The sequence below is a fragment of the Nicotiana sylvestris genome, chromosome 8 (assembly GCF_000393655.2).
Source record: "Nicotiana sylvestris chromosome 8, ASM39365v2, whole genome shotgun sequence".
NCBI classification, from domain to species: Eukaryota; Viridiplantae; Streptophyta; class Magnoliopsida; order Solanales; family Solanaceae; genus Nicotiana; species Nicotiana sylvestris.
In genome coordinates this window covers 123,681,579-123,753,667 of record NC_091064.1, presented here as the reverse complement: position 1 = coordinate 123,753,667, position 72,089 = coordinate 123,681,579, and the positions used below count along the sequence as shown (strand labels likewise).

General features: G+C 39.9%; 1 protein-coding gene and 1 long non-coding RNA gene across 9 annotated transcripts; one reads left to right on the top strand and one right to left on the bottom strand.

Annotated features, from left to right (window-relative positions):
* Nucleotides 1-6,050: 6,050 nt before the first annotated feature.
* On the bottom strand, nt 6,051-23,031 carry LOC104231766 (uncharacterized). Of its 8 annotated transcripts, none has more exons than XR_011401855.1 (4): nt 22,506-22,721; nt 22,288-22,359; nt 21,898-22,055; nt 6,051-6,069 (listed from the first exon to the last, which is right to left on the bottom strand). XR_011401855.1 is itself a non-coding variant. In XM_070155634.1 (4 exons), exon 4 carries the CDS (start codon nt 20,795-20,797, stop codon nt 19,361-19,363), a length of 1,437 nt encoding a protein of 478 aa, XP_070011735.1. In that variant the 5' UTR covers nt 20,798-21,678; nt 21,898-22,055; nt 22,288-22,396; nt 22,506-23,031; the 3' UTR covers nt 18,314-19,360. The 8 variants fall into 8 exon arrangements, 6 of the variants coding, with proteins under 6 accessions (XP_070011735.1, XP_070011736.1, XP_070011732.1 ...); XR_011401854.1 differs by lacking the exon at nt 6,051-6,069 and adding an exon at nt 17,017-17,238 and having other exon boundaries at nt 22,506-22,716; XM_070155634.1 differs by lacking the exon at nt 6,051-6,069 and adding an exon at nt 18,314-21,678 and having other exon boundaries at nt 22,288-22,396; nt 22,506-23,031.
* A 28,527-nt stretch (nt 23,032-51,558) lies between these two features.
* LOC138876517 (uncharacterized) lies at nt 51,559-64,601 on the top strand. The gene is made up of 2 exons (XR_011401825.1): nt 51,559-52,190; nt 64,488-64,601. It is a non-coding gene; the product is annotated as an uncharacterized lncRNA (long non-coding RNA).
* Nucleotides 64,602-72,089: the final 7,488 nt, after the last annotated feature.

Below are 72,089 nucleotides of genomic sequence, written 5' to 3'. Positions count from 1 at the left end.
AGTCACCTGGAGATTTACTTTGAACTTGATGTAGATAATCTTTTAAGGCATTGTAGATGGGTTCCTGTGGAGAGGTTACCTATGGTTGGGTGATGTCCTGAGGTCGAACCCTCATGGAGGGAGCTTGAAGTGCTTACTTTTCTTCTTGGGAGGGACCTTCGAGGTCGGATACTGTCTCGGGACTGGAGACGATGTCGCTAACCTTGTGAAGCCTAGCTTCCTTTTGACGGAGGTCCTTGGGGTCGGGTACCACCTCGGGACCGGAGATACTATTGTTGGCCTTTTGGAGCCTAACTTGTGCAGGCGGACCGTTGTTGTTTCCTCACATATATATATGGGGTCGAGTCTTTGAGGAGGAAACATCGATCAGGCCTGCTGCACCCGAAGTTTTTGGTTCTGGAGAGGTGGTTTCTCCAAGTGAGCATGCTTCGACCGAGGTTTGTTCTTCTAGGGCCGAGGGGGCTCAATCAACAGAGGTGTGTTCGGCCTTCGAGGAAGTCTGCCGACTTCACTTTGCGTTGAGTTTTGGCATATGCCTTCCGAATCTCACGTCTTCCCTTCCTTATTGAGTTTTTCTTCTGCAGGCCTTTGACAGGCTTAGGTCTGAGCTACTCCTTCATGGGGATAGGCTCCGGAAAGCTCTGGATGAGGGTAGGTCCCTTGGGCTCTTTTGCAAAGAGAAGGAAGTTGAGTTGACACGCTGGCGATGTGAGGCGTACCGGAGCTCGAATTATTAGAGTTATTTGATAGAGCAGGTAATTTCTCGCCCCAGGCGGGTATGTGTTTCGCCTTTTAGCTTCCCAGGTTAACTCTTCATCCATCCCAGCTACAGAAAAAGATGGAGGCTCTGGAGCGCCTTAGGGGTGAAGCCGATCGAGTTAGGAATGACTGTGGCGAGCTAAGAGATTAGGTGCAGGCTCAGGCTTCAGAGGAGAGGGGTGCCTTGGATAAAGTTCCTGCCTTCGAGGCCCAACTTCGCTTAGCTCGTTACAACGCTTCAGTTCAAGCGAATATGATCACGAAGCTCGAGTCCGAACTTTCGAAGGTCAGGGCTGAGATCGTTGATGCTTGGGCTAAAGCAGCACTGAGTCGGACTAAGGCTAATCAAGAGGTGACGATTCATTTGAAGAATGTTACCGATGCCCCAGCCGAGTTGAAGAGGGTCCTCGATCGTGAAGAGAGGATCGAAGAATATGCTCGTTGGAGATCCCGAAGAAAGGTACTTGAGGAGATCGGCGCCAAGGGTTTTGTTCTCCCGGAAGAGCTGGCGCGAGCGAGTGCGGACGAGCATGATGCTCGGTCACTCCTGTCCGGCGCTGAGGAGAGCAAAGACGAGGCTGATAGGCCGTAGCCCTCTGGGGCGGGGCATAGACTTTGCCATCTTGTATGTGATATTTCCAGATCGCGTTTGTAGATGGAGGATACACTTTCTCATGTACGTAAAATAAAAGAGAATTTGAAGCTTTATTGCTTATGTACCCCCTTCTGCTTTGCCTCTGACCAGGTGGCCTGGTTTCGAAGTTGGTGAGAATCCTTAGATTCATAATACGGCTCTGAGGCTCATCAGGCAGGCCAAGGGTCTCTTACGCGTTCGGTCGATGTGGCCTTTAGGGTAAGCTGCGTTAGAGCTCTTATGTTTTTGCTCAACTATTTTGGGTTTAGTCTCCGAGTCGGGCTTCGACTCGAGTCATTCGACCCTCAAGCTTTTGTGTCTGCATGGGCGGGAGACAATGGATCTTACTCCTTTCCCTTGGGCATCTGCATTTTAACTATTTTGGGTTCAGTCTCCGAATCGGGTTACGACTCGAGATCTCTTGACCCACAAGTTTTGTATTTTCGTGGGCCAGCGACAATGGCTCTTACGCCTTGGGTCGAAGTGACCTTTTATGTATGTGGCCCCCAGGCTCATAAAGCAGCCGACGATGGCTCTTACGTTATGCCCTTAGGCATCTATATTTTGAATATTTTGGGTTCAGTCTCCGAGTCGGGTTACGACTCGAGCTCTCTTGACCCTCAAGTTTTGTATTTTTGTGGGTCGGCGACAACGGCTCTTACGCCTGGGGTAGAAGTGACCTTTTATGTATATGGCCCTGAGGCTCATGAAGCTGGCGGCGATGGCTCTTACGCTATGCCCTTAGGCATGTATAGTTAACTATTTTGGATCCGATCTCCGAGTCGGGTTACGACTCGAGCTCACTTTGACCCTCAAGCTTTCGAATTTTTAAGCTGGCGACAGTGGCTCTTACGCTTTTGGTCGATGTGACCTTTTAGTGTGTGTGGCTCTGATGCTCATTGGGCTGGCGACAGTGGCTCTTACGCTTTGGCCTTAGGCATATGTAGGCTTTGTTTTCCCCTCATTAAGGACTTTTTTGAAATGATTTTGCCTGAACCGTCGTCGGTTCGGGAAGAACCTCGATTTCAAGTCGTTTGCGGTGATGTTCGAGCACCTCGGAAGGTTTAGCTCGTAGGCTGAGTAGCTCGAAGCCTTGTGATTGGGTGCTGACATAGTCGAAGATCTTTTTCCTGTCGAGGGTAGCCTGTTTAACCAATTCTTTTCAAAGTAGATTCGAAGTAATGGCCTATGATTTTGTAGCGACGGTCGGGCGTCCCCGAGTCACGTTAATTTGGCTGGTGCAGCCGTATTAATCGTAGTCATTTGTGTTTGGCCAAAGCCATTTTTGATCCCGAGTGTGGTAGTTTAGGCGTCTACATCGAGCATATGCCCTTTCGGGAGTCTTACAAATGCGACATATAGCCTAAACTTCGGGATTGAGTTTATGCCTATAGTAAGGTCTTACAAAAATTTCATGCCTTTTGAGGTCTTACAGTTTTGTTGATACTTGATACAAGTGTAATTCATGCATTTCTTGAGGTCTTATCTGTTGAGGTCTTACAGTTTTTCCATGTCGTTGAGGTCTTACAGTTTTAGTTGTTGATACTCGGCGCGAGTTTTTATTCGAGACCGAGTCTGCCCGTTTGGGGTCTTATAGCCCCGGGTTTTTTTTAACGAGTGGCGATTGGTGACAATCTCCTAGTCATCGAGTTTTCTTAGGCTCGGAGGCCGTTACTCGTGAGCTCGGAGTTGCCTTACTGAGGGCTTATGACTTTGGAGATTCCGACCCTGGGGTCATGTGGGTGTCGAGTTATTAATGCTAGTCTCCGAGTATTTTGGAGCGTTCTCGGCGGAGGGATCCTTGTTGTGAAAATGCTGAATTTGCTTTAGAGTACGAGATGCTTTTGGTGAAAGATATTCTTTGATTGTTTGGCATAAGTGCATGTTGTTTTGTTGCCGTGAGCCCGGCTTATGCGGACACGGTTTGCTTGACATTTTGTTTTGTACATCATTTCCTATTGGAACCTTGTTTGTCGTTCCCTGGTTCTTTCAAGTGGATGATCTCTCTAGGGTTTGCCCTCCAGTGTTCGGGGTCGATTGCAAAAGAAACCTTGTAGGCTTGTCGGATCCTCCTTAGGTAGCACGTGGATGTTGCCTCGTTAAAAACCTTGCCGGTGAAACCCTCTTCGGGACAAAAGCTCGGCCGAAGAGAAAGAGTGCAACGGATGCTATTAAGGCCTTGGGATCTTCTGCTTGAGTTAATACTCTCGACCGCCCTGACCGGGCGTCTGTGTCACACCTCCTTTTTCCGCCCCCGCGAAGGGTTAAGGAGTTTTTTCAATTAAAGGACAATCGAAACGGGATTTGTTTATTTATTTCAGAGTCGCCACTTGGGAGATTTAGGGTGTCCCAAGTCACCAATTTAATCCCGAATCGAGGAAAAGAATGACTCTGTATTACAGTCCGCGAACCAGAAATCCGGATAAGGAATTCTGTTAACCCGGGAGAAGGTGTTAGGCATTCCCGAGTTCCGTGGTTCTAGCACGGTCGCTCAACTGTCATATTCGGCTTGTTTATCTGATTTTATACAATTATGAGCTAATGTGCAAGTTTTAACTTTTAACCGCTTTCGTCATTATTTATATATTTTTTCAAGAATTGCAACATCATGGAAATACATCTCCAACCACGTCACATCAATGCACCCGTGGTTGTTGGCACATTTCAACTCTGTTGAGATTTGGATTTGGGTCACATAAATGTGCACCCGAGTTTTAAGAAAATTAAATTATTAAAAGGCGTGCCTAAAGCGACTAGCGTATCATTTACTTTGGGTAGGGCCGTGAAATTTTGCTAAACGGTCCATCCCGAAGTCTAAGCAATTTTAAAGCAAATATTTACCGAGGGCCCCACAATTTTGTATTTTTATTCGGTGAGGCTCATCTCATTCTTATTTTTTAAAGGAATTTGCAACGTCATGGACATGCATCTCGGACCACGTCACAATCAATGTACCCGTGATTAGAGACACATTTCGACTCCGTTGAGATTTGGATTTGGGTCACATAAATGTGCACCCGAGTTTAAGAATGTAATTTAATTAAATCGCGTCTAAAGAGTCTAACGCGTTATTATCTTTGGGGAAGGCAGTGAAATTCACTAAATAGTCCATCCCGAATTCTAAGTATTTATTATGACCAATTATTGAGGGCCCCGCAATTTGCATTTTTATTTGGCGAGGCTCGTCTCATTATTTATTTATTTATTTTAAAAAAAGATAATCTTAGAATGACTACATTTTTTTATTTTTCGTTTTTCTCTAAAATAAATGAAGAAAATGTCCTACTTTATTTACATACTTTCGAGTTATTATAGTTAAGTTTCGAAAGTGAGTCGTTTAAAGAGTTTACATGGGCAGCGCATAGAATGTTCTACATACAGACAGTAAAAGAAAGAAAAGACTACATTAAACTACAACTTCAAATCTTTCTCATTTTTTGCATTCATGTTTCGAGTAGCTTACAAGATGAACCAGTGTGATAACAACTAGGTCGGGAATCCAAATTAGAGTAAGAATTTGAGAAGTAAATGCGGAAACAATAACAACAAGGAATTGAACAACTAGAATTAAAGAGATGAAAATAAAGGATATGGGACGAATTCAAGGAAAGAATTCCAAGAACTTCCAAGAACGTAAGTTCTATAGCCTTGACAAGATCAAAGTAACAACGTCTTGATTTATGGAAGAAATCAAACGCCTTTACTTAAAAAGCAAATCAAAACAATAGATTCGGATCTTGACCACTTTACGAGTAACTTGAGACAACAATTAATAACTAGTATTAATCGCCTTCTAAGAATACCACAAAGGAATCAAAGATATCATAAAAGAGAAGTAATCTTACTACCTTGAACTAAGAACTAGTAAAGGTTGAAAGATAAATCTCAAAGCACAAGTAACAAAGGTTCAAAAGAACTCTCAAAGTATGATATACTTAATCAATAAATGTTGTATCTTATGAATGAGAAGAACTCCCTATTTATAGGAGTACTAAGTCATAAAAGTCCTTAAAATTAGGTAGGGTGGTTGCTAAGGCATACAAAGTCATTACAATTAGGTAGGGTGGTTGCTAAAGAGTAAGAAAAGTCATTAAAATTAGGTGAGGGCGGCCAAGACCCTTTGGGGCAGATTTGGGCCTTAAAACAACTAGTTTGGGCCATTGGTTTGGACTCCAATTGGGCTCCTTTTGAAACACCCCCTTTTGGACCTCTTTTAAACTTATTTTGAGCCCTTTTTGATGGACTTCAAGGGCTAATTTGGTGACCCAATCTTCCTCCTCTTGGACTTCAATTTGGACCACCATATAATTGTAAAATTTGGACAATTTATTTCCTTTGGTCTTGAGCTCTTCCTCTACAATTGAAAGCTTCTTTATTTGCCATTGAAGTCTAGCAACCTTAGTTTGCAACTCTTTAGCTTGAGATCTTGTATATGGCCTTGGAGCTTCCAAAACTCTATCCTTGTCCTTGATGCTATCACCTAGCCAATTCACATCCTTTATCCTTGAGCTCTTCCTCCCAATTAATAACTTCTTCATTTGCACTTGAAGTCTAATGATCTTGTTTTGTAATTCTTTAGCTTGAACTCTTATTAAAGGCCATCTTTGAGATTCAAAAGCTTCTTGCATTCATGTTTCGAGTAGCTTACAAGATGAACCAGTGTATCGTTTGTGTACCTGGTATTGTCAATACAAGAAGAAGAAGGTCAGCAAAGTAGTATGTAACACAGCAACATACAGCAGCAGAAAGCCCAACACAGTAGCTTCAACACCTCAATCCAGAAATCCCAGCAACACGGAGAAAACTAGTAAAAATTGAGAAGAAAAATAGTGCGGAAATCTCTCTTTGTTTTTTCTTTCTAGATTTGAACTCTCTATGGTGTTCTTCCGCTCTCAATATTTCAAAAAAATTGGTTCTATCTTTTTTATTCTCTCCAAAATGAATTCTGTCCCTGTATATTCTGTGTATCCAGAGTGTATATCGAGTGTATACTGCTCTCTCCGCCCCCTCTTTTTTCTTCTCTCTATCTAGTTTTTCCTCTTTTTTCCCACTCCCTTTTCCTAAATTTTCTCTTCTATTAATAGCAAAATTTTCGAAATTTTAAGATTTATTTTTTATTTTTTTATTTTTTTAATTAAAAGAAATCCCACTTACAAATTGCTTTTATTTTTTTAGAAAAAGAAATCCCACCTTTATTTACTTTTATTTTTAAAATTCCAACTTTAATTACTTTATCTTATTTAAAATCCCACTTTTTATTTTTTTTAAAAGAGAATCTCACTTTATTTAACTTTTCTTTAAAAAACAAACCACTATCTTTTCTTTTTCTTTTAAAAATGCTACTTTCAATTACTTTAAATTTTTTAAATTTTCAGATACCTTTATATTTATTTTTTAATTCCAACCTTATTTTACTTTTAAATTTTTTAAAACTTTTTACTTTTTTTAAATTTTCTACATTCTTTTACTTTTTTTTATTTTTTTATTTTTTATCTATTTTTTATATATATTTTTTTATTCAATACTTCCCTTTTTCTTATTTTTTTAAATCATTCCCGAAATTATTATTTTTGTTTTAAAAAAAATATTTTCGGATTTTTTTATATAAAAAAACAAAAAATAATAATAAAAATATTAATAGTGATAATTCAGCTTTTAATTTTTTTGGTATTTTTATCCTATAATAAAAAGTGTAATAAAGCTAAAATAATAGTAGGTTAAAACCCCCTAAAATATTTACATAAAAGAAGTGATAAAAAAAATTAAATGTTGTCAAAAATTAGGTGTTCACAGCTGCCCCTCTTTGCTCGAAAACACGAAGAGCTTTCGGGCAAAGATAAAGTGAACAATACGACTAATTTTTGATCATATCGTTATTCAAAATAGGAAGAAAATAAAAAAGGAAAGGCGCAACTGAGTCCTAGTTTTGGACAGCCTACATATCCCTAGTTATAAGGGAATCAGGTCGCATGTAGTTCAGAAAGTTTTGGTAGCTGGGACTACCATGGGATTGCGATGTTACTGTTACTGCTGTTGCGTGCTGTTACCACTACTTTTCGATCTCCTTATTACACCATTGCTAGAAAGAAAACAAGAAGTTATACTAAGCTATGATCTATGAATTACAAAGATTTATTCTCGAGCTTGGTTATGTGATTGTTGCTTCCTTGTTGCTTTGTATTTCCTCTGGTATTTTTTTACTTCTAGCTCGACTTGTGGTCTTCCTTCTGATTTCTGCTGGGGATTTTTGTTGTAACCCTCTGCTTTACTGACTTCAAACTTCAATGTATTCTCCTGTTCTGCAAGTGGGCTCCTGACTCCACCTTGACTTTTGAAAGATGACTCACCCTCCATTCTCCAGGAGGGCTCCTGACTTCTTCAACAATCTTGGAATTTAATGTCATTCCTCTCTTCAGGCGGGCTTCTGACTTCAACTTTAAAAATAAAATGTCATTCCTTTCTTTAGGTTGGCGAGATTTCAACAACTTTTAAAAATAAAACGCCTTTCCTCTCTTCAGGCGGTCTCCTGATTTCAACTTTAAAAATAAAATGTCATTCCTTTCTTTAGGTTGGCGAGATTTCAACAACTTTTAAAAATAAAACGCCTTTCCTCTCTTCAGGCGGGCTCCTAATTTCAACAACAACTTTGAAAATAAACGTCATTCCTCTCTTCAGGCGGGCTCCTGACTTCAAACAAACAACTTTTAAAATAAACTTCATTCCTCTCTTCAGGCAGGCTCCTGACTTCAACAACAACTTTAAAAATAAAATGTCATTCTTTTCTTTAGGTTGGCTCCTGACTTCAACAACAACTTTAAAATAAAAATGTCATTCCTTTCTTTAGGTTGGCGAGATTTCAAACAACTTTTAAAAATAAAATGTCATTCCTTTCTTTAGGTTGGCGAGATTTAAACAACTTTAAAAATAAAACGCCTTTCCTCTCTTCAGGCGGGCTCCTGACTTTGACAACAACTTTTAAAAATAATTCAGCCTCCGTTCTCCAGGTGGGCTCCTGACCTCAACAACAACTGAACATTGATAATCTTAAGAAAACTAAAAAAAATGACTCCCTTTTTTTCAAATTCAAACTTCTTCTTTTTCAAATTATCCTAGGAGAAAATTCATCAGACTAGATTTTGATCCTAGGAGAAGATTCATCCGACTAAGATTTTATTATATTATCTTGGGAGAAAAATTCCATCGGACCAAGATTTTGACTCTAGGAGATAAATCGTCAAACTAGGTCCATTTTGTTGTGATCTTAGGAGAAAGATTCATCGGACTAAGATTTGATATCTTAGGAGAAAATTTCATCGGACTAAAATTTCTATCTTAGGAGAAAAATTCATCGGACTAAGATTTGATATCTTAGGAGAAAAATTCATCAGACTAAAATTTGATATCTTAGGAGAAAGATTCATCGGACTAAGATTTGATGTCTTAGGAGAAAATTTCATCGGACTAAAATTTCTATCTTAGGAGAAACATTCATCGGACTAAGATTTGGTATCTTAGGAGAAAATTTCATCGGACTAAGATTTGATATCTTATCTTGGGAGAAAAAAATTCCATCGGACCAAGATTGTGACTCTAGGAGATAAATCGTCAAACTAGGTCCATTTTGTTGTGATCTTAGGAGAAAGATTCATCGGACTAAGTTTTCTATCTTAGGAGAAAAATTCATCGGACTAAGATTTGATATCTTAGGAGAAAATTTCATCGGACTAAGATTGTATCGGGAGGGAAATTCATCAGATTAGGACTTTTTATCCTAGGAGGAAAATGTAAAGATCAATGATTTGAGAAACTTACCTTTTTAATTTCTTCTTTTCTTTTCTTTTTCCTTTGCGCTGCTTTGTTCCTGTTTCAACTCTCAAGCAAAGAAAAATTTATCAGTTTTAAAATGGTGGCCGATTTGTGGCTTTGCTGGGGATGGCTTCCTCCTTTAAAAGCTGGTGTTGTCTTCCCACGAGACTGTTGGGGATAATGATGTTGGGGAATTACTTACTTGCTTGCTGGGGATAATACCACTAGGGGAGTCTACTTTCTTCCCCTCCTTCAAATATTTTTTTTCTCTCAACACTGCTGGGGATAAAAGTGTTATCTTCTTGGGATAACGTTGTTGAGGATAACGCTGCTAGGGAATTTTATCCCTTCAAATCGATGTTTCATTCTTCTGGAAGCTGCTGGGGATGATAATGGCTTTTGCTTTTCTAAACACCAGTTTCATCTCTTTGGTTCTGTCCGCTGGGGATACAACTCCTTTTATTAAAACTCATTATTTTCTTTCTTTCAACACTGATGGGGATAACACTGGTTCAAAACCCACTTACCTTAAGACTGGTGTTATCTTTCTTCCTCCCCATGTGGATACCTGACTTCCAGAAAATTTTCAAAAATAAAAACAATTCTGCCCTAGTTTGATAATCTTCTTTATGACATGCCTTTCCGCCATCAATGCCATTTCCTTTAAGATTCGACTGTGGTGGTTGGTTGTGATACTCCTACTGGGGATGGCTTTTCCCTTTCTCCTTCCCTGCTCTGCATTCAAAAAACTTGTTGGGATGATATTATTTGCTGGGGATGATCCCTTTCTGCTGGGGATATCCCTCTTTTTTTGTGGCACAGCTCGGAAACTGGCATTTCTCTGACCTTTTAGTCTCATATGAATTTCCCAAATCATGCTCATTGCTCTCCGCGTTGTTCTTTCTTGATTTGTCCCCGGGCCTTGGCCTTGAGGTTTATAACCTTTGATTTCGGCGAGGATATCCCTCTTGACACTCGTCAATCCTTTTGTCAATTCCCTCTTGCTGGGAATATATTTCTTGACACTGGCCTCGCGCTTGTTCCTTGCTGACTATACCACTTGGATGTACTAGTCAGATCTCGTCTTGCATAATTGGAAAGCTGATGGCAGATTTTGAAGTCATTACTCGTTCTGACCAAACAGACTCTATTGGGGAATTTTTCTATGAAAGGAGAAAGATAAAAAGGAACAGAATAAAAGACAAAGGAAAGAGATGACTCTCTAATGAGGAAACTATAAAATAAAAACCTATCAAATGTGGATACCAACTCTAATGGTCATGACATGCACATATGGCCTGTCCTTCGTCGTTAATCGCTTTTCACAACTTTTGTCTGGTGATTTCCATCTGATTCTCAATCTTTATTCGACTTGTAGTGCCCGAATGGTTTTCACTGTCAAGCCTCTCTCATTTTTTTTTAAACTTTCATCGCCTTATAGTGCCCGTGAAGATTTTCACCGATAAGACTCTCTCATTTGTATCACTTTCCAGCTGGGGATTTGGAGTGTTGCCGGTATGACTCTTTCTGCTGGGGATTAGAGTCCTTTTTGCTGTGGAACAGAGTGTTATGTTCACCGGCAAGACTCTCATTTGTCTGACTTGACATCTTTTGAAGACTGATCAGAAGGTCTTTCTTTGGACCGTAATGTGGGTTTTGGATAGGCTAGAAAGAAAGGGTATTAAAGGCTCAAAAATAAATTTGGGGTTCAAAATTACAACCTTCGGAACCATATTTGTTTACAACAAGCGCAACTCTTGCCCCAGTTTTTAGTTTGGGGATTTTTATTTTTGTTATACTATGTTACACTATGCACATTATGCACCCTATGACCGAGTCGTGATGCGCCTACGTATCCTCTTTGAGGAATCAGGTCAAACGGAGTTCCCAATTCCTCTGTTTTCTTCTGACTTTCTTTTGTTTTTTTGTTATCATTTTTCTTTTCTTCTTTTTTTTTCCACGTTTGTGTTTCTAACCTTTGCTACTGATTCCGAACGAGGGGTATGAAAGAAAATAAATAAGGCTCAAAAGGGGTAACGAATGATAAAGTGTTTAGGTAGCAGAACAAAATGCCTTCGTCATTCCAGTCTTCAAAACATGCCAAGTGCAAACAACACAATTAAACATCGCAACATTAAATATCCACGAATTCACCTTTTTATTTGTCATTTTTAAAACAACGCTGGGCAATACTCTCACTTTCATCACCACGAATGGCCCCTTTGTCAATATGGCCAATTTGCTTTTACGGTTTTCTTTATATTTTACCTCATCCCAGTTTCACACGGTTCGGGCTTCAAATGATCTCAAACTATTCTTATTTTCAAAGGGGTCCCGATCATCCCCAAATGGCTTTACGATCAACTTTTAAGATTAGGCCTAAACTGTGTGCGCATGTCATGTCACTAGAATCGGCGTTGAACAAAAGCAAAGCAAAAGGGTAAAGAAAACTAAACAAAGAAGATGACTAGAGATAATAAAAGACCGGAATTTGCATTTAGACAAACGATAGAACTGTTTAAACAACAAAATAAACAGTTACAACCCTAAAACCAAACCAGATAACACCACATTAGGTACTAGACAAATAAAAGGATAAGGGGGTTTGACCACAAGACAATACCCGGATTACAACCCAGAAATAATCCGGACGACAGAAATGACAACAAAATAAACCACCAAAACTCCTCTCTGGCTGACCAGGAGATGGAGCGCCTTTCCAATTGCCAAACACAGTGTTTTAGCCATTGAGTTCTGCATCATCATTGCCAAGACCATTACCAACTTCAATATCATTATCACCAGTTAGCAGCTTCCCAGGATGACTCTCAAACTCCATGTCACCAGGCATCCTCCCCATAAAGTGTTCATCATGATGTGCAGGTAAAGGATTCTGCGCGATATTCTGGGTGTCACTATCTTGGATCACAATCAGATTTTCCTGGATCATCCTTTCTATTTCTCTTTTCAAATCCCGACAACTTTCAACATTGTGCCCCTGGGCATTGGAATGGTATTCACACCTTTTAGAAGGGTCAAAGCTTCTTGCACGTGGGTCCACATGATTTGGAGGAATAGATGCAATCATGTCGTGATGCTTTAACCTCTCAAATAAGCTTTCATAGGACTCTCCTATTGGTGTAAAATTATCTTTCAACCTTCGTTCCCCTTTATACCTCTGGCTTGGATGTGGGTTATAGGGCACCTGAAAGTTATGTGGAGGCTTCTGGAGATTTTGTGACGCTCGTGCTCGCCTTCTGGGGCGTTTTGGTGGCCGGGCAACATACTGAGGTGGAACAATAGAGTGTTGTGGGTTCTGAGGGGGATAATATTGATCAGGGGATTCATAGAAAACTTGAGGAGGTTGCTCATACCTTCGAGATGTTCTCTTAGGACCTCTTCTTGACCCTGATGTCATCATGATTTCTTCAATCTTCTCATTTGTGTCGCAAAAATTATCAGACTCAACCCGGACAGCGTGAGTTGCGGCTTTAAAAACTGCTTGACTTATAATTTTTCCTGTCTTAAGACCATTCTCTATCATTTCTCCCATTTTGATTGCTTCCGAGAAGGATTTGCCAACTGCGGACATCATGTTCTGAAAGTAATCTGGCTCTTGCGCTTGAAGGAAGACAGTTATTAGCTCGTGGTCATCCATGGGTGGCTTAACTCGAGCTGCTTGCTCTCTCCATTTAATGGCATATTCCCTGAAACTTTCACTTGGTTTCTTCTTCAGGTTTGAAAGGGAAATGCGGTCTGGGGCAATGTCGATGCTGTATTGGAACTGTTTGACAAATGCTTGTGCCATGTCGTCCCAGACATACCAGCGAGACGTGTCTTGATCCATAAACCATTCGGAAGCTACTCCCGTAAGGCTTTCCACAAAATAAGCCATCAACAATTCTTCATTTCTTCCCGCACCTCTCAGTTGATTGCAATACCTTTTCAGGTGGGCAATGGGATCTCCATGTCCATCGTACTTTTCAAATTTGGGAGTCTTGAAACCAGGCGGCAAGTGGACATCGGGGAACATACATAGATCTTTGAAGGCAACACTCTTTTGACCAGACAACCCTTGCCTGTTTTTCAACCATTGTTCTAAGTTTTTCACTCTTTGGGTCATTTCTTTTCAGTATTCTATTTTTCTTCGGCACAGTAGACTCTTGTTGAACCCTCTAACTCTAAGTCTCTTGAGCATTTGTAACAACTTTGATGTCAGTTATCATTTTCTTTGGATCTTGTGTTTCCATCTTACCACAAACCGACCAACTCAACTTTCTTCATAATTCAAAACAAAACATGTTAGAATGGACTCAGTCGGTTCTTATTATTAGCAACATCTTTTTCCTTTTTTCGATTTTTTTTTCCGATTTTTGTCATTTTTTTTTGTTGTGGTCGAATCTTATGGAGATTGCCTACGTATCATGACTCCGCATGAATCAGACCTTGCGTAGTTCGGACCAAATGAAAGGTAACAACAATGAGACATTTTTTTCTTTCTCAATTTTCATAATAAAACAAACTAGGTTTCAAAGGTTGAAAGATGACCAACAAACTCAAAAATCAAACAACCCACATATTCTAGTCAAAAGATTTATAACCTCAAAACAAAAAGGCCAGCTTCCTTTCCCCGTTTGACAAATGCAACCAAACGGCTATTTTTGCAAATGTGGTCCCTTCCCAATTTCACATGAATTTTGAGGCCGGGGAGGATTATTTTATGACACTTTACAAACTTGTCCGTTCTTTTACGAAAATAGTCTTTCGACAACTGAAAGATACTCTAAGGCTATTTCGGCAAGAACGGTTTAAGACGCAGCCGAAGCTGGCTCGGCTTATTTTTGACAAAAAAAATCCAAACGGTATTCACCTGACTGCTGACTCTTTTTTTTTCAAATTATAATAAAAACCTGGTGTTGCAAACACGGCCCTTCAGCGCCTCAGGGATGAAGATTTTTAAGGCTGTGTGGGTCAACTGGACCAAATCTTAAAAAATGACCCAAAGGTGGTTGTTTATGCAAAGTCAGCCTTCCGGCGTCCCTTTCGGGAACATTCGGCTATGTCTTGATAAAACAGCGTCACCCGACTTCTTAAAAATTTGACATATATATATATATTTATTTATTTTGCTATTTTTTACAAAATGGGAGGTTGGACATCACCCGACTTATTTATGACAAAATTAAAATTTTGACATGTTTTTTTTGTATTTATTTGTTTTAGGCTATTTTAGCAAAAGGGGGGTTGGACCCGATGAGGGTTGCCTACGTATCTCACATCCGGTGAGAATCAAACCCGCGTAGTTCGGACAGATCATGAATAAGTAAATGAACTAACTTTTTTTTTTTTGATGGAAAGACTTATAAAGAAGAAAGGGAGCATTTTTGCAAAGAAGGATTTCTAAGAAAATATTTTTGGAATTTTACTTTCAATGAAAGAAATGCTTCTAAAAGTATTTTTTTTTTTGAATTTTCTTTTCAATTTTGAAAGAAGAAGAAAATATTTTCGGATTTTTTATTTTATTATATATATATATATATATATATATATATATATATATATATATATATATATATTTTTAAAATAATTAAAAAGACTTTCTAAAGAAGTCAATAATGGAAAATATTTTTGGATTTTTTGTTTTGAAAATTGGGGGTCTAAAAAACTTTTCTAGACTTTTTGGCAAGACAAATATTTTTGCAACAAATAAAAATATATATACATTTTTTGGAAATAAAGAAAAACTTTTTGGATTTATATATATATATATATATATATATATATATATATATATATATATATATGCAACAAATAATAAAACCACTTTCAACGCCCGACTCTTTTTATTATTTTTTTTTTATTTTGGCATTTTCATAAACAAATAAATAAATAAAAAAACCATTTTAAAAACAAGACTCTTTTTCATTTCATTTTTATGGCAAGACAAACTATTTTTTTTTCTATTTTTTTTTTTGAAAAACAAGACAGAACAACGCTTTTTTTTCTATTTTTCCTTTGCTTTTAATAAAACAAACTAATAAGACATTTTTTTTCATTTTCTCAAAATTTCGGCAGAGTTTTGACAGTATTTGGGCATTGGATTTTTTTCAAAAATAAACAATCAATTCCCTAACAGCTATTTTTTTTTCTTTTCAATTTCAACATATTATTCCTGATATTCAAAAGTTAGTCAACACACAAGTCCGAATCAAATAAATGCGCAAGTAGCAGCAAGTAAGATGCATCAGGATGGTCATTTTCATTTTTTGGTACACCTGTCCTAGACAGACTCAACCCCTGTGTTGAGCCTCCAAAGTCAAGTGCACGTGATGCAAACAAACGTTCCTACTAGGGATCCGGCATGAAGCTGAGTTATTCTACGTGAAAAACCTGAGGCATATTGTTCTAGACCTGGCTTACCCAAGTGGACAGCTTGAGCCGAAGTGGGGGCAACGTACCGGGAGCACGAAAGTCTACCCGGCCTAGTTACTTGTCCCAACTTCGTCTTATTTGGTATGAGTTCTAATAGAAAGGTGGGTCACGCGCACGTGTGCACCATAAATTCAGAGGACTCGGAAAGAAGAAGGGTTTCGTAGCAGTTTTATATACACAATTCAGATAATATTAAAGCGGTAAAAAGCAACATTTAGCACATTAAGCATAAACATGTAAAAATCAGATAATAAATAAAGCCAACTATAACAGTTATTTTAAGCTCGAATTTCTAACCCTGAACCAGTGGTTCTGGGTTACTAGATCCCCAGTAGAGTCGCCAGAGCTGTCACACCTCCTTTTTCCGCCCCCGCGAGGGGTGAAGGAGTTTTTCCAATTAAAGGACAATCGAAACGGGATTTGTTTATTTATTTCAGAGTCGCCACTTGGGAGATTTAGGGTGTCCCAAGTCACCAATTTAATCCCGAATCGAGGAAAAGAATGACTCTGTATTACAGTCCGCGAACCAGAAATCCGGATAAGGAATTCTGTTAACCCGGGAGAAGGTGTTAGGCATTCCCGAGTTCCGTGGTTCTAGCACGGTCGCTCAACTGTCATATTCGGTTTGTTTATCTGATTTTATACAATTATGAGCTCATGTGCAAGTTTTAACTTTTAACCGCTTTCGTCATTATTATTATATATTTTTTCAAGAATTGCAACATCATGGAAATACATCTCCAACCACGTCACATCAATGCACCCGTGGTTGTTGGCACATTTCAACTCTGTTGAGATTTGGATTTGGGTCACATAAATGTGCACCCGAGTTTTAAGAAAATTAAATTATTAAAAGGCGTGCCTTAAGCGACTAGCGTATCATTTACTTTGGGTAGGGCCGTGAAATTTTGCTAAATGGTCTATCCCAAAGTCTAAGCAATTTTAAAGCAAATATTTACCGAGGGCCCCACAATTTTGTATTTTTATTCGGTGAGGCTCATCTCATTCTTATTTTTTAAAGGAATTTGCAACGTCATGGACATGCATCTCGGACCACGTCACAATCAATGTACCCGTGATTAGAGACACATTTCGACTCCGTTGAGATTTGGATTTGGGTCACATAAATGTGCACCCGAGTTTAAGAATGTAATTTAATTAAATCGCGTCTAAAGAGTCTAACGCGTTATTATCTTTGGGGAAGGCAGTGAAATTCACTAAACAGTCCATCCCGAATTCTAAGTATTTATTATGACCAATTATTGAGGGCCCCGCAATTTGCATTTTTATTTGGCGAGGCTCGTCTCATTATTTATTTATTTTTAAAAAAAAGATAATCTTAGAATGACTACATTTTTTTATTTTTCGTTTTTCTCTAAAATAAATGAAGAAAATGTCCTACTTTATTTACATACTTTCGAGTTATTATAGTTAAGTTTCGAAAGTGAGTCGTTTAAAGAGTTTACATGGGCAGCGCATAGAATGTTCTACATACAGACAGTAAAAGAAAGAAAAGACTACATTAAACTACAACTTAAAATCTTTCTCATTTTTTGCATTCATGTTTCGAGTAGCTTACAAGATGAACCAATGTATCATTTGTGTACCTGGTATTGTCAATATAAGAAGAAGAAGGTCAGCAAAGTAGTATGTAACACAGCAACATACAGCAGCAGAAAGCCCAACACAATAGTTTCAACACTTCAATCCAGAAATCCCAGCAACACGGAGAAAACTAGTAAAAATGGAGAAGAAAAATAGTGCGAAAATCTCTCTTTGTTTTTTCTTTCTAGATTTGAACTCTCTATGGTGTTCTTCCGCTCACAATATTTCAAAAAATTTGGTTCTATCTTTTTTATTCTCTCCAAAATGAATTATGTCCCTGTATATTCTGTGTATCCAGAATGTTTATCGAGTGTATACTGCTCTCTCCGCCCCCTCTTTTTTTTCTTCTCTCTATCTAGTTTTTCCTCTTTTTTCCCACTCCCTTCTTCCTAAATTTTCTCTTCTATTTATAGCAAAATTTTCAAAATTTTCAGATTTATTTTTTTATTTTTTTATTTTTTTAATTAAAAGAAATCCCACTTACAAATTGCTTTTATTTTTTTAGAAAAAGAAATCCCACCATTATTTACTTTTATTGTTAAATTTCCAACTTTAATTACTTTATCTTATTTAAAATCCCACTTTTAACTTTTTAAAAAGAGAATCTCACTTTATTTAACTTTTCTTTAAAAAAACAAACCACTATCTTTTCTTTTTCTTTCAAAAATGCTAATTTCAATTACTTTAAATTTTTAAAATTTTCAGAAACCTTTATATTTATTTTTTAATTCCAAACTTCTTTTACTTTTTAATTTTTTAAAAATTTCCACAAAACTTTTTATTTTTTTAAATTTTCTACATTCTTTTACTTTTTTTTTAAAAGAGAATTCCACCTATTTTTTATATATATTTTTTTTATTCAATACTTCCCTTTTTCTTATTTTTTTAAATCATTCCCGAAATTATTATTTTTGTTTTAAAAAAATATTTTCGGATTTTTTTTATATAAAAAAAAACAAAAATAATAATAAAAATATTAATAGTGATAATTCAGCTTTTAAGTTTTTTTGGTATTTTTATCCTATAATAAAAAGTGTAATAAAGCTAAAATAATAGTAGGTTAAAACCCCTAAAATATTTACATAAAAGAAGTGATAAAAAAAATTAAATGTTGTCAAAAATTAGGTGTTCACAGTCTGCATATGGGTTAGTGTAAAATAATGAAAGAGGGAGGTGGTCTTACCTTATTGAGGGGTGCGCAGGCAATGTTTCGAGGCCTGGTGTGTTCCTGTTGTATGGAGCGAGGACCCGGTACGGTCCTCTACTGTGTTTAATCGGACTTAGCCGAAAGCGTAGTTTGATTACCCTTTGACTCTTTCGAGAGTGAGGATATTGGTGTCGGCGCCATGTTACGTAACGCGAACACTTCCCTTGTCGTGTGTTGTTCCCCGTAGACGGTTTTAATTCCATCCTTTGCTGGCGATTTCATCATTTGGTGAAGAGGGGATGGTATCGCTCTCATGCGGTGTGTCCGTGGCCGTCCGAATAAGGCATTTATACCTCGCATCTCCTTTGATGACATGGAATTTGATGTTCTGGTCTGCGCCGGTCGTGCAGACTGAGAGAATGGTCTCTCCTTTCGTTGTTTCGATCGCCATGTTGAATCCGTCAAGGATTCGAAAAGGGGGCATGATTTGGTCTAGCAGTCCGAGCTGCTCTATCACTCTTGACCTGATAATGTTGGTCGAGCTACCTGGATTCACAAGCGCACATTTTATTCGAAATGGATGAATGAAGAAAGACGTTGCTAGTGCGTTGTTATGAAGTTGGGGCGAGGTTTCGGAGCCTTCCCTGCTGAATGTGAGGGCAACTTCGGGTACGTATCCCCGGGTTCGTCTTTCTCTGGCGATGGATATTTGTGTCCTCCTCTTTACAAGTTCCCGGGGAGTATCGACGCCCCTCCAATATCATGATATCATGTCGTAGCCCATTTGATTTGTTCTTCTTGGTCACCTTTCTTTCTCGGAACTGAACTTAAGCCCGATCGCTCAAAAGTTCTCGGTTGTGACTTTTATGGAGTAGCTTGGCTACTTCCTTTCGGAGTTGGTGGCAATCTTTGGTCCTATGGCCATGCGTATTATGAAGTTCACATACCAAGTTGTGATTCCTCTAGGAAGGATCCGACTAAATAGGCCGGGGCCATTTGGCGTCCCTGGTTTTGCTGATGGTGAACACGATGTCCGATGCAGCGACGTTGAAGTTGTATTCTGATAGGCAAGGTGCCCCCGTTGGCCTTGTGTCTCTGTCGAATCTGGCTCTGTTGATGAGCCTTCGAGGATATTGTCCTCGATCCATTCTCCGACCGTTGCGAGGTAGGTTGCACCTCGGGGCATTCCTCCTATCTTCGATGTACTGCGGGTATCTTTCTTTGTTTGATTTTGACTCCTTCGCCAGGAGTCTGCTCGGATATACTGAGCCCGAGGGGGCTCCCAACTGGTCATCCTCGGCCCTGATTTCTGACTGGTACTGATTGTGGACGTCCGACCAGGTCACAGCTGGATACTTGATCAAGTTCTGTTTCGACTGTTTTGAAGCCACCGAGCTTCGTTCGTTCAGACCTTGGGTGAAAACCTGTACTGCCCAATCGTCGGAGACTAGCGGTAGCTCCATCCGTTCCATTTGAAAGCGAGACACGAATTCCCGCAACGTTTCATTCTCTCTTTGCTTAATTTTGAAAACGTCAGATTTCTTCGTTGCTACTTTGAGGGCACCGGCGTGTGCCTTTGTAGAGGGGTCTGCTTGCATGGCGAATGGATCTATGGAGTTAGAAGCCAAGTTGTGATACCACATCGCGGCCCCCTTTGAGAGTGTTTCCCCGAACTTTTTCAGAAATACGAACCCGATCTCATCGCTCTTTATGCCGTTGCCTTTCGCTGCGCAAGTGTAGGAAGTAACGCATTCATCGGGGTCTGATGTCCCATTGTACTTTGGGAGTTCCGGCATTCTGAATTTCTTGGGAATGGGTTTCAGAGCCGTTTCCTCTAGGAACGGCCGTTGTGCGAACTTCTTCGAATCTACACCCTTCAAAACCGGGGGTGAACCCGGGATTTGGTCGACTCTGAAGTTATAGGTTCCGATCTTCTTGTCGTTGGCTGCTATCACTTTCTCGCCCGACTCGATACTTTTAGTGAGGTCCTCGAGTGTTTTCACGATGGCAGGGTCGGCTATTGATCTGTTGTTGTTGCTTGCTCTCTCCGATACTTGTTCGACCGGGGGAATAGTTTTCGGTGCTACCGTGCTAGGAGTCTTCGGATGGCTTTGCAGCTGAGCGATAGCTAGCTGTTGTGCCTGCAACATTTTGAAAATAACATGAAGACTAACTCCTTGTTCATCCCGAGCTGGGGTCTTTTGGGCTTCCTGTTGGTCGCCATGTTGTATGCTCCTATCGGTGTGCGAGTTTTCATCGACCTGCTGTGCGTCTCGCGAACCCGCGTCCTCTGGAATCGGTCTAGGTGCGTTATCGGGGTTTTGCAGTGGCGTGCCAATAACTGGAATGGCCACACCGTTTTCTCTGTGGTTTTCAAGGTTGTCGTTCTCAACTCTGTTCACTGAGCCGGACATTTTAACCTGAAATCGAAGATCTTGGACAAGAAAATGTGTGAAAGATAACTTGCGTTGTGTAATGAAAACCAGCAAGAAAATAATCACTATTATTGCCAAACTGTTTACCGTGAAAATGGTAATAACAATTAAATTTGTTGATGGGACTCTAAAAATGCGTGATCTATTTTTATGCTAGTTGTTAAAGAAGTTGATGCTAGATATGTGAAGCTTAACGACAGTTATAATCGAACCGAGGGGCTAGCCGTCCGGGCCTCGGACTAACCGGTGAAGGGCCTCGAGGTTAATGCCTGGGCTCGGGCTCGAGCTGTCGGGGGTAACCGGGAAGGGACTAACAGTTGGAATATAATTAAAGCAGGCTCTTTATGGACGATACCAAGCGATAAATGAAGAACAAGTATGAAAGTAATAAGCAATAACAATAGCGTCGAGAGAATATATTAGAGAGAAAACAGAGAGTTGTTATTGATCTTGTGTAGAATAGTTGGAGCAACAGCAGCACCTTACAAAGTGGTGAGGATCCCCTTTATATAGGAGGGGAATCCCGTCATAGTACAAAATACATTAATTGCAAAGGCATGGAGATGGGACGGCTAGACGCGACGCCTTGATACAGGCTCTGGGTAGGCCGACTTTGTCTCTTAGCCGTGTGTCTTGGGAATTACCCATTTTACTCTAGCCTCGATTTGTATCCTCTTTAAGTCGAACCTCGACGAGCTCCGGGGGAGGGAACTCGGTCACACCTTCGCGTCCTCGGGGTTTCGAGGTGTTCTTCTGAAGTGACTCGATAGCAAAAAAATTAGACCCTCTGATTTCGCCGTATACATTAGTTTTTCAATCCCTCTACAAAATTTATTTGATTACTAATTGGGATGGAATACCTGAAAAATGTTGTCTAATATAAACGAATATTTCCAATAAAAATTCTATATGTTTGCAAAAGGAAAAGTCTGAAACATGAAATAGGATGCAGGAAATAATTAAATCATGATAACAAAGTTATAACACTTTTTTATGTATCAGTCAAACATATTTAAATCAGTACCAGTATGAGTTATAACACCAAACAAAAATAGAGAATAGCTACATTATCAACATACCTATTTACATGTTCCGACGTGTCCAACTCCACATTGTCAATATTTTATCTTTTCTGTTTCTTCTTCTTCTTGGTTGATATATCCAAATTGCCATTGCCTAATAAAAGCTCTTCCGTTATCACCTACCATCCATGAGCAAGAGATGCAGGCGAGGATTCCTGAAAACAAATATCAAACATCATATGAACGAAATAAAAATGACAATTTCTTAGCTTTCAGCATATCAGATTGATTCCATTTGGATTGATTAATTGTCTTCTGCAAGAAAGAATGTTTACAACATTTTACTACAGTCAATTATCTCTGATGTTCTGACCTTCCATAAGTAAAATTAAAGTAATCATAAAAATTCTTATTGCTCAATTAGGAAGTGCGAAGTTCATCTCTTACCTCTAAAATATGAGTCACCTACAAATCACTATCAAATAGCTTCTCCATTAAAAGCCTTTCTCCTTTCTTCCCCTTGAAATGGAAAAAAATTCAATGTGCCTCCGAAAACCTTTCAATTGCTTGAAAATAAAAGTTTAATTGAAGGTTTAGAACCCCAATTTCAAACCCTAGCCTAAAATCTCTAATTTCTTGATGAAATTATAATGTAAAAACATTACCTGCACCCAATAGTTTAGGAATCTTTGTTTGAAGTCGGAATTTAGTTCCCACACTGCAAATCTGCAATGGAACCCAAATAGAAGAAGATGAAATCAGGAAGCAAAAATCAAAAAGGAAGAAAACTTACCAGAAAGAGGAAAGGAAAAAGGCAGAAGAAAGAGCGCATTAGGTGCACTTAGCGCTTAAAAACACTTTTAGGTGGCTAAACTAATTTAAAAAATAAGCACTAATTTAAAAAATAAGCAGTTACGATTTTGAATAAGTAGAATTTTGTTTTAAAAAAAATATTTTAGGGATTGAATAGTTAATATTTTGGTCAAACTTAAAGTGTTTATAAGCTGAAATTTGATAAGTTGGGGGAGACCAACTATGACTTTTGACTTATTTTTGGATTATAAGCACTTAACTTATAAGCACTTTTAATTTTATCAAACGCGTAGATAAGCCAAAAAGTGTTTATAAACCAGTTTGACCAGCTTATAAGCTTAGCCAAACCTCTCAAAGATGAGTGAGAATTGAAAATATGAGTAGTTTTCTTTGATGGCAAAGAAGAACGAAAGAAAGGCCAAAAGCTAAACACACGTGGTGTTTCAATTTGGACACCCGGAAGTATACAAGTCCGTTCTTTTACCATAATACCCTATGAAGCAAGTGACATTTTACGGTAATACCCTTCATCATATGAAGGACCTTTCCTTATTATTAGTTAAGTTAAACTAGATGAGCCGGAGAAAGACTTTTGCTTTGGAATATTTACATACTTATACACTATTGGAAACTTCATTACCTTTCTTACTCAAGTTTAAATTTAATTACATCCTATATACAAATTTATCAATTATATACACTTTAGGAAATAAATGAGTATCCCTTTATATTAGAAATCAATTATTTTCCATCCTTATTCTCTCTCCCTCATGCGCTCTGTCACGACCCGAATTCTGCCTCCGTGAACTGTCGTGACGGCACCTAGTCTCTACGACTAGGTAAGCTTAACAATTTGCGGAAAAAGAAATTTAAAAGTACAACTAGTCATCCAACAGGTAAATACAGATAAAGTATTTAAAATGCCGCTCGGCATACACAATAATAATACTATCGACCAATAATAACACTCCTAAAACTCGAAATCTCATGAATCACAAGCTAAGAAAAAAAAATACATAAAGTTTCTAGCTCCAGAAGTCTAATAACAAGGAAATACAGGGAAAAAGCCTAAAACTAAAGGGAGGGTAGAGAGGGACTTCTAGGTCTGCGGACACGGAAGATATACCTTGAAGTCTCTGAATCGCCTCGCCTCACGGATAGTATGGTCGAGCAAAAGAACCTAGATCTCAACACAAAAAATATGTGCAGGAAAGGGCATAAGTACACCACAACGGTACCTAGTAAGTGTCAAGCCTAACCTCAGTCGAGTAGTGACGAGATCAAGTCAGGGCCCTACTGGTTATATATATATAACAAGGAAAAGTAATATGAAATGAGACAATATAATTAAATGCTAACAGTCAATAAGGATGAAATCACATAAAGAAATAACTCAATACACAGAGATAGCAACAGGGGATCTACCAGGATAGCGTCCCATACCCCCAAACGTAAATGTGCGGAGGATCTCCTCGGATATCGTCCCGTAGTCTAAATCGTAAATATGAAGAGGGATCTCCCGGAATACCGATCCGTAGTCCCAAAGTAAACATGCAGGGGGATCTCCCGGAATACCGATCCGTAGTTCCAAAGTAAATACACAACAGTCTCAAGAAAGAATTTTACAATTTCTATTCAAGTTCGTATTAGGAAAACAGGAAGATTTCTACTGTAAACATGCTACACAAAATCCAAGTAAGCAGTTAAAGCAGGTAAGGCAATTAAGTCATATAAGCATACTTTCCTAAGCTAAACATGAGGCTTCATATACTAGTGTTGCTCAGATAAAAGAAAATATAGATATTTACTTAATGAAAACGGGGTTTTTCAACAATTAGCACATGTACGCACTCGTCACCCACGTACACAACATTCATATAACAACAGTACCAAAATCTTAAGGGGAGTTCCCCCATGCAAGGTTAGGCAAACCACTTACCTCGAACCAGCTCAAAAATCAATCTGATATCACGCTTTTGCCACGAATATCCAACTCCGGGTGGCCCAAATCTATTCAAATTAATATCATAACGTAAATATAACTACAAACAACTAATTTAGCTAATAAAATTGAAGCTAAGGCAAGAAAATAAAAAAAACGCCCAAAAATCCTCCTCGGGCCCACATCTCGGAATCGGGTAAAAATCATAAATTACGAACACTCATTCACTCACGAGTCTAATCATACCAAATTCACTCAAATCCGATACCAAAATCTAGATCAAAATCCCAAAATTAGGCCTAAGAACTTTTCTCAATTTTCCCATATTTTTCACCCTAAATCCGAAATTAGATGATGAATTCATATTTAGATTAATGAGACATAATCAAAAAGGAGTTAGGAATTATTACCCACAAACTTCCTCCGAAAATCTCTCCAAATTTCGCCTCCTACCGAGCTCCCAATCCAATTTTTGAGTTATGAACTCGAACCCTCGATTTTGGAATTTAAATTCTGCCTAGACGTGTTCTTTTATGTGAATGCGAGACTACTATCGTGAATGCAATACACAAAAATCCTATGGCCAAATTTCCTCCTTCGCGAACGTTAGGGTCCACTCGTGAACGCATAGCTTCAGCTCCAGGACCTTCGCGAACGTGACCCTTTACTTGCGAACGCGTAGAGAAATTTCCTAGGGTCCCCAGCTGCTCCGCCTTTCATCTTCGCGAACGCGCTCAGCTCCTCATGTTCACAATGCTTCCACTGGCCGCCTTCGCGAACGCGATCTCCCCTTCACGAATGCGAAGGCCAATTGTCTGCAACAGATAAACCAGCAAATCTGTTGTACTTCTAAGTCCAAAAATGACCCGTTGAGCATCCAAAACACACCCAAGGCCCCCCGGGACCTCAACCAAACATATCAACCAATCCTAAAACACCATACGAACTTAGTCAAGCCCTCAAATCATACCAAACAATGCTAAAATCACGAGACACCCTCCAATCCAAACTTAATGAACTTGAAATTTCAAAATCCTACAACTGATGCTGAACCCAACCAAACCACGTCCGATTGACCCCAAATTTTGCACAAAAGTCATATTCAACACTACGGACTTATTCTAACTTCCAGAATCAGATTCCGACCCCGATATCAAAATTTCACTACCGGTCCGAAAATTTCAAAAAATTAAATTTCGACATTTCAAGCCTAAATAAGCTACAGACCTCCAAAACATAATTCGGACACGCCCCTAAGCCCAAAATCACTCAAAGAAGCTAACGGAACTGACAAAATTCTATTTTGGAGCCGTCTTCACACTATTCTGACTACGGTCCAAATTCTAAGGCTTAAGCTCTCATTTAGGACTAAGTGTCCCAAAATACTCAGAAACTCAAAATGAATCATCCCGTCAAATCAAAATAGAAGAAATAAATACGGAAAAAGTAGTTAATAGGGGATCGGGGCATAAATTCTCAAAACGATCGGCCGGGTTGTTACACGCTCTATCTCTTCGTCTCTCTATCTCTCTTTCATGCTCTCTCTCATGCTCTTTCTATCTCTCAATCCGTAGTTCTAGTAGTGTAGAGCAAAGAAAAAGAGAGTTGCAACTCCACCATTGACAGCCATTAAAAAGCTTTGAAACTTTGAATTCGAATTTGGGTTTTTAAAGAATTTATTTGTTTGAATTGGATGTTGTTGCAAACAATTGGGAATTATCTCTACGATCATCTCTATCTCTCAATCCTTAATTCCAGTAATATAAAGCAAAGAAAAAGAGAGTAGCAATTCCACCATTGACAGCCATTAAAAAGCTTTGAAGTTTTGAATTCGAATTTGGGTTTTCAAAAATCATTATTTGTTTGGGATTGGGTGTTGTTGCAAACAATTGGGAATATGGTTTGTAATTTATATCTCAATTTTGAGGGTATTTGGTAAAGATTAGACTTGATTTTAGCTGAATTTCAGATTGAAACTTGAAGAAGAAGAAGAAGAAGAAGACATGACATACATTATACTTACGAAAATGTACTAAAATTGTAGAAAAATTATATTTTGTTGTTTATTGTCACGACCCTAAACTTGGACCCGGTTGTGATGGCGCCTCTCGTGAAGACAAGGCCAGCCAATTAAACTTGTCACACCTCCTTTTGGCCCGCGCCCGCAGGGGCACAGAGGGAGTTTTTCCAATTAAAGGATAATCGAAACGGGATTTGTTGTTTAATTTAGAGTCGCCACTTGGGAGATTTATGGTGTCCCAAGTCACCGGTTTAATCCCGAATCGAGGAAAAGAATGACTCTGTTTAACAGTCAGCGTACCAGAAATCCGGATAAGGAATTCTATTAATCCGAGAGAAGGTGTTAGGCATTCCCAAGTTCCGTGGTTCTAGCACGGTTGCTCAACTGTCATATTTGGCTTATTTATCTGATTTTAATACATTTTGAACCTATGTACCAATTTTAACCTTGAACCGCTTTTATCATTTATTATTTAAAGAATTGCAACGTCGTGAGAATGCATCTCGAATTGCGCCACATAAATGTACCCACAATTTTCGATACGTTCCAACTTCGTTGAGATTTGGATTTGGGTCACATAAATGTGCACCCAAGTTTAGGAATATAACATTATTAAATACACGCCTAAAGATACTAACGCGTTATTATTTTGAGAAAAGTCGTAAAGTTCGCTATGCGGCCTATCTCGAAATCTAAGCATTTGAAATACCTATCCGTTGAGGGCCTCGCAATTTGTAATTTATTCGGCGAGGCACGCCTCACTTATTTTTAAAAGGGCTAATCAGCCACTTCTATTATTTATTATTTTTAAAGAGATTGCAACGTCGTGAGAATGCATCTCGAACTGCGCCACATAAATGTACCCGCAATTTTGATACGTTCCAACTTCGTTGAGATTTGGATTTGAGTCACATAAATGTGCACTCGAGTTTAGGGAGGTAACATTATTAAATACGCGCCTAAAGATGCTAACGCGTTATTATTTTGAGAATGCCGCAAAATTTGCTAAGACGGCATATCCGGAAACCTAAGTGTTTATCATAAGCACCTATTGAGGGCCCCGCAGTTTGCAACTTATTAGGCGAGGCACGCCTCGTTTATTTTAAGGATATCTTAAAGCGACTATGGTTCTCTATTTACTTTTGTCTCAAAAGACAGAGAAAAAGGCCTAATTAATTACAAGTGTGCAATGTCCCAGCTTTTGTTATTCGAACCAACAACTTAACGATGACGCACCTCAACGACAATGCATACCTTCATTTTAATTGACAGACATGAACTCCAAAATTCCTAAATCAATTTATCATACCCATTATCTATTACGAACTATGGGTTTTAATGAACCGATTTAATGTAAATGAGCTTTTCTTTTCCTGACTTTTAACTGATTTCAACACTAGTCTGCCAACAACAATTCAGGTTTTGCTTACTATCGAATTCAGAAACTGTTATTCAAACGAAGACATCCTAATACACTAGCATGATTAATGATAAAATTACTAGCGAGTGGGATGAATATTACTAGATCAGCTCATGAATTGAAATCCTATTACAAGTTCATTACCCTTTTAACCTGACATTAATCTAGATCCACCTATTACTGATGACAATCGAGTTCCTCCAAACTGATTCAACAATCCCATTTCACAAACCTATTGAACTGACTACACTTCATGCCATTCCAAGGGTTCAATTTAACAGTTCAATGTTATACAATGTTTAACAGATAACCCACCTTAAGAAACAGTTTTGATTATACACATAACTACCATCTATATAACAGGAAAACATCTAAACTACTATCAATTAAAATGCAGGCAATCCTCAGTTGAACAATAAATGTGTTCGAACATTTCATTTCAAACTTCCACGAGCTTACATCAATGTGGTTCAGGGTAGTGTACCTGGTATTGGAATACAAGAAGAAGAAGAAGAAGAAAGGCAGGTCAGCAGCAGCAGTAGTATACAATACAGCAACACCGCAGCAAAGAGCAGAGCAACAACCAGTAGAAATAACACCCAGCACAAGCAGTCCAAAACCCAGGAGTGAAACCAGAAAATACCAAGCTATTCACAGACAGGAACAGAATGTATTCAGAAATGAGATAGGAGAGTAGATTTTCTGATTTTTGTTCTTCAGATTCTCAAATAAAGACACTCAGAACCTCAATTAAACAGTAACAAACTGATTCTGATTTTCAGTAGTAAAGAAGACCTCATTTTTTCAGTATTTAGCTCTCAACCTATTGAACTCTTTAGGGTAAAAACTCAGGTTGTATTTCACTCTTAAACTCTGAATTTCTGATGTCAAAATCCAGCCTAACCTTACTCTATAACTCTGACCTTTTTTCAGATTCAAAAAGCCCCCTTCAGATTTTTCGAATCCCCCAATCTGTCTAAAATGACTCTATTTATAACCCAAAAACAGGTCTGCCCTCTCTACCTTGAAACTATCAGATTTTCTGCCCATGATATTCCTCGACCACTACTACATGTTTTGTTCTCTTTCTAATTCACTTGTTTCCCCACTACCCTTGTCTTTTCTTTATTTAAATTCAAATAGGTATGGACACCTATTTCTTAATCCATTTCCTCTAAACCTTCCCCTACCATTATGTTTTGTTCCCCATTAGCACTTAAACAATTCATTAGTTTAATGGTATTTTAGTACCCTAATGTCAGACCATTCAACTTAAACTACTTTCAAACCTTTTCAATCCCAAAATACCCTCCTAAAGCCCCTGAAATTATTGTCCTACCCAATCCCTTTTACCTCATCAGCTATAACCAATCTCCTTAATCAGATAACTAATCTGATTCCTAATTAATCAGCAAATTACAGCAGCTATAACCAATTTAATTCAATTCCCCTAGCATTTTGAACTTAGAACTCAGATTAGATCAAATAGCAGACTGATGCAAAGCTGCTAAGATGCATATGTACATGGGATTAACTGACTGCATTCACAATTCTAAATCAAACTTAGGCAGAAGGAATGATCACTGTAAACGTACTGAATTCGACAAACGAACTGAACTCATATGAAAAAACATGGTGAATAACTATGAGAAAAGGAAATTGGAACAATTTGAAACAAATGATACCAACAGGCTTATTTTAACACAAAATTAGAACAGAAAAGAAACAGGAGGGTAAACCTACTGGAATGAACCACAAATTAAACTATTATCATGCTAATCTAACATTCAAGCATACCAGACTAATCGACGACACTTATTCAATCGATTACACAAATTATAACATATAACAATCGACAACAAACAGAAACAATGATAAAATTGGACCAAATAAAAGGTCTGATTGGAGAAAGAAAAGAGTAATTGATAAAAGACGAATTTAAACTCATCTTAAACAAACAAACAACAAAACATGAAAAACAAATAGAGAAACAGAAGAAATACCTCCGAACTCAGACCTATCTCTCACTCGCTCTGCTCGTAACTCTGACTTGAGCCTTTTGGGGTATAAATGGACTTTAATCGAGTGTTCTCGACTGAGAACACTTGACTAAAGTCGGTTAGGACCTCAAACCCTTAACTTCGTACACAGCCTGAAGCTGGTTCCTCTAGGGTTTTCCTTCGTTTGAGATTCGACCAACTCCGCTCTGATTCGAGCAAAACTAGTAGGGGACTTGGGACGAGGGTGGGCTAGTGGTCAGAAGGTGTGAGTTTGGGAGGGTTTAGGTTAGGTGCCGCCACCAAGGGAACTTGTGGCGGCGCTAGGGTTCTTGGCTCAAAATCAATATTCGAGCGGCTGGGACTAGATTTGAAGGAAGGGGAGGGTGGATTTGGAGAGAAGAGGTCATGGCGGAGCTGTGGTGTGAAATTGGGGGTCATTGGACGAACTAGGGTTTCGGCCTTATTTTCGATCTAATATTCGAAGCAAACGGCTGAGATTCGAGGGATAAGGGTTAGGGGTTCTGATTGGGGAGGTCGAGGGGAATCAATGGTGTAAAGATGGGGCCGTTTGGACCACCGGAACCGCCGTGAGGCGATTTCCGGTGGGCGAAGCACGGTGGTAAGAGGCGGAGGATCTGTTTGGTCTCTGAGAGAGACGAGATAGGAACGGGGGTATGGCTTAGGGGGGTGTGAGGTGAGAGGTTGGACTTATATACGGGGGAGGGAATTAGATCCTGGCCGTTTGATCAATTGAGATCAACGGCTAGGATTAATTCAATAAGAAACGATACTGTTTGGTTTAAGTGGGGGGTTGGCTGGATCCGGGTAACGGGTCGAGTTTGGGAACGGGTAAGGGAGATTGAATCTCAGCCGTTGGATCGATTTAATCCAACGGCCTTGATTAAAAGTGACCAAACGACGTCGTTTTAAGACGTCTCTGGCCAAGCCAACTGGACCTGGTAAATGGGTGATTTGGGCCTGATTTTTGGTCCAAAAATAATGGCCCAATCCGATTTTCACTCTTTTCTTCTTTTTCTTTCATTTTCCTTTTAATTCCTAAATACCAAAATTCCTAAAATAAATTGTAAAAAAATAAAATTAACTTAGAAAATACTAATTGACCGTTAATAATAAATATCGCACAAAAATAAAATATTAATTACAAACAAAATCGGGCACTTGGACATTAAATGTCAAAAATACAAAAAATATGTATTTTTTGTGATTTTCTTTATTTTAAAACCAAACTATGGTTAATTAATTCCTAATTGTAAAAATAAAAATCCTAAGTGCACATGCAACGTGTTTTTTTTGTATTTTAATTAATTAAAACAGGATAAGCGTTCACAGACAAAAACACAAATAATTATCCAAAAATGCCACGCAAATTCTAATAATTGTACAACACGGAAATTTGTTTTATTTTCGATTTCTTTTGGAGTAGTTCTCATAGGGCAAAAATCACGTGCTCACAACTGCCCTTCTTTGTCCGAAAACACGAAGAGTTTTCGTGCAAAGATAAAGTGAGCGGATACGAGCGATTTTTGCCCGTTCGGCTACCCCGTGTGAAGCATTTTTTGAAAGATTGGACCGAACCTCTGCTTCAAAGGTTTCCTACATATCCCTGGCTAAAAGGGAATCAGGTCAATGTAGTTCGGGATGATTCGGTAGCTGGGACTACCATGAAGCTGTAATTTTGCTATTACTACTGCTGCATGTTATTACTACTGCTTTCCGACCTCCTTATTACACCGTGCTAAAAGTAGACAAGAAGCTAGACTAAACTTGGGATTACAACATCTTATCTATCTTCAAACTTGCTCTTGGGCCTTCCTTCTGATTTCTGCAGCGGAATTTATGCTGGGGATATTTTGTTGTAACCCTCCGCTGTACTGACTCTTGACTTGAAATTGAGTGTAGTCCTCTTTTCTACAGGCGGGCTCCTGACTTCAAACTTGAAATTTATTCCTCTATTCTACAGGTGGGCTCCTGACTTTGTTTTGAAATGTACTCCTCTGTTCCACAGGCGGGCTCCTGACTCCAACTTGACTTTAAAAGATAATACGGCCTCCATTCTCCAGGCGGGCTCCTGACTTCAACAGCAACCATTTCTCCAGAATATAACACTTTCATTCTCCGGGCGGGCTCCTGACCTCAACAATTTCTTAAAAACATAACACCTTCATTCTCCAGGCGGGCTCCTGACTTCTACTACGACTTAAAAGATAATACCTCCATTCTCCAGGCGGGCTCTTGACTTCAATAAACAATTTAGAGATAATACCTCCATTTTCCAGGTGGGCTCCTGACTTCGACTATTTCTTAAAAACATAACACCTCCATTCTCCAGGCGGGCCCCTGTCTTCGACTACAACTTAAAATATAACACCTCCATTTTTCAGGCCGGCTCCTGACTTCGACTATTTCTTAAAAACATAGCACCTCCATTCTCCAGGCGGGCTCCTGACCTCAACAATTTCTTAAAAACATAACACCTCCATTCTCCAGGAGGGCTCCTGACTTCAACAACTTCTTAAAAATATAACACCTCTATTCTCCAGGCGGGCTCCTGACTTCAACTACAACTCAAAAATATAACACCTCCATTCTTCAGGCGGGCTCCTGACTTCGACTACTTCTTAAAAACATAACACCTCCATTCTCCAGGCGGGCTCCTTACTTCAACAACTTCTTAAAATTATAACACCTCCATTCTCCAGGCGGGTTCCTGACTTCAACTCAAAAAATATAACACCTCCATTTTTCAGGCGGGCTCCTGACTTTGACTACAACTCAAAAATATAACACCTCCATTCTCCAGGCGGGTTCCTGACCTCAACAATTTCTTAAAAACATAACACCTCCATTCTCCAGGCGGGCTCCTGACTTTAACAACTTCTTAAAAATATAACACCTCTATTCTTCAGGCGGGCTCCTAACTTCGACTACAACTCAAAAATATAACACCTCCATTCTCCAGGCGGGTTCCTGACTTCAACTACAACTCAAAAATATAACACCTCCATTCTCCAGGCGGGTTCCTGACCTCAACAATTTCTTAAAAATATAACACCTCCATTCTCCAGGCGGGCTCCTGGCTTCAACAACTTCTTAAAAATATAACACCTCTATTCTCCAGGCGGGCTCCTGAATTCAACTACAACTTAAAGATACAACACCTCCATTCTCCAGGCGGGCTCCTGACTTCAACTACAATTTAAAGATATAACACTTCCAAACAATTTCTTAAAAACATAACACCTCCATTCTCTAGGCGGGCTCCTGACTTCAATAACTTCTTAAAAATATGTGTTTTATTGCTGTTTCTCCTTCCTGCCTCTTGGACCATTTTCCTTCTAACTTGAAATTATTTTCTTTCATAACTGCTTCCCTCAAAACTGGTGTTTCATTCCTCTGAAAACTGCTGGGGATAACACCGGTATTTTATTCACAAATATGTTATTTTCCTTCTTTAAAGACTACTTCCCTTAAAGCTGGTGCTTTCCTTCCACTGGAACTACTTCCCTTAAGACTTGTGTTATCTTCCTTCCGAAATTGCTTCCTTTAAAACTTGTTTGGCCTTCTTTCGAAAACTGCTGGGGATACCATTTTTCCCCAAACTTGTGTTATCTTGCTTCTTCCCCAAGTGGGTACCGGACTTCCAGAAAATTTTCTGCCCCAGTTTGACAATCTTTCTTGTATCATGATGTCTTTTCATCATCTATAACATTTCCCGTCCCTGCTTCAAATCAAAGAAAAAATTTTGTTAGTTTAAAACGTGGCTAATGGTCGTGCCACTCCTGCTGGGGATGGTTTTCTCTTTCTTCTTTCCCAGCTTTGTGTTCCATTACATTACCAAAGCTTGCTGGGGATGAGATTATTTGTTAGGGATGATATTCCTGCTGGCGATCATATTCCTGCTGGGGATGGTTTTCCCCTCTTCTTTCCCTGCTCCGTGTTGTCCGACCCTCTTGGAACTTGGTCGATAATCTGCCAGGGATGCTCTTGTTTCTTGACGATTCTTTATTCACCAATTGTTGCTTCCCACTTTTCTCCATACTCTCCCCGAAATCCTAGATCAATCCATCATTTGGTTTTGCAACGAACGTCTTTCTCGTTCCATTGCATTATCTTTGGCCCGTCCTATCCACATTGTGTTTTTGCACCATCTTGGCAACTAGTAGTAAGCTCTGAAAATCCTTTTCAAAAACAAACTGCTGGGGAGATAAAGTCTTTAAAAAATAAAAAATAAAAAAATGATGAATTCAAGAAAATAAGAGAAGAATAGTTTTCTGAATGGTACAACCGATCCCAATGATCACGTCGTGCATTTTGGATTAACCAACCCAGTCTATTTATATCAATCAATCTTTCTGATGGCCTTACTTTGTTGGGGATATGTAAGCGCCCAATTCTTTTGTCGACTCAACATCTTTGCACTGCTTGATGCCTCGACGGATCCTTTCCGTCAATCTTATCTTGTTTGCCTCTTTTGACCCCTTGTTGCCTCATAGTGCCCTTCAAGAGGTTTTCACTAATAAGACTCTCTCATTTCCCTCAACTCCCATTGCCTTATGGTGCCTGTGAAGGTTTTCACCGATAAGACTCTCTCGTTTTATTTCTCTCAACTTACGTCACCTTATGGTGCCTGTGGAGGTTTTCACCGATAAGACTCTCTCATTTTATTTTATTTCTTCCAGCTGGGGATTGGAGTGTTACCGATATGACTCTCTCTGCTGGGGATTCTTTCGGCTATCAATTCATTTCCAGCTTATGATCCTCTTCTCTGCTGGGGATCAGAGTGTTATTCCCGACTTCCATTTGCATGACTTGACACTTCTCGGATACTGATCGGGAGGTCTTTTTGGACATCAATATGGGTTTTTGTGTATGGCTAAAAGAAAAAGGGTATCAAAAGGTTCAAAATAATTTTGATGGGTAAAATAGTACAACTCTTGGAATCAAACTTCCTTCCCAAAATTACAAACACAACTTCTGCTCTAGTTTCTTGCTTGAGGATTTTTATTTTTGTTACACTATGACCGAGCCGTGAGGCGCCTACGTATCCTTTTTTGAGGAATCAGGTCAAACGTAGTTCCCAATTCCTTTGTTTTTCTTTTGTTTTTATTATCATCATTTTTCTCTTCTCTTTTTCTTTCATTTTCATTACTGATTCCAAAAGAGGGGTATGAAAGAATAAATAAGGCTCAAAAGGGAAAGCAAAGGTTGAAGTGTTTGGATGGAAGAACAAATTGCCTCCGTCATTTCATTCTCCGATACCATGCCAAATGCAAACAAACGACAATTACCATTAGAAGAAATCATACATAATATCTCTTAACTGCGTCAGAATTGATAGCCATGTCGACGCATTTCCCTTCGATATCTGTTAAACATAAAGCGCCATTGGACAACACTCTGGTTACAATGAATGGCCCTTGCCAATTCGGGGCGAACTTGCCCTTTGCCTCAGCCTGATGTGGGAGGATACGTTTCAGCACTTGCTGGCCCACATCAAACTTCCGGGGACACACCTTTTTGTTGTATGCTCTTGCCATTCTCTTTTGATATAACTGGCCATGACACACAACTGCCAATCTTTTTTCATCAATCAAGTTCAACTGCTCCAAACGAATTTTGACCCACTCGTCATCATCAATCTCAGCCTCAGCGACAATCCGAAGGGATGGAATTTCAACTTCTGCCGGTATCACTGCTTCAGTTCCGTATACCAACAAATAAGGAGTTGTACCTACTGAAGTACGAACAGTAGTGCGATAACCCAACAATGCCAATGGTAACTTCTCATGACATTGTCTGGACCCTCCTACCATCTTCCTCAGTATCTTCTTTATGTTCTTATTGGCCGCCTCGACCGCTCCATTCGCCTTGGGACGATATGGTGTGGAATTACGGCGTGTAATCTTGAACTGTTGACATACTTCTTTTATCAAACTGTTGTTAAGATTAGCACCATTGTCCGTGATGATCACTTTTGGGATCCCAAATCTACAGATGATATGGGAATGAACAAAATCTACCACTGCCTTCTTGGTTACTGATTTGAAAGTTTTAGCTTCAACCCACTTAGTGAAATAATCGATGGTCACCAGAATGAACCTATGACCGTTGGTAGCTACCGGCTCAATAGGCCCAATGACATCCATGCCCCAGGCAACAAATGGCCATGGTGCTGACATCGTATGTAATTCTGTCGGCGGAGAATGAATCAGATCTCCGTGTATCTGACACTGATGGCATTTTCGCACGAAACTGATACAATCACGCTCCATAGTGAGCCAATAATACCCTGCTCGAAGAATCTTTTTCGCCAATACATATCCGCTCATATGTGTCCCGCAAACTCCAGCATGTACCTCTGTCATAACTGTCATGGCTTGACTAGCATCTACACATCTCAGCAATCCCAAATCTGGTGTTCTTTTGTACAACACTCCTCCACTGAGGAAAAATCCATTTGCCAGTCGCCGAATGGCTCTCTTTTGATCTCCGATGGCCTGCTCTGGGTATATCCCCTTCCTGAGGTACTCCTTGACATCATAGAACCATGGTTCGCCATCCAGTTCTCCCTCTAACATGTTGCAATAAGCATGCTGATCACGAACCTAAATATGCAACGGATCAATATGAATTTTGTCTGGGTGGTGCAACATTGATGCTAAGGTGGCCAAAGCATCGACAATCTCATTATGAACTCTTGGGATGTGTCTGAACTCCACTGAGCGAAATCGCTTGCTCAGATCGTGCAAACATTGTTGATATGGTATGAGCTTCAAATCCCTTATTTCCCATTCACCCTGAATCTGATGCACCAGGAGGTCCGAGTCTCCCAAGACCAAGACGTCCTGGACATCCATGTCTGCAGCTATCCGTAGACCCAAAATGCATGCCTCATACTCAGCCATGTTGTTGGTACAATAGAAACGCAGCTGAGCCGTAACAGGATAATGATGTCCTATTTTAGAAATAAGTACCGCTCATATTCCAACTCCATTCGTATTTGCGGTTCCATCGAAAAAAAGCTTCCATCCTGGTTCCTTGGTCATTTCCAACTCATCTATATGCATCACTTCTTCATCAAGAAAATACGTCCTCAAGGGCTCGTATTCTTCATCAACAGGATTCTCAGCCAAGTGATCAGCCAATGCTTGGGCCTTCATGACCGTCCTCGTCACATAGACGATGTCGAATTCTGCTAGTAATATCTGTCATTTCGCCAATCTCCCTGTGGGCATAGGCTTCTGGAAAATATACTTCAGTGGATCCAAGCGTGAAATGAGATAAGTAGTATATGACGACAGATAATGCTTCAATTTCTGGGCCACCCAGTTAGGGCGCAATATGTCTTCTCGAGCTGAGTGTACTTAACCTCATAGCCTGTAAACTTCTTGCTGAGATAATAGATGGCTTGTTCCTTCCTTCCGATGACGTCATGCTGCCCCAGTACACAACCAAATGAGTTTTCCTAGACTGTCAAGTAAAGAATCAAGGGTCTCCTTGGTTCTGGCGGAACCAGCACAGGTGGGTTTGTCAAGTAACCTTTTATCTTGTCAAATGCTTCTTGACACTCATCAGTCCACTTGATCGCAGCGTCCTTCCTCAACAACTTGAAAATAGGCTCACAAGTTGTCATGAGCTGAGCAATAAACCTGCTGATGTAGTTCAGCCTTCCTAACAGACTTATCACTTCAGTCTTGTTCCTAATAGGGGAAAATCTTGTATGGCTTTGATCTTTGATGGGTCCAACTCGATGCCTCGCTGACTGACTATGAATCCTAACAACTTTCCAGATGGAACACCAAATGCACACTTGGCGGGGTTAAGCTTGAGATTGTACCTGCGAAGCCTCTGGAAGAATTTCCTCAAATCCTCGACGTGGTCGGCCTGATGCTTTGATTTTATGATCACATCGTCTACGTATACCTCAATCTCCTTGTGTATCATATCATGAAACACAGTAGTCATTGCCCTCATATAAGTTGCCCCAGCATTCTTCAACCTAAATGGCACTACTCGGTAACAATAAGTTCCCCACGGCGTGATGAAGGCCGTCTTTTCTACATCTTCTTCATCCATTAGAATCTAATGATACCCGGCATAGCAATCCACAAAAGATCCAATCTCGCGCTTGGCACAATTATCGATCAAAATGTGGATATTGGGTAGTGGGAAGTTATCCTTCGGACTTGCTTTGTTGAGATGGTGGTAATCAACGCATACTCTGATCTTGCCATCCTTCTTCGGTACGGGCACGACATTAGCCAACCAAACAGGATATCGGGTGACCCGAATAACCTTTGCATCCAACTGTTTGATAGCTTCTTCTTTGATTTTCATACTCATATCAGTTTTGAATTTCCTCAACTTTTGCTTGACGGGTGGGAACGCTGGATCAGTGGGCAATTTGTGGACCACTAAATCAGTGCTCAAACCCGGCATGTCGTCGTATGATCATGCAAAAACATATTTGTACTCGATGAGTTCTTTGATTAACTCCTCCCGGATTTTTGTCTCGAGGTGGACACTTATCTTAGTCTCTCGGACATTGTCTGTGTCTCCTAAATTGACGGCTTCTGTGTCATTCAAATTGGGTTTGGGTTTTTCTTCGAAGTGAATTAACTCCTTACTAATTTCTTCGAAGGCTTCATCCTCATCATCATATTCTGATTCGTAATCACAATCTACTTCTTGAACTATCATTTCGGAATCAGATTCATTTTTAAGACTGGGCTGAGGATTCCTTATGCACGCCATGTCATTAAGACCAGTATAAAGAGAACTGTACAGAAAAAGAAAAGAAGAAAACAAAATTAAAATAAAATAAGGAGTGAAGAAGAAACTTTTTTATTTTATTGAATTATGGGATAACAAGGTTTCACACTTGATGAACACAACAAAAATAAAAGAAATCCGGACTACAACCCTGGAATAATCCAAAAAACAGGAAGGAAAATCAGAGCCAACTACCAAGACTCCCTCCGGGTAGGAAGGGGAGTAGCCATCCAATTGTTGATATTTGCCCTGGGCCCCACAAAATGTACATCTAACCTACTGAACCCTTCTCCAGCTTCTATCATGTTGACATCGGCAAACAGCCTTTCAAAGCCTTCATTCAAATCTCCATCTGGCCCAATCAGTGGTCCGAGAACTTTCGGGACCGACAACTTTCTGATACCTGCTCTGATAAATGATCTGGATAGGCGCGGGATTAGCTTGGGAAGGACCCAGACTTTTTTCTTCAACTTGCGGGCCCGTCTCACATCTGCTGCTGTAGGCTTGAACCCCAACCCAAAGGTATCCAGATTTTTGGGCAAAGAAACCGGCTGAACAATACCCTGAAGATCAGCCCCTAAATCTTTGCCTGGCACAAACCCGTTCTTCAATATCTCCGAGGCTACCATGACAGTTGCAGCTGCTATTTTGGGAAGTGAGATGCTTTCACCTTCGGGAACTTTGTCCACTAAAACCGTATCGAAAACCTGGTAAACCCACGGTCCCTTATCATCATCAGTCTCTATGAAGGGTACGATGTCATCACTTACGACGCTTGCATTGTCTTCCCCATGTACTACGATCTCTTGCCTATCCCACTTGAATTTGACCATCTGATGTAATGTAGAAGGCAATGCTTTGGCGGCGTGGATCTAGGGTCGCCCCAACAGAAGATTATATGACACTGCCACGTCTAAAACTTGAAACTCCATGGTGAACTCGACTGGACCAATTGTTAATTCAAGTATGATGTCACCCACTGTGTCTGTACCACCACCATCAAACCCTCGAACATAGATGTTGTTCTTGTGAATCCTGTCACCATCGACCTTCAGTTTGTTCAATGTAGTCAAAGGACAGATATTGGCACTGGACCCATTATCAATCAGTACTCGTGTGACTACCGAGTCTTCGCACTTTACGATCAAATAAAGGGCTCTATTATGTTCTGTACCCTCCACGGGCAACTCGTCGTCTGAAAAAGTTACCATGTTGACCTCGAAAATCTTGTTTGCTATTTTCTCCAGATGGTTCAGAGACATCTTATCCGGAACATGGGCTTCGTTCAGAATTTTTATCAATATCCGGCGGTGCTCGTCTGAATAGATCAACAACGATAACAATAAGATCTGTGCCGGGGTCTTTCTCAACTGCTCCACAATGGAGTAATCTTGCGCCTTCATTTTCTTTAAAAATTCTTCCGCCTCTTCCTCGGTAACTGGATTCTTTGTCGCTACTGGATTGGCCCTTCTTAACTCTGCGGGAGTAAAACACCTTCCCGAACGAGTTAACCCTTGTGCCTCACATATTTCCTCCACAACTTCCTTCCCCTTATGCATTACCATTACTTGACTGTAGCTCCATGGCACAACTTTCTCGCTGATTATCAACAACTGCATTACTGGCCTGATAACAACTGGTCTTATGAATGCCCCCTTCATGGCTACTGGCTTGCTTGATATCCCTTGCACCGTTACTTTGACCGGCTCTGGATTCTTGGCAACATCAGACGAACTCTTCCCCATCACCACCACTGGCTTGCCTTCTACCCTTTCCGACTGTACTACCGCTTTTCCACTGATCAACTTTTCTTTCGGACTGGCACGGATCACCATTACCGTTTGTGAGGGCTTCTTGAGCTTCCCTCCTTCGTGCACTAGTTTGATCATGTGTGCTTCATCGTGTGCCGGCAACGGGTTCTGATTGATGTTAGGTGCCTCTGGCTCCTAGACCTCGATCCTATTTGTGTCAATAAGATCTTGTACGGCAGTCTTCAACTTCCAACACTTCTCAGTATCATACCCGGGAGCTCCCGAACAATATTCACATCTTACCGAGTGGTCCAGATTTTTGGGAAGGGGATTTGGCAATTTGGGATCCACAGGACTCAATAGGCCTAACTGCCTCAATTTGTAGAACAGAGTAGTATAGGTTTCTCCCAGCGGAGTGAATGTTCTCTGCCTCTGCACCCTTTCATTCCTGAAAGTCTGATTCCCACGGAAACCTGGTCCTGAAGGATTGTTGTAGGACCTTGGTGGTGGATATGTGTTTTGTGGAGGTGGATATGTGTTTTGTAGAGGTGGATATGTGTTTTGTGGAGGTGGATATATATTTTTTGGAGGTGGATATGTATTCTGGGGAGCCAGCGCATGCCATTGCGGGAGAGCCGGAGGCTGGGTGTAAGTTTGGGCGTGATGGACAGAGAAATGTGGCTCTTGTGGTGGGTAGTAGGGCTGTGGAAGGTTGTATGGAATGTGTGGGTAATTTGAGTGATGGGGTCTAAGTTGGTAGTGAGGGGGGGCCTTTGGATCTGGACCAAGTACCTGCCTCGACTGTTGCGACATCTTCCCTTTTCTTCTTTCCGAGCGCCCCTCCCGTGCCGCTCTGGATGGCCTGAGTGGTTGCTTTAATCGCCGAATAGCTCAGGATTTTGTTGGACTTAAGTCCTTCTTCAATCATACCACCCATTTTTACTACTTCGTTGAAATATTTGCCAACTGACGTCACCAGGTGACCGAAGTAAGTTGGCTCCAGAGTCTGCAGAAAGTAGTCCACCATTTCCCCCTCTCTCATCGGAGGATCAACTCTTGCCGCCTGCTCTCTCCAGCGGAACCCAAATTCTTGGAAGCTTTCCCCGGGCTTCTTCTCAAGTTTCAGCAATGTGAGACGGTCAGGGACGATCTCAAGGTTGTACTAGAATTGGCCTGCAAAGGCTTGTGCCAGATCATCGCAGGTGTACCACCTGCTAGGATCCTGTCTTTTCTACCATTCCAATGCAGAACCGCTTAGACTTTGACAAAAATGAGCTATCAACATCTCGTCTTTTTCCCCGGCCCCTCTCATCTTACTGCAAAAACCTCGCAGATGTGCCATTGGATCACCGTGCCCCTCGTATAGATCAAACTTTGGCATCTTGAATCCTGCAGGCAATTGAATGTCGGGGAATGGGCACAGATCTTTGTAGGCCACACTGACTTGGTTGCCTAACACATGGATATTCCTGAAGGACTGCTCCAGGCTTTTAAACTTTCGAAGCACTTCGTCTTGCTCTGCGCTCTTAGCCGGCTTTTCAGTCTCTACCGGGATCTCGAAGTGAGTATTATAAGTATGAGGCTTGGGTGCTTTGAAGGTTGGTTCCGGGGGTAATATTGGTTATTGTGAGCCTGAAACAATGGCTCGCTGGATGATCTTTGCAACGTGGCTGGTGGGGATGCCACGAAAACAGGAACATTTGGTGGAGGAGGGTTCTGATTGAGTTGTGAAGCTTGGGGATCATAGGCATTTCTTCCCTGATAGTATTGGTGACTGGGGAAGCTTGTCGAAGGGCCGAGGGGAGGGTATTCCGGCGTGTGTCCTGATGGGAGAGTGGGAGTAACGGGAGGGTTAGGCACTTTTTGTACCCTAGCTAAGGCCAGCTGCATTTCTTTCATCTCCTGTCTCATCTTATCCATTTCTTTCTCTGGAAGGACAACAAACTTATTAGCGTTAGAGTTTAACACATATTGCAATTTCACGTTGGGGGATGCAATGTTCCTAGGCAGTTTAACCATTTCTAACATGTCTTTGCTTCGACCGCATGCGTCATTCCGGCTTACTTTGTTTGTGCCTCGTTTAAGTGTTTCTGAAACTTTCTTTATCTCTCTTTTTATTTCTTTATTTTCCTTTCTTTTATTCACTTTGCCTTTTCTCTTTTTCTTTTTAGTGGTGGTCGAATCTTATATGGATTGCCTACGTATCATGTCCTCGCATGAATCAGACCGCGAGATAATTTTTTTGGAAAATTTTGATTTTTCATTAATAGACATTCTGTTACAAACCAGACGCTTTTTGGAAAGGAAAATAACAGACTCGAAACCAAACCAAGTACGAACTCAATAACTACTGACAGACTCTGACGCGAAAGAAAGACAGACTATAACAGACAACAGACTCTAGGAAAAAGAAAAATGCAGATTCAAACTATGAACACATTAAAGTTTTAAATTTGGGTGCCCGCGGGGCGTCATTCGGCCTCATCGCGGGTTTAGGTGTAAGGTTCCTTTCCAGCTGTTCCAATTCATACATGATTTGCTTCACAAATATCATCACCGCCGAGAAGAAGGTAGTGCGGGTCATGTTTTCACACTCCCAACATTTTCTGGTAATAGCGTGAGCAATAGTCAGAATCCCATTCCTGGTTCAGTCTTTCTCTAGGAGTAGGCGTTCTATCTGATCCCCTCTAGCCTTCAAAACCCGATAATCATGCAGATGTTGTTTCCGTAACTGCTGTATTTCATCTTCCATCGAAGCCATCAGATTATAGCAGTGTTTACTCTCGGTTTCAAAAGCCTTGGCTTGTTTAGCCGCCTTGCTCTCTAGGGTGGTCACCTTCCTTTTTAGACTAACAATGGTCTTTTCATAATCTTTCCTCGCCTGTTGTAAGTACTGTGTGCGCTCTTTCGTTCTCTTCGCCCATTGTGCCTAGAGTTGTGCTATGGTATCCTCAGATTTCTTCAAATCATCCCAGCACTCACCGATTTCCTTTTTCAACCCTTTTATTAACCGCTCATCCGATCGACTCCTTTGTTGGTTGTCAGCATCTATCCTCATTTGTCGAATTTGGGCTTTCAGCGCCTCATTTTCTTGGGCCAACTTGTTCCTTTCTCCCTGATCGGCGTCAACTTGCAGACTACTTTCAAATCCCAGGTTTTTAACTTGTTGCTTCAGCTTGCCTATTTCTGCCCTGTAACTCTGTTCTTTAGCCAACCAATCCCATTGTTCTTGCGACGCCTTGACGAACTCCTAGAGATGGGGTCTTTTGGCTGGTCTCCCAAACCCGATTTCTTTCCTAAACCAAGCAAGGTATCCCGACGAAACTTCACCTTTGGACCGATCACGCACACATGTATTTGTTGTTAAGTATTGACACTCGCTCCAAATTTGTCGGACTGGTGCTTCAGGAAACTGTCTGTTAGGCCCGATCTCGACTACTTGGCCACTAAGATCTTCATCTTTTGGAACTATTTGGCATCTCCTCAACTGTCTCAAGACTCGATACGGGGCATAGGGCTGAATACTCCGGAGTCCCATCAAAAGGAAATGGGGTCCAGTGGCTGGCATATATATGACTTCATCCACAGGCAGCCATCCAAATGTCCATTCTATTTGGCCCGCAATGACAGAACGGAGGCGTGCTATCCATTCTGTGACCCCTTCTGGTAAGCTGATTCCGTCAATCCTCGTAGAAAATTCCTCTATGCATGTTTTCTCTGTCGACCCATAACTCATAAATTGAGGACGATGACATAGGTGTTCAATCATCCACATCTGCAACAACACATTACACCCCTCAAAAAAGTTTCCCCCGGCTTTACAGGCTGTGAGAGCGCGGAAGATTTCAGCTACTATCATGGGTGCGAGGGCGCTGTTGGCCTGAGTGAGTAAAGTGCTGACAACCCTAGATACTCGTATGTCAATGTTCCCGTCTTTTCTAGGAAACACCAGGAGTCCCAGAAAGGCTACCATGAATGCAAAACACCTATGTTCTTCCCACTTAAGGCGGTTTCATTTGCTACAGATTTTGTTTTCCGGCTTGTTGAACCCCCCTATGTGGCCATATCTGTTGTGTATAAACCGCAGAGTACAAAAACCAGCTGCCAAGTCTGGATTGTGGTCCCCCCTGCTTATTTTCAAATAGTCTAGGAACCTGTGTACAGTTACGGCCCTTGGAGCGATCAGGTACTGGTGTCTCAGAGGAACCTTGGGACCCTCGATGTATCCGGCTATTTCTTCCAATGTTGGGGTAAGTTCAAAATCCGAGAAGTGAAATACGTTGTGAGCCGGGTCTCAGAATGCGACCAAGGCCTTTATGACATCCCCCTAGGATTGATCTTCAGCAACCCAGTGAGGCCTCCCAAGTATAGATTGACTGTGTCGCGCCCTGATTCGCCCAAGTCATCCCACCACATGTGCAACTCCAAAGGGATCTTGTTCACAATTGTTACGTGTAAATTCTGACTTGTGCTCATTCTGCATATTTATTAAGGTGATTAAGCAAAAAATAAAATTTATTTGACTCAACCAATTGGCTATTTTTAATTTTTCACAGATTAAAAGAAAGATCCGGTTCCGAACACGACCTTTCAGCACTTCGGGAACGAAGATTTTGAAGCTGGGTGAGTCAACCGGTCAAAAATCCGAAAAATGACTGCAAGTGGCCGTTTATGCAAAGTCAGCCTTCCGGTGTCCCTTTTGGGAACATTCGGCTATTTTGACAAAAACGGCGTCACCCGACTTATTTATGACGAAAATTAAAATTTTGATATTTTTGTAAAGGGGAGGTTGCACCCGATGAGGGTTGCCTACGTATCCTGCACCCTGTGAGAATCAAACCGGCGTAATTCGGGCCGATAAAACAAAATTCTTTTGAAAACAAGACTCTTTCCATTGGCAAATAAAACTATTTTTTTTTCTTTTTTTTCTTTTCTTTCAAAAATTCGGCAGAGTTTCGGCACTATTTGGACATTGGTTTTTTTCAAACAGGCGATTAACTCTCTTTAACCCTCGTACATCTATATCTCTTTCCTCAAAATATTCAAAACCCGGTCGACATGCAAGTTCGAAGCAAACAAATGCACAAGTAGCAAGTAAGATGCATCAGGATGGTCTTTTGTCATTTTGGTACACCTGTCCTTGACAGACCCAACCTCTGTGTTGAGCCTCCAAAGTCAAATGCACGTGATGCAAACAAACGTTCCTACTAGGGATCCGGCATGAAGTTGAGTTATTCTAGGTTTATAACTTGGGTGTTTGTTCTAGACTATGTACCCGAGCGGACAACTCGAGTCGAGGAGGGGGCTACGTACTGGGAACCAAAAGGCCATCCGGCTTAGTAACTTGTCCGGCCTCTTTCTTATTTCAGGGTATGACACTAACATAATAGGGAGTCTCAACCAGTAAGCACGTCCCCGGAGGTAAGAAGAGAAGGGTTTCAACACAGTTTTTATACAGTTCAGATAATATCAAAGCGGTAAAAGCGTCATTTAGCACATTAGGACCAAACATGTAACAAAACCAGATAAACCAGATATAACAATTTATCTAAGCTCGAATTCTGAACCCTGAACCATAGATTCTGGGTCCAATCCCCAGTAGAGTCGCCAGAGCTGGCACACCTCCTTTTGGCCCGCGCCCGCAGGGGCACAGAGGGAGTTTTTCCAATTAAAGGACAATCGAAACGGGATTTGTTGTTTAATTCAGAGTCGCCACTTGGGAGATTTATGGTGTCCCAAGTCACCGGTTTAATCCCGAATCGAGGAAAAGAATGACTCTGTTTAACAGTCAGCGTACCAGAAATCCGGATAAGGAATTCTATTAACTCGAGAGAAGGTGTTAGGCATTCTCGAGTTCCGTGGTTCTAGCACGGTCGCTCAACTGTCATATTTGGCTTATTTATCTGATTTTAATACATTTTGAACCTATGTACCAATTTTAACCTTGAACCGCTTTTATCATTTATTATTTAAAGAATTGCAACGTCGTGAGAATGCATCTCGAATTGCGCCACATAAATGTACCCGCAATTTTCGATACGTTCCAAACTTCGTTGAGATTTGGATTTGGGTCACATAAATGTGCACCCGAGTTTAGGAAGATAACATTATAGAATACGCGCCTAAAGATACTAACGCGTTGTTATTTTGAGAAAAGCCGTAAAGTTCGCTATGCGGCCTATCTCGAAATCTAAGCATTTAAAATACCTATCCGTTGAGGGCCCCGCAATTTGTAATTTATTCGGCGAGGCACGCCTCACTTATTTTTAAAAGGGCTAATCAGCCACTTCTATTATTTATTATTTTTAAAGAGATTGCAACGTCGTGAGAATGCATCTCGAACTGCGCCACATAAATGTACCCGCAATTTTGATACGTTCCAACTTCGTTGAAATTTGGATTTGAGTCACATAAATGTGCACTCGAGTTTAGGGAGGTAACATTATTAAATACCCGCCTAAAGATGCTAACGCGTTATTATTTTGAGAATACCGCAAAATTTGCTAAGACGACATATCCCGAAACCTAAGTGTTTATCATAAGCACCTATTGAGGGCCCCGCAGTTTGCAACTTATTAGGCGAGGCACACCTCGTTTATTTTAAGGATATCCTAAAGCGACTATGGTTCTCTATTTACTTTTGTCTCTAAAGACAGAGAAAAAGGCCTAATTAATTACAAGTGTGCAATGTCCCAGCTTTTGTTGTTCGAACCAACAACTTAACGATGACGCACCTCAACTACAATGCATATCTTCATTTTAATTGACAGACATGAACTCCAAAATTCCTAAACCAATTTATCATACCCATTATCTATTACGAACTATGGGTTTTAATGAATCGATTTAATGAAAATGAGCCTTTCTTTTCCTGACTTTTAACTGATTTCAACACTAATCTACCAACAATAATTCGGGTTTTGCTTACTATCGAATTCAGAAACTGTTATTCAAACGAAGACATCCTAATACACTAGCATGATTAATGATAAAATTACTAGAGTAGGATGAATATTACTAGATCAACTCATGAATTGAAATCCTATTACAAGTTCATTACCCTTTTAACCTAACATTAATCTAGATCTACCTATTACTGATGACAATTAAGTTCCTCCAAACTGATTCAACAATCCCATTTCACAAACCTATTGAACTGACTACACTTCATGTCATTCCAAGGGTTCAATTTAACAGTTCAATGTTATACAATGTTTAACAGATAACCCACCTTAAGAAATAGTTTTGATTATACACATAACTACCATCTATATAACAGGAAAACATCTAAACTACTATCAATTAAAATGCAGGCACTCCTCAGTTGAACAATAAATGTGTTCGAACATTTCATTTCAAACTTCCACGAGCTTACATCAATGTGGTTCAGGGTAGTGTACCTGGTATTGGAATACAACAAGAAGAAGAAAGGCAGGTCAGCAGCAGCAGTAATATACAATACAACAATACCACAGCAAAGAGCAGAGCAACAACCAGTAGAAATAACACCCAGCACAAGCAGTCCAAAACCCAGGAGTGAAACCAGAAAATACCAAGCTATTCACAGACAGGAACAGAATGTATTCAGAAATGAGACAGGAGAGTAGATTTTCTAATTTCTGTTCTTCAGATTCTCAAATAAAGACACTAAGAACCTCAATTAAACAGTAACAAACTGATTCTGATTTTCAGTAGTAAAGAAGACCTCACTTTTTCAGTATTTAGCTCTCAACCTATTCAACTATTTAGGGTAAAAACTCAGCTTGTATTTCACTGTTAAACTCTGAATTTCTGATGTCAAAATCCAGCCTGACCTTACTCTATAACTCTGACCTTTTTTCAGATTTAAAAAGCCCCCTTACGATTTTCCGAATCCCCCAATCTGTCTAAAATGACTCTATTTATAACCCAAAAACAGGTCTACCCTCTCTGCCTTGAAACTATCAGATTTTCTGCCCATGATATTCCTCGACCACTACTACATGTTTTGTTCTCTTTCTAATTCACTTGTTTCCCCACTACCCTTGTCTTTTCTTTATTTAAATTCAAATAGGTATGAACACCTATTTCTTAATCCATTTCTTCTAAACCTTCCCCTACCATTATGTTTTGTTCCCCATTAGCACTTAAACAATTCATTAGTTTAATGGTATTTTAGTACCCTAATGTCAGACCATTCAACTTAAACTACTTTCAAACCTTTTCAATCCCAAAATACCCTCCTAAAGCCCCTGAAATTATTGTCCTACCCAATCCCTTTTACCTCATCAGCTATAACCAATCTCCTTAATCAGATAACTAATTTGATTCCTAATTAATCAGCAAATTACAGCAGCTATAACCAATTTAATTCAATTCCCCTAGCAGTTTGAACTCAGAACTCAGATTAGATCAAATAGCAGACTGATGCAAAGCTGCTAAGATGTATATGTACATGGGATTAACTGACTGCATTCACAATTCTAAATCAAACTTAGGCAGAAGGAATGATCACTGTAAACGTACTGAAATCGACAAACGAACTGAACTCATATGAAAAAACATGGTGAATAACAATGAGAAAAGGAAATTGGAACAATTTGAAACAAATGATACCAACAGACTTATTTTAACACAAAATTAGAACAGAAAAGAAACATGAGGGTAAACCTACTGGAATGAACCACAAATTAAACTATTATCATGCTAATCTAACATTCAAGCATACCAGACTAATCGACGACACTTATTCAATCGATTACACAAATTATAACATATAACAATCGACAACAAATAGAAGCAATGATAAAATTGGACCAAATAAAAGGTCTGATTGGAGAAAGAAAAGAGTAATTGATAAAAGACGAATTTGAACTCATCTTAAACAAACAAACAACAAAACATGAAAAACAAACAGAGAAACAGAAGAAATACCTCCGAACTCAGACCTATCTCTCACTCGCTCTGCTCGTAACTCTGACTTGAGCCTTTTGGGGTAAAAATGGACTTTAATCGAGTGTTCTCGACTGAGAACACTCGACTAAAGTCGGTTAGGACCTCAAACCCTTAACTTCGTACACAGCCTGAAGCTGGTTCCTCTAGGGTTTGCCTTCGTTTGAGATTCGACCAACTCCGCTCTGATTCGAGCAAAACTAGTAGGGGACTTGGGACGAGGGTGGGCTAGTGGTTAGAAGGTGTGAGTTTGGGAGGGTTTAGGTTAGGCGTCGCCACCAGGGGATCTTGTGGCGGGGCTAGGGTTCTTGGCTCAAAATCAATATTCGAGCGGCTGGGACTAGATTCGAAGGAAGGGGAGGGTCGATTTGGAGAGAAGAGGTCAGGGCGGAGCTGTGGTGTGAAATTGGGGGTCATTGGACGAACTAGGGTTCCGGCCTTATTTTCGATCTAATATTCGAAGCAAACGGCTGGGATTCGAGGGATAAGGGTTAGGGGTTTTGATTGTGGAGTTCGAGGGGAATCAGTGGTGTAAAGATGGGGTCGTTTGGACCACCGGAACCGCCGTGAGGCGATTTTCGGTAGGCGGAGCACGGTGGTAAGAGGTGGAGGATCTGTTTGGTCTCTGAGAGAGACGAGATAGGAATGGGGGTATGGATCCGGGTAACGGGTAAGGGAGATTGAATCTTAGCCGTTGGATCGATTTAATCCAACGACCTTGATTAAGAGTGACCAAACGATGTCGTTTTAAGACGTCTCTGGCCATGCCAACTGGACCTGGTAAATGGGTGATTTGGTCTTGATTTTTGGTCCAAAAATAATGGCCCAATCCGATTTTCACTCTTTTCTTCTTTTTCTTTCATTTTCCTTTTAATTCCTAAATACCAAAATTCCTAAAATAAATTGTAAAAAAACAAAATTAACTTAGAAAATACTAATTGACCTTTAACAATAAATATCGCACAAAAATAAAATATAATTACAAACAAAATCGGGCACTTGGACATTAAATGCCAAAAATACAAAAAATATGTATTTTTTGTGATTTTCTTTATTTTAAAACCAAACTATGGTTAATTAATTCCTAATTGTAAAGATAAAAATCCTAAGTGCACATGCAGCGTGTTTTTTTTTTGTATTTTAATTAATTAAAACAGGATAAGCGTTCATAGTAAAAAACACAAATAATTATCCAAAAATGTCACGCAAATTCTAAAAATTGTACAGCACGGAAATTTATTTTATTTTTGATTTCTTTTGGAGTAGTTCTCATAGGGCAAAAATCACGTGCTCACAAAACTCAATTCCATTCTTTAAACAGTTAAACAATAAGAAACAGTATAAAGCATAATCAATTAAACTAAGGTTTAAGCAGCTAATAACACAGTTTGCGGAAAATAACCCAACACAGCCCGAAACCGGGGTGTCACTAGTCATGAGCATCTATGAGTCATAATACAAGTCTGCTAAGTCTATAAGCTAGTACAAATATCTGAAAAGAGATAGAAATGATAAAGGAGGAGAAACACGGGGCTGCGAACGTCAAGCAGCTACCTCGTGGCTCCAATATCTGCCGGGAGCTCTCAACTCGCACTAGCAGGATCCGCAACGTCTGAATTTGCACATGTAGACATGTGATTTTTGATCCTCCTCAAGATTTTACATATTTTTTGCGTAAAATATTTAGTTTAGGTTTAATATCGTTATTTTAAATAGTTTTGACTCTATTACTTTAATTTATCACAAAAAATAAAATAAATATTTTCATCTTTAGGTTAAAGTCAATTAGTATATTTATATTTATAGTATTATAACATTTGAAAATACAAAAAAAAATTAGTTCCACTCATAGTATTTAGTTTTATATTAGTTTATTTTAATTTAGAGTGATCTTTACATCTTTATAGATACATTGTATTATTTGGTCTTCTTAGCCAAAAATTTAAACCCAAAAAAAACATGGTCCATCCCAATTTCCTAGATTCAAGTTCATACTCATTCTCCATTTGACCTAACATAATTCTTGCTCTCTTTAAAACTAACACCTAGCCAAGAAAAGATCCCTACGAAAAAGAGCTTCAGCGGCAGAATACGAAAAAGGATCCCCACATACACATAATCGGCTCCCTCTCCCCATCTCTGTTTGCTCACTACACAAGAAAAACATCCGCGTCCCCTTGGCTTCTCCTTCTTCGACATGGCCACGCCGGAATTTGGCCGGCGACCACCTCCAGTTTCTTGTCTCTTCTTAGACATTTTATTTTCCTAGACTCAATCTCCAAAAAACAAAGAAAGAAGAATCTCAAAGAGGATTTCCAAAAAACAAAGAAAGAAGAAGATACTAAGGTTTCTGGTTTTTGGTTTGATCGTGCTTTGCCTTTTCTAATTTTCGGATTCAATACATCAAAAAATATATATAAAAAAATATTACTCTGCTCCTTCACTTCAGTTTCGAATTTTGGTTTAAAAAAAGGATGGAGTTTGACGGAGGTTGAGGTATCCGAGTTTGAGCTTTCCGGATGGTATTTGCGGTTCTTGTCGCTGTTCTGATTTGCTCACTGTTTGATTTAAATAGCCAGTTCAATTGTACTTCCTCAAATAATCCTATTTAATTATAAAGAAAGCTTCTTTCATGGCTGAAGAAGAGAATCAGAACGAATTGAAGGAGGAGGTGGTTGACGTAAGTCCAGCTTTTTCTCTTTCTCTTTTCCTCGTTATAGTCGTTACTTTTGGAATTTTCTTTGTTTGCTATCTCACTGCATCATCTTTTGGTCATGCCTCTTTGTTTTTGTCATCTGTTTGAATACTCTTTAAAAAGAGTTTTGCCAAAAAAAACAAAAAGAAAAGGCACATTAAGTAAGAAAACTTAATAATAAAGATTTTTTTTAAATAAGTTTGTTTCTTTAGGATCTTTCTGTATTGTTTCTATTTTTGTTCGAAAATGCCTTTAAGTTGGTTCAGGTGTTTGGATTCGTTTTTCTGTCTATTTGAGCAAATATCATTGAGATGTTATTTTATCATTAATTTTACCTTGTCATTTTGATACTTTGTGTGAATAATCGTACTATTATGTTAGCCCATTAGGAACAAAGATATGCGCCTTCCGAAATTTTATTTCCATCATCTATGACCTTTCACATGTTATCTAAATTTAGGAAATTAATTGACACATGAACTCGCGTAGTTGCTTTAGGCACGGTTATTGATAAATTATCATGATCACAGATACGGTTCCCGTGGCGTGGTTATGATACGTAAATTTCAAATTCGGGAGTACATTTATGTGACCCGGCCACAACTGTTAATTTTGTTGATAAATTAAACATGTTGTAGATCGTGGGTACGATTCTCGTGACACGATTCGCAATGTGTAAAACAAACAAATGTACGACAATCGTAACTTGTTCCAGAATAATTCCATAAATAATTTAAAGCGGTTTTAAGAGGAATAAAATGCACATAGGTTTAAAACATGAAGTAAATCAGATAATTAGGCCAATTTTAATAGTTTAAGCGACCATACTAGAACCACGGAACCCGGGAATGCCTAACACCTTCTCTCGGGTTAACAGAATTCCTTACCCGAATTTCTGTATTCGCAGACCGTAAATAGAGTCAACTTGCTCGATTCGGGATTTTAACCGGTGACTTGGGACACCATAAATTATCTCAAGTGGAGACTCTGATTCTAATAATTAATCATGTTTCGATTGTCACTGTAATTGGAAAAACTCCCTTATATCACCTTCGGGTGTGTAAAAAGGAGGTGTGACAACACACAGGGTGCAGGGAGTAAAATGAGTACTCCAACTCAGTGAGTAACAAATGTAAATAAAGACTGAAAGCAAGAAAACATGTAAGGCACAAGACATTCTATAACGAAGCAGTAAAACCATTTAAAAATAGTAAATCGGTGAAAGATAGGTAAAAATCCTTTAACTCAAATTTAACTTCATGAAAAGCCTTTTTAAACAATTAAGCAGGAAATTGACAGTCAATTATGAAAAGTAAACACATAAACGCCCCTCGGGCACAATATCAACAAATCCGCCCCTCGGGCAACATCTCAGAACAGTACCAGCCCCTCGGGCTATCACATAGAACAATACTAGCCCCCAGGCTCAGTCTCACATCACAATGGGTACCCGCGCTCACTGGGGTGTACAGACTCCTAGAGAGACCCCTTACGGCCCAAGCGCAATATCAAGTCACCTCGTGGCATCATCACTAGGCCCTCGGCCTCATATCAATCAAGCCACCTCGTGGCGTACATATCTCAGGCCCTCGGCCTTACTCAGTCAAAATCCTCACAAGCCACTCGGGCAATAGTAAAACATGATTCTCAACCCAAAAAATATCATTTAAAAGATCATGGAAGTGTTTAAAACAAAGTAAATATGGCTGAGTATGAAAACAGTGAAATATAACATGACTAAGTTCAAGTATAAAGTCAAATCAATGAGGAAATACCAGTAAAAATCCCCGAAGGGTTCAAATAGTTGGCACAAGGCCCAAATATGGCATTCAGCCCAAAACATGCTGATAGCAAATAGATTTCAGTCAAATACGCGGAAAAATCATCAATCGGGATGGACCAAGTCACAATTCCCAACAGTGCATGACCCCACGCTCGTCACCAAGTGTGTGCCTCACCTCAATATAGCACTACGATATGCAATCCGGGGTTTTAAACCCTTAGAACATCATTTACAATTATTACTCACCTCGAACCGGTCAAATCTCTAGCTCGCGACGCCTTTGCCCCTCGAATCGGCCTCCACTCGCGTCGAATCTATCCAATATCAGAACAAGGACGTCAAAACAGGCTAAGGGAACGAAGTCCAAGCGAAAATAATCAAAATACTACATAAATCCTGAAATTACCAAACTCCGACCCCGGGCCTACGTCTCGAAATTCAATAATTTTCCATCAATAGGTTCCTTATCTCCCCACGAGTTTATACATATCAAAAGTTCTGAAATCCGACCTCAAATGGTCCACCAAATCCTCAACCAAAGGCCTAAGTTCCCAAGCCCTAGTTTCCCCAATTTTTCACCCTAAATTTCCATGATTTCTAGCTCTAATCCGTGTAATAATAGCATAGGAACGAGTTTTAAGTCCAAATTCCTTACCTCAATAAAATTCCCTTGAAATTCCTCTTTCAAATCATCCAAAAAGCTCCAAGGCCGAAGCCAAAAATGGTGAAATAGCTCAAATTCGCGAAGGCCACAATTTATACTTTCTTCCCAGTCATTTTCGCATTTGCGGCCTTTCAACCGCTTCTGCGGTACCGCATATGCGGTTCGTATTCCGCTTCTGCGGAAGTCACTTAATGGACCAAAACCGCTTCTGCGATCAGCCTTCCGCACATGCGCCTTCGCAGGTGCGGTCCATCAACCGTAGCTGCGGTCACTACCTTTCTAGGTATTTTAGCTTCTGCGATCCATTATCCGCATCTGCGACTTCACAGATGCGGTCCCATTAGCTGCTTCTGCGGTTCCTGCTCCTGAAACCTTTTTCGCTTCTGCGGCCAATCTCCCGCACGTGCGGCGTTGCACCTGCGGTTCCCAATCCGCAGGTGCGGAAATACCAGAAGCAGCAAAGTTCAGCAGCTGGAACAAGGTTTCAAACTCCCCATCAACCATCCGAAATCACCCTGAGGCCCCCGGGACCTCAACCAAAAGCATAAACATATCATAATACCTTATTCAAACTTTTACCAATCTTCAAAACACCTCAAACAACATCAAATCACCCAAAACACGTCGGATTCAAGCCAAACTTTCTAAAATCTTCCAAATTTCGCTTTTGATCAAAAACCCAACCAAACCACGTCCGAATGACCTGAAATTTGCACAAACATCCCAAATGACTCCACGGAACTACTGCAACTTTTGGAATTTCATTCCAACCCCTATATTAAAATCTCGCCTACCAACCAGAAATTGCCAAAATATCAACTTCGCCAATTCAAGCCTAAATCTACTCCGACCCTTTGAAACTCATTCCGATCACACTCCTATGTCACAAATCACCTTCCGAAGATAACCGAACCGTCTAAACTCACATCCGAGCCCTCTAACATATAAGTCAACATCCGGTTGACTTTTCCAACTTAAACTCACTCTAAAGAGACTAAGAGTCTCAAACCATACCAAATCCTTTCCGAACTCGATCTGACCAACCCGATACCATATAACACAGATAAACAAAGCATAAAGAAGCAGAGATAGGGAAAATGGAGCGGTAACTCATGAGACGACTGGTCGGGTTGTCACATCCTCCCCAACTTAAACAAACGTTCGTCCTCGAATGAGTCAAAAAACATACCTGAAGCCTCAAACAAGTGAGGATATCTGCTCCGCATCTCCCACTCGGTCTCCCAGGTAGCCTCCTCCATGGGTCGACCTCTTCACTGAACTTTCACTGAAGCTATATCCTTTGACCTCAACTTTCGAACCTGACAACCCAAAATAGCTACTGGCTCCACATCATAAGTCAAATCATCATCCAACTGAACCGTGCTGAAATCCAAAACATGGGACAGATCTCCAATATACTTCTGGAACATAGAAACATGAAATACCAGATGCACACTCGACAAGCTGGGTGGAAAACAAGCTCATAAGCCACCTCATCAATCCTCTGAAGCACCTCAAAAGGCCCAATGAACTGCGAACCTAATTTACCTTTCTTTCCAAATCTCATAACACCCTTCATGGGCGAAACCTTCAACAGAACCTTTTCATCAACCATGTAGGACACATCTCGAACCTTTCTGTCAGCATAACTCTTTTGCCTTGACTCTGCTGTACGAAGCCTCTCCTGAATCACCTTCACCTTTTCTAAGGCATCCTGCACCAAGTCTATCCCCAATATCTTGCCTCACCGGGTCGAACCAATCAACTGGAGATCTACACTGCCTCCTATATAAAGCCTCATATGGAGCTATCTAAATACTCGACTGGTAGCTGTTGTTATAAGCAAACTCTGCAAGTGGTAGAAAATGATCCCATGACCCTCCAAAATCAATTACACAAGCATGCAACATGTCCTCCAATATCTGAATAGTGCACTCGGACTGCCCGTCCGTCTGAGGATGAAAGCTATGCTCAACTCAACCTGAGTACCCAACTCTCGCTGCACAGACCTCAAAAACTACGATGTAAACTGAGTGCACCTATTTGAAATGATGGAAACTGGGACACCATGCAAACGAACAGTCTCTCAGATATAGATCTCTGCCAACTGCTCTGAAGAATAGGTAGTACACATAGGAATGAAGTGCACAGACTTGGTAAGCCGATCCACAATCACCCAAATAGCATCGAACTTTATCAAAGTCCGTGGAAGTCCAACTACAAAGTCCATAGTGATCATCTCCCATTTCTACTCTGGAATATCTATCCGCTGAAGCAAGCCACCCGATCTCTGATGCTCATGTTTCACCTGCTGACAATTGAGACACCGAGCTACAAATCCCACAATGTCTTTCTTCATTCTTCTCCATCAGTAATGCTGTCTCAGATCCTGATACATCTTCGCGGCACCCGGATGAATGGAATACCACGAGCTATGGGCCTCCTCCAGAATCAACTCTCGAAGCCCATCCACATTGGGCACACAAATCCGACCCTGCATCCTCAACACCCCATCATCACCAATGGTCACATCTCTAGCATCATCATGTTGAACTCTAACCTTAAGGACAAGCAAATGTGGATCATCATACTGGCGCTCTCTGATGCGATCATATAAGGAAGACCGAGAAACCACACAAGCCAATACCCGACTGGGCTCCGAAATATCTAACCTCACTAACCGATTGGCCAATGCCTGAACAACAATTGCAAGAGGTCTCTCCCCAACTGGAATATATGTCAAACTCCCCATACTCACTACCTTTCGGCTCAAAGTATCGGCCACCACATTGGCTTTTCCCGGATGGTACAATATAGCAATATCATAATCCTTAAGAAACTCCAACCATCTCCGCTGCCTTAAATTAAGATCCTTCTGTTTGAACAAGTGTTGAAGGCTACGATGATCAGTAAACACCTCACAAGACACACCATACAAGTAATGCCTCCAAAACTTCAATGCGTGAACTATGACAACCAGTTCCAAATCATGAATGGGGTAGTTCTTCTCATGGGGCTTCAACTGACGAGAAGCATAAGCAATAACTCTACCATGCTGCATCAATACACACCCAATATCAACTCTCGAAGCATCACAATACACAGTATATGAACCTGAAGCTGATGGCAAAACTAACACTAGAGTTGTGGTCAAAACTATCTTGAGCTTTTGAAAGCTCTCCTCACACTCATCCGACCATACAAATGAAGCACCCTTCTGAGTCAACTTGATCAAGGTCGATGCGATAAATGAGAATCCCTGAACAAACCTGCGATAATAACCCGCCAAACCAAGAAATCTGCGAATCTCTGTGGCTGAGGACGGTTTGGGCCAACTCTGAACTGCCTCTATCTTCTTTGGATCGACCTAAATACCCTCGCTGGACACCACATGCCCCAAGAAAGCCACTAAACTGAGCCAAAACTCACACTTGGAGAAATTTGCATAAAGCTTCTCCTCTCTCAATCTCTGCAACACAACTCTCAAATGTTCCGCGTGCTCCTCCTGACTACGCGAATATACCAGAATATCATCAATGAAGACTATAACAAACAAGTCAAGATAAGGCCGGAACACACTGTTCATCAAATGCATGAACGTTGCTGGGGCATTGGTTAGCCCAAAAGGCATCACCAAGAACTCATAATGACCATATCGGGTCTTGAAAGATGTTTTAAGAATATTCGAGTCCCTGATCTTCAACTGGTGATAACCTGAACGGAGATCAATCTTGGAGAATACTCTCGCTCCCTGAAGCTGGTCGAATAAATCATCAATGCGAGGCAAAGGATACTTGTTCATAATTGTTACCTTGTTCAATTACCTATAATCAATGCACATCCTCATAGTGTCATCCTTCTTCTTCACAAATAGAACCGGCGCACCCCAAGGTGACATACTAGGCCGAATGAACCCTTTATCAAGGAGTTCCTGAAGCTGCTTCTTTAATTCCTTCAACTCCGCTGGTGCCATACGATACGGCGTAATATAAATGGGCTGAGTGCCCGGCACTAGGTCAATACCAAAATTAATATCCCTATCCGGTGGCATGTCTAGCAGGTCTGCAGGAAACACATTAGGAAAACCCCTCACAACTGGAACAGAATAAATACTAGAAGTCTCAGCACCGACATCCCTCACAAAGGCTAGATACGAAAGACAACCCTTCCCAACCATACGTTGGGCTTTCAAGAATGAGATCACTCTACTGGGAACATAATCAGTCACACCTCGCCACTCGATTTGTGGCAAACCCGGTACAGACAATGTGATTGTCTTAGCATGATAGTCCAGAATAGCACGACACAGAGATAGCCAATCCATGCCGAAAATGACATCGAAATCCACCATACACAATAATAAAAGATCCACACAGGTCTCCAGACTCCCAATAGTCACCATACACGACCATTACACACGGTCTATAACAACAGTATCGCCCACTAGGGTAGATACATGAACAGGTGAAGCAAGAAACTCACGGGGCATACCCAAATAACGAGCAAAGTATGATCACACATATGAAAAAGTGGAACCGGGATCAAATAATACAGAGGCATCTCTGTGGCACACTGAAACAATACCTGTAATAACAGCATCTGAAGTAATAGCATCGGGTCTTCCTGGAAGTGCATAGAAACGGGCCTGACCACCACCTGATCGACCTCCCCCCTCTAGGGTGACCCCTAGCTGACTGGGCGGGTAGTGGTGAAGTAACTGGTGCTGCAGCCGATGACTGATTCACCCGCACGCCTCAAACTGGAACCAACATAGCACATAACCGTGCAATCGACTAATTAATAGTTGACTCCCCCACTTGGCTCGAAGCCATAGACCAAAACATACACAATAACTCATAACGCATATACTTTATTGCTGCCATAATACCATAGTGAGATTAAACTCAATCCTTCATAAGCTCGTGGAACACAGACCATCTGGTACTTTATATCTTCTGCAAATATCGCATTCACTCTCGTAGTAGTCAATCCTACTCTTTTGAGCAACCTAAATTCGAATTGTACAACACATATTTCCCTGGTAACAGAGATCTTCCAATAAATGACACAAGGGATTACGCAAACTTCAGAATAATCCGCAAGAGATAACCCCACTTGCTTTGCCTCAAACTTACATTTCTGTATACCTTCCACCGTCATAAACATTACGCAATCACTTAAACTTCCCGAGTCTGAACTCAGACCGCAACATGAAATTTACTCCACTCCCAACTAGGAAACATGGGAAGATTCTTCACACACCCACAACTCGGGGTTATACATCAAATCAAGATGAAAATCGAGCATCTAATAGTCCTCCTATCCTCCAGCAGACCCTTCTTGTCGCTTCCAAATCACATGAATACATCTCGCAATCACATCACACTCATCATGTAACTATCCAGTCATCACCGCCCTTAATAGGGACACAATAGAACATATGGATCAAGAAACACGCGCTCACGAAATCAATAGCTCAAGGCTCAAGCTATAGGCAAAAATTTGGCCTCGAGTCCTCCAGACTGGCCCAACATCAACGCATAGAGATCACATCTCGCCCCTCGATCAGGGAATCACAAACCATTGATGCATATCTGATACCGAGCACTCATGCGCGCATACGAACGCCTGAAAGGAATTCAAAGAGTTACTTTTTAAGCTGAATCAAGAACGCACGATAAGAATTCAAGAATGTGAAATTTTTGCTAAAGGTTCTGTAGCCTCTTGAGGATAAATACAGACGTCTCCGTACCGATCCGTGAGACTCTACTAAACCTGCTCATGACTCGTGAGACCTATGTAACCTAGGATTTGATACCAACTTGTCACGACCCTAAACCCAGACCGGATCGTGATGGTGCCTCTCGTGAAGACAAGGCCAGCCAATTAAACTCAATTCCATTTTTAAATAGTTAAACAATAAGAAACAGTATAAAGCATAATCAATTAAACTAAGGTTTAAGTAACTAATAACATAATTTGCGGAAAATAACCCAACACAGCCCTAAATCGGGGTGTCACTAGTCATGGGCATCTATGAGTCATAATACAAGTCTGCTAAGTCTATAAGCTAGTACAAATATCTGAAAAGAGATAGAATGATAAAGGAGGAGAAACACAGGACTGCGGATGTCAAGTAGCTACCTCGTGGCTCCGATATCTGCCAGGAGCTATCAACATGTACTAGCAGGATCCACAACGCCTGAATCTGCACACAGGGGTGCAAGGAGTAAAGTGAATACTCCAACTCAGTGAGTAACAAATGTAAATAAAGACTGAAAGTAAAAAAACACTTAAGGCACAAGGCATTCTATAATGAAGCAGTAAAACCATTTAAAAACAGTAAATCTGTGAAAGATAGGTAAAAATCCTTTAACTCAAACTTAACTTCACGAAAAGCCTTTTTCAATAATTAAGCAGGAAATTGACAGTTAATTATGAAAAGTAAACACATAAAGGTTCGCCCCTCGGGCACAATATCAAAAAATCCGCCCATCGGGCAACATCTCAGAACAGTAACAGCCCCTCGGGCTCAATCTCACATCACAATGGGTACCCGCGCTCACTGGGGGTGTACAGACTCCTGGAGGGGCCCCTTACGGCCCAAGCGCAATATCAAGCTACCTCATGGCATCATCACTAGGCCCTCGGCCTCATATCAATCAAGCCACCTCGTGGCGTACATATCTCAGACTCTCGGCCTCATAATCAATATCAAATGTTTCCTCACAACATAGGCCCTCGGCCTTACTTAGTCAAAATCCTCACAAGCCACTCGGGCAATAGTAAAATATGATTCTCAGCCCAAAAAATATCATTTAAAAGATCATGGAAGTGTTTAAAACAGAGTAAACATAGTTGAGTACAAAAACAGTGAAATATAACATGACTGAGTTCAAGTATAAAGTCAAATCAGCGAGGAAATACCAGTAAAAATCCCCGAAGGGTTCAAATAGTTGGCAAAAGGCCCAAATATGGAATTCGGCCCAAATCATGCTGTAAGCACGTGATTTTTGCCCTATATGAGAAATACTCCCAGAAATGCAAAATAAAATAATTTTCCTTGGTGTGCAATTTTGAGTATTATTGTGATATTTTGGGATAATTATTTGTATTTGTCTGTGTTTGCTTATTTGTTAAATTAATAAAAAATATAAAAATATGTCGCATTTTGCATGTAAGATTTCATTCTACAATTGTTAGTAATTAAATTAGTTTTACAAAAATTAAAATTACAAAAAATAGGCATCTTTTGCATTTTTAGCATTTAATGTCCAAATGAACAATTTTATGCTTAATTATTACTTAATTGTGCGTTAATTGTTATTGGGAGTTAATTTGCGATTTTATAACTTAATTTAGTTCTTAATAATAATTTAAGTATTTTTATAATTTAGTTTTAGAAAATAAAAGAAGAAAAGATAACAAAAATACAAATAAAAATCGGATTGGGCCACTTCTTCAATTTTCAACCCCAGGCCCAAACAATTGTCCACGACCCAGTCCACTTCACACGGGTCGACCCGGTCCGCCCCATTAACCCAATACCCAACCCCTTTCTTCATTTTTTGGTCTAAACACAAAAACAAAACAAAAAATAACAAAAACAAAAACCCTAAAACACTAACTCATCCGCCTCCTCTCTTCATCCTCTCAAAACTCCAAGCACACAACCATGGCTGCCCTTCACCCTCACCATGGATGACCCAGCTGCGTCTTCAGCTTCACCAACGTTCATGGCTCCTCCTCCTCCTTCGTTCTTCGCTCAAACAACCAAGCGACACAACCACCCAATGATAGCCATGAACGAACAACCCCGTCGACGACCCACCCCGCTGCCTTCGGCTTCACCATCACCAGGGTCGCAGCTGCTTAGTCTTCGACCATGAGCAGCCCAGGCGACCACGCAACTGTTTCTGTTTCATCCTCGTCGTCCGGCGTCAAGCTCGAGCTTGAGCTCGACGTCCATGGCTGCCTTCCTCCTCCCCGCGTAGCTGCTCCATTCTCATCTTCATCCGTGTCTGCTTATGCCTTCTGCTTCGTCTTCCCCATCAGAACGACCAGCTTTACTGCTTCGTCTTCGACTGCGAACAGTCCGAACAATGCTGTTTTCTTCATGTTTCGGCTGTTCCATCTCGTTGTCCATGGCTAAGTTGCATCTTTTCCAGCTCCAGCTCATTGCATCTTTTCCAGCTCATTGTTTATGTCTTCTTCGATGCGTTGTTGTTTCTGCTCCAGCTGCTGCTGCCGCGTCGATTGTTGTCTCGCTTCAGTTACTTCTTAATCGTGTTCGTCACCGTTGGTTCGAGCTTTGGTCGAGGCTCGTCAAGTTCGTTGTTTGTTTAGTCGTCCGTCGTTTCAATCCGGTTAGTAGATTTTTGAGTTTTATTTTGTCCATATTTGGTTTTGATATTTCTCGAACCTAAAATCAACAAATGTTTGTTTTGTTTATCGTTTGAATTAATTTTTTAGTTTGTTCATGTTGTTTGTTAAATTAATTTTTCAGATTCCAAATTAAAGATTAATTAATTGTTTTCATGTTATTTCATGTTTGTATTATTGTTTACATAAATATTTGTTAGTTTAATGTTTGTTAGATTCAAATTGAAATTTAATTAATTATTTCATTTGTTTCATGTTGTTATGAATTTTCCAGAAAATGTTAATGTTGTTTGAATCGTTAGAATCCGTCATGTTTGTTGCTTAAAAAACAGATTTAATTCATGTTCATCTTTGTTTGAAGTTCATGTTTAAATCCAGTGATTTAATGTGAGTTTATGTTTGTTTGTGATTTGTTGATTTAATTTGAATCATGCATATTGTTGTTGGTATTGTTGTATCTTTGTTCATCCATTGATGATCTAAATTAACCAGGATTGGTTCCCGATATGGTTGATTTATTTCCATTAATTTGGAGTTTGTGTTGTTCATCATGTTCATATGATTTGTTGTTGAAGATTGTTGAGAAATTGGTCATCTTGACTATATTTTGGTCAAGTTATGATTTAATTGATTGTTTAGAGCAGAGGGGTAATTTGGTAAATTGCAGTGCATTCGGGGGTAGATTTGTAATTGCAATAAGGTCGGAGGGGTAGTTTGGTAATTGAACATTATTTTGATTCTTTATGTTAAGCATGGGGGACAAATATAATGGGGTGGGGTTTTTGATGTACTTGTTTAATATAATGGGGGACAAGACAAAACATAATGGGGAGGAATCTTGTACTTGTTTAATGTAGGCATGGGGGACATATTGTAATGGGTTGGTAATGTGGCATTTATTTAATGTAGGCATGGGGGACAAAGTTTTAAAATAAAGAAGACATTTGATAGTGGGACAAAGCATGCCATTGGGGAATAATTTGGGTTTAGGAATTCAAGGCAAAGTCTTGCTATAAATATAGAGTCATTTCTTGACATTGAGGAGAAGACTAGAGAGTTTTAAGAAGGATTTTTGGGGGAGAGAAAAAGAGTTGAATATTATTGAGAGGATTTTTAGAGAGAGTTGACAGATTCTTTTACACTTGAGAGTTGACATACTTTTATACTTGAGAGAGTTTGTGATAGTAAAAGAGAAAGACAATTTGAACTTTCACTCGAACAATTCTGTTTGCTTTTCTTCGAGTGTTATTCAAAAGTCAGAAACTACTGCATCTCGTATCTTTTCTCTCTTCTGCTTTGACTGCGATTGTACTTTTGCACTGCTGAGTTTTCAATCTGTTACTGGGTTATTCTACTGGTTGTTACTGGTTTTGCGGTGTTGCTGAACCTGTTGTTGCCGCGTTATTACTATCGCTGACTCCTACTTTTTTTGTTTTTGTACTGCTGTTTCCAGGTACACATTTGTACACTCTTGGCTTGAAGCGAAAAATGAAATATTAATCAGGCTCCTGTTCCTGTTGAATTCTTTTGTTTGGATCTGTGTTTGAATATTAATTTTCCTCTCTTTGTATAAAAATGTAGTCGATTAATTAATGAGTAATGAGGCTGCATATGTATGATTTCTTCATCTAATAATGCTAGTTTAAATTACTTGAAGAATAGTTAATCGGCTTTGATATTATTGTGTATCCCTCTCATGTTCCAGCATTAGTAAATAATAGAATATAAAAATGAAAGCAGTTTTTCTTTGTACAAACTCGATCGCAATTTTCCAATCGCATTAGCCGTAAACTAATAACTAAATAAGTTACGTTTTCAGCATGTAAATAATTAAGAGATTTTCTTTTATTTTAGAGACGAACTTAATAGAAAATATAGTCACTATAGGTTTATCCTTTAAAATAAAAATGAGACGAGCCTCGCCAAATAAATCACAAACCGCCGGGGCCCTCAATAAAATACATAACCATTGACTAGACTTTGGATTTGGCCGTTTAATGAACCTTCACGGCCTCTTCCTAAAATAACAATACGCTAGTTGCTTTAGGCGTACCTTTAATAATTTAACCTTCTTAAACACGGGTGCACATTGATGTGACCCAAATCCAAATCTCAACGGAGTCAAAATGTGTCGACGACCACGGGTGCATTGATTGTGACGTGGTTCGAGATGCATTTTCACGACGTTGCAATTCTATAAAAATAAATGATAATAATAAAAGCGGTTTAAACTTAATAAAAGCACGTAAGTCATAACATGTATTTAAATCAGATATTTAGCCATTATAACAATTTAAGCGACCGTGCTAGAACCACGGGATTCGAGGGTGCCTAACACCTTCCCTCGGGTCAACAGAATTCCTTACTTAGAATTTCTGGTTCGCAGACTTCATTTGGAAAAGTCGAATATTTTCCTCGATTTGGGATTCAAGATAAACCGGTGACTTGGGACACCAAAAGCCAAACCTTTCCCAAGTGGCGACTCTGAATTAAATAAATAATCTCATTTCGAATATTGTCACTTAAATTGGAAAAATTCCCCCGCGCATTTAACCCTTCGGGGTCGGGCGCGCAAAAAGGAGGTGTGACAGCTCTGGCGACTCTGCTGGGGAAATAACCCAGAACCACTGGTTCAGGGTTCAAGAATTCGAGCTTAGAATAGTTGTTATATTTGGCTTTATTATCTGATCTTTATTACATGTTTTTGCATAACGTGCTAAATGTTGTCTTTTACCGCTTTGATATTATCTGAACTGTATATAAACTGTGCCGAAACCCTTCTCTTCTTACCTCCGGGGAGAAGCTCGCTGGTCGAGACTCCCTATTCTGTTAGTGTCAATACCTGAAATAAGAAAGAGGTCGGACAAGTTACAAAGCCGGACGATCTCGCGGGTCCCCGGTACGTAGCCCCCTCCTCGACTCGAGTTGTCCGCTCGGGTACACAGTCTAGAACAAATACCCAGGTTGTGAACCTAGTATAACGAAACTTCATGCCGGATCCCTAGTAGGAACGCTTATTTGCATCATGTTGCATTTGACTTAGGGGACTCAACACAGGGGTTGGGTCCGTCTAGGACTAGCAACCTGAAATGAAAAGACCATCCTGCTACATCCTATTTGTTTTGCGCATTTATTTGCTTCAGTTCCGCATGCCGACCGGTTTCTAAAAATAAAAGGAAAAATAGCAACGTAGGGAGATATTTACTTCTTTTGGAAAAACCAATGTCCGAGTAGTGTCGAAACCTCGCCGGAATTTCTTCTAAAAAATATAACAAAAATTTTTTTTGTCTTCTAGTTTGATTTTAAAAAAAAAAATAATATAAAATTTTTATCATTTTCAAAATCAAAAAAAAAAGAGAAGGTATTTATTTAAAAGTAAAAAAAAAACGGAAAATTCATAATTCAAAAAAAAATGTTGTTTCTTTCGTAGTACCCCTTTATAAATTCAGACTAATAGTCCAAATATTTCCTAAAAAAAATATATATTTTCTTTAGTCTTTATCTCTTTTCAAAAGAAAAAAAAATAATAAAAAATATATATTCTTGTTTTCTAGGTTGATTTGATTTTCTCTATTCACGATATACCGAACTACGCGGGTCTGATTCTCACCGGATGTGAGATACGTAGGCAAACCTCATCGGTTCCGGCCCCAATTTTTAAAAATCCAAAAAAAATATATTTTTCTTTAGTTCTTTCTTTATAAATGTTTCTTTAGAAAATACAAAAAAAAAAGAAATAAAGAATAATATAGAAGTTTTCTTTAAACTCAAATGAAAAAAAATAGTCTCCTCTTTCTGAAATCTTTCATATGAAAAAATGAAATAAGAATTAAAAAGCAGCAACAAAAATCCAAAAAAATACTCTTTGCTTTTTAGTCTCTTTTTTGTAAAATGTCCACAAAAAAAAATATTTGAAAAATTGAATTTCAAAATATTAGGATTTTTCTTTAGAAGTGCTTTTGTAAATAAATAAAACTCAGAATTCCACATCATTTTCTTAAAAGTCCCTCTTTCAAAATTTAAAAGGCAACATCATATACATTCTTTCTTCCGTAGAAAAGGTAAAACAAACAAAAAAAATCAACCAAACACATTTTCTTTTTGTTTAAAAAATAATAAAGAAAAAAAACATTTCCAAAGTTCAAGTCAGAAGCAAATAAATTATTAGAAGTCTTTCTTTAAAAAAATAAAACAAAAATCAAAATAAACAAAATTTTCTTTCTTCTTTTAAAGCATTTCTTTCAAAAATTCCAAAAAAAAAGGTTTAGTCTAGTTACTCCATTTTCGATGAGAGAACTACGCCGGTTTGATTCTCACCGGATGTGAGATACGTAGGCAACCCTCATCGGGTTCAACCCCACCTTTTGCTAAAATAGCCAAAAATCAATAAATAAATAAAACGTGTCAAATTTTAAATTTTGCCATAAATAAGTTGGGTGGTGTCCAACCTTCCCTTTTGCTAAAAATAGCCAAAAGTATATGTCAAATTTTAAATCTGTCATAAATAAGTCAGGTGATGTTGTTTTGTCATAAATAGCCGAATGTTCCCGAAAGGGACGCCGGAAGGCTGACTTTGCATAAACAGCCACCTTTGGGTCATTTTTTAAGGTTTGGTCCAGTTGACCCACACAGCCTTAAAATCTTCGTCACCGAGGCGTTGAAAGGCCGTGTTGGCAATATTGAGTTTTCTAATTTGAAAAACGATAAAAAGAGTCATAAATAAGTCAGGTGATGCTGTTTTGTCATAAATAGCCGAATGTTCCCGAAAGGGACGCCGGAAGGCTGACTTTGCATAAACAGCCACCTTTGGGTCATTTTTTAAGGTTTGGTCCAGTTGACCCACACAACCTTAAAATCTTCGTCACCGAGGTGTTGAAAGACCGTGTTGGCAATATTGAGTTTTCTAATTTGAAAAATGATAAAAAGAGTCATAAATAAGTCAGGTGATGCTGTTTTGTCATAAATAGCCGAATGTTCCCGAAAGGGACGCCGAAAGGCTGACTTTGCATAAACAACCACCTTTGGGTCTTGTTTAGTATTTTTTGTCCAGTTGACTCACACAGCCTTAAAAACCTTCGCCCCGAGGCGCTGAAGGGTCGTGTTTGCAACACCAGATTTTTATTGTAATTTGAAAAAAAAAACCAAAAAAACAAAAACAAAGAGTCAGCGGTCGGGTGAATACCGTTTGAATTTTGTCATAATAAGCCGAGCCAGCTTCGGTCGCGTCTTAAACCGTTCTTGCCGAAGTAGCCTTAGAGTATCTTTCAGTTGTCGAAAGGTTATTTTCGTAAAAGAACGGACAAGTTTGTAAAATGATCCTCCCCGGCCTCAAAATTCATGTGAAATTTGGAAGGGGCCACGTTTGCAAAAAATAACCGTTCGGTTGCATTTTGTGAGTGTTGAAACCCAATTTTTTATTATGAAGAAAAAAAAAATTCATTGCTTTTACCTTTCATTCGGCCCGAACTACGCAAGATCTGATTCATGCGGGGTCATGATACGTAGGCAATCTCCATCGGATTCGATCATAGCTATAAAATAAATTGAAAAAAAAAACTGAAAGAAAAGGAAAAAGAAAATCGAGTGAAAAAGAAAATAGAAAAAAAAGAAAAAGAAAAAGAGAGTGCAAAAAAATAAAAGAGCGGCACAAACAAGATCAAGAGTGACTAAAGAGAGGCAAGAATAAAAGAAAAGAGGTACATAGTGAAGAGGGCTAGTTTAGGGTCGGGATGAAACATGCAACCCGTTCAAACACATGGTAAAAGCGTTTAACTGTTTAGGTGCATTGCATCCCATCTTGCGATTTCCTATATGTTAAATGCTTCAAAACTAACAAGGTTGTGTGTGTGAGTAAATTAGCCAGGTTCTGTTCAGGTGATTGGTTTTGTTGGTATGCAGTGATGAGCAGCCTCGCACGCGCCACAACATTATACACAAAACTGAGCTCCACCTCCCAGAAACGCCCATCCTTACCAAGCTCCATATAGTCCCCCAATCAAATGTTCATCAGTACAATCCTCACCCAAGAGAGTCTTTCAAAAGGAATCAGTTCACCTCTATTGGTGAATCATACTCAGGCTTGTTCCAAAAGCTAGTCAGGCGAAGTCTGCTGCAGCCAGTGGCCCCAAATCGGCCAAACACCGAGTCCCCCCTCCCCGCATCGAGCTAATACTAGATGTGAATGCCACTCTGGAGCAGTGGGGCACGATACAAAGGACTGTTGGTCATTAGACCCTCAAAATAGCAGTTGAGGACTTGATTGAAGCTGAAAGAATCGTTCACCGGGACGAAAAGGTTCCTAATATGATGAACATTCCCCTGCCTACTCTCACAAATGGGCCAATAGATGGAATGATCTGTGAAGCTGAGGAATTTGATCCGGCACTGAAGGCTATTGCAGCCATTGCCGAGACAGAAGAAAAGCCAAAAAACAATTGTCAAGCTTGAAAGTTCCCCATCAGACGGGAGTCTCGGTAGCCAGTCTTGCTATCCTTTCTGTATCTGGATTGTCTCAGGGTGTGATCCAGATGTTTTACTTTATTGTCTTACTTTCCAATGTAAACCCTTCTATCTTCAAAAAATAAAAACAAAAAAAATCATCAAAAAAAAAATCAAAAAAAATCAAAAAAAGAAAATCAAATCAAATGAAATTGATATTTCATTTTCCCGGAATGTCTCTTTTCTTAAATCTTGTCAATTTTCTCATTCTCTTTTAGTTATGTTAAATGCAGATTTCAATAATATGACATGCTTGCGGACTTCATGCCCGGATCTTAAAACTCTATCAGACCTCGAAATAATGAATCAAGAATTGGGTCACCATGAAGAATAGCTTAAGGAAACAAGACAAAGAGTTGGAACAACTGAAGGAAAATTGATTCCCGAAATTGGAAAGGTCCATACATTACAACAAGAGTACTGCCAGAAAGAGTGCGTTGTACTTGGGACACATCGAAGGAAATGTCCTTGAAATAACTGTCAATGCAAATGCAGTCAAAAGGTACTATGTTGGATCCTTTATATAATAAAATCTTTTCCGGTTGAGATGACGAAGGCTTTCATTCTCGCTACCCAAACACTATCAACCCTTTGCAAAACCCATTTGAGCTGGTTACTCTTCTTTGATTACCCTCTTTGGAACCTAAAAATATTATTGAAAATAAAATGAAAAAAAATTGAAATGAAAAAGAAAAATGAAAAAAGAAGAAGAAAGAATTGGAAAAATAAGAAAATATGTATACAAAAAAGCAAATCAGGAAAAAAAATCCAAAAACAAAAGTTGCCTGAACTACGTTTGACTTGATTCCGAAAGGATACGTAGGCAACCTCTCCTTGGGGTTCAGTCACACCAAAACAAAAATCCAAGAAGTCCCCCAAAAGTGAAACTGGGGCAGAAGTTATAATGGTTCGGCAATGATCCCGCCCAAAAGGTTCCAAAGTTGTAGTTCAATCCAAATTCTTTTCACCCCAAACCTTGTTCAAGTCCTTCTGATCAATCGGCAAAGCGGTTCAAAATGGGAGGATGGATTTATTTGGGTCTGATACAACAAAATGAGAGGAAATAAAATGAGAGAGTCTTGCTGGTGAAAACCCACACGGGCACCGTAAGGCGACGCTAAGCAAAGAAAATTAAAATGAGAAGTCTTGTTTAGTGAACACCCACACGGGCACTATAAGGAGATGGTAAGAAATGAAATGAAAATGCCAGCTCGTGAAAACCCACAAAGGGCGCCCATGACTGAAAATGAGATCCTCACAACCACCGTCATCAACAGAGTCCTAGCAAGGTTCCTCCGTATTCAAGGCAAAGTTGTGATAAATTTTTGGGAGTCAGACGGTTTACACAGATCAGACATCCAGTCCAAAAGGCATGTCATGTTCATTGAAGTCCACATGTACTCCGGATAAGTCCTTCTCTCCTTTCCCCGAAAGGGACACTTCTAGTTTTAAACTCATTCTCCATTCAATTATTTGTTTCTCTTTGAATCCCTTTTGGTCTAACACTGTTCCAAAACCAAGACAAAGAAAGGATGGCAAGACTGATTTACAGGGCTTTCGTTGGATACACGCTAATGTGCAAAGGGCACCCAGCCTCAGCAGGGGGCATCAAGACGACCTCGACTGGTCATGGCAGCCTATAAAGGCAATTGAAGTTGAAAGGTTTGGGTTTCACGTGGTTAATCGCCTCCACGAAGTTAAAAAAAAAATCCCCATAAAGCCTCTCTTTGTAAAAATTCTCCAGCAAGCTTGCCCCAACAAATCCCCAGCAAGTCCGTTCTGTACAAATCCCCACAGAGTCTCCCCTTGTACAATCCCCCACAGAGTCTCCCCAATATATAAAAAAAAAAAAAACCCGTTGGAATTTCCCCAGCACATCCCCAGCGAGTCCCTTTGTAAAAATTCCCTAACAAGCTTACCCCAACAAATCCTAGAAAGCTCACTTTGAAACAAATCCCCAGCATGCCCCGTTGTACAAAAATCCACACAAAGAATCCACTTTGTAAATATTCCCCCCACAGAGCTTCCTTTTGTACAAATCCCCACAGAGTATCCCCAATAAAATCCCCGTTGAGAATCTCCAAGCAAGATGGGACACACACAAAAAAAGAGCCTTACGAGGCAAATCATCACAGAATCTGGACATACAAAGCCTGAGCAGTCAAAAGAGTTTCGCCATTTGAATCAAATCAATGGCAGGATTTCGCAACAGGAATGAGGACGCAACAAAGCAACTAGGAACGATCAAGGTCACCGAACCGACCGTCATTTCCAAACTAACAATTGTTCTTTGTCTGAAAAGTTGAAACAGGTATAATCCAAGACAACCGTGCAAGAAGCAGGTGTCGCCCAAAGAAGAAGGTACATGGGTACAAGAAATATCTTGGCAATAAGGAACTCACTCGAAAGGTAAGTTTCCACGAGACTCCCTTTCATCTTCTACTAAAACAAGAAAATCCAAAAAAAAAAAGGTTAGCTAGCATTCTCGAACTTTACCCCCAACCAGTCAGCATTAGGGTTTTAAACCCTAAACTGAACTTTTTTCAGCCAGCATTAG

Excerpts from the sequence above, each read along its gene's own strand:
- LOC104231766 (XM_070155634.1), bottom strand. The coding sequence starts at position 20,797 with ATGTCCGGCTCAGTGAACAGAGTTGAGAACGACAACCTTGAAAACCAC.